This window comes from Marmota flaviventris, chromosome 8 (assembly GCF_047511675.1).
Source record: "Marmota flaviventris isolate mMarFla1 chromosome 8, mMarFla1.hap1, whole genome shotgun sequence".
Lineage (NCBI taxonomy): Eukaryota > Metazoa > Chordata > Mammalia > Rodentia > Sciuridae > Marmota > Marmota flaviventris.
Window position 1 is genome coordinate 114,155,248 of NC_092505.1, and position 72,089 is coordinate 114,227,336.

Genomic DNA, 72,089 nt, shown 5'->3' on the forward strand with positions numbered 1-72,089 from the left:
TTATAAAAACATGGAATATAATTTGCTCCAACTCAGTCCCTAGTACTTCCCCATCCCTCCCTTCCTCCCTCCCCCTGGTCCCTCCTCTCTTCTCTATTCATCTTTGTTTTGTTTGTTTGTCATCTCTATTTCAGTTTGTTTTGTTTTGTGTTAGTGTCTGGTAGATGTAGATGATGGTGAGATTCACTGTGGTGTGTTCACATATGTACATAGGAAAGTGAGGTCAGGTTCATTCTGCTGTCCTTCCCTTATCCTGACCCTCCTCCTTCCCCCACAGTTCCCTTCATCTAGGAATGAAACCACCATCATTCAGCTATCCTACTCCTCAGTATATACCCAAAGGTTCTAAAATCTGAATATTAAAGTGATGCAGCCACATCAATATTTATAGCAGCACAATTCACAATAGCCAAGCTATGAAGCCAACCTAGGTGCTCTTCAACAGATGAAAGGATAAACAGAATGTGGTATATATACACAGTGGAGTATTACTCAGAAATAAAAAAGAGTGACATTATGGCTTTATCTGGTAAATGGATAGAATTGGAGCTCATCATGCTAAGTGAAAGAAGGCAGACTCAGAAAGCCAAAAGTCAATTGTTTTCTTTGATTTGCAGGAGCTAGTCCAAAATAAGGGGAGGGGAGAGAGAAAGGGAAAAGGGAGGATTCCATCACCCTGTTTTCTTATAATAAACCCTCTCCTCTTGGTTTCTGCTCTAGTTTCTTAAAAGCTATCCCTTGTTGTACCTTACTCATGACCCCAGATAGTATTCTAGAACTTTCTTCTGGCTCCTAGATCCTGATGTAGTGTCTATAAATCATGTATGAACTGCTCTTGTGCAGCTTGCTCTCTGCTATGGTAGGTCAGACCTCTTAGCTCTGCAGCAGAAGCAGGTGGGTGTGGCCGGGCACGCAAACGGCTGCACTGAGATGAGACCACTGATCCCCCACTTCCTATGTCTTTGACTTTCTGAGTGAAAGGTCTCCTAAGTCCCGTAACTTTCTCTGCGCTCCTGGCTGCACCTGGTCCTCTGCTTCTCCTGGGGCAGGGCATCTCCAAGGGTGCGTCATTTTCCTATCCCCACAAGTGGTGAATCTACTTAGCTGCTTCCAGGAGGTAGAAAGGCTGCTGCCTACTCATGGGATTGGTGTAGACCACTCCTGTCGAAGCAGGAGGCCAGTGTGTCCGAGCCCAGCTCCCTCGAGAGTGGATAGGGTAGGAGCTCCCCATCCTGCAACAGCACTAAGTCTCTCCTTCCCACGAGGCTGAGGCCTGCTGACGTCCAGCACAGCTCTCTGGGCCTGAAGGCCAGGTGCGGCGGTGCGTTTCCATCTCTGATGTGCTTCCCATCTTCGTGACATTTTAACAGGAAAGTGACAGTGGCAGGAAGGGTGCTCCGTGAGAGCAAACTCTGAGAATGTTTTCAATCATCTCATCTTAATACAGCCAACTTCACATAAAGGAATCACTCCTTGGTGTGGCATTGATTTGGCCATTGCCGGGAGCAACAAGAGCACTGCTGACCTTGGTAGTGGATGTAAATTAGAGAAGGCAACAGAGATGAGGCCCCTGGCCATGTTCCGCTGGGTGCAGAGGGATCTCTAAACTACCACTACCCTGAGGCCTCCAGATGCAAGCCCCAGGGGGTAACAGAGAAAAGGACAGGGGAACCCTAGCATGTAGAAAGCCACTATCAGCCATTCAGAAATACACTTTCAGTGGTTTTGTGCTATATCCAAATGCCCTCAAGCTGTTATGTTTTATAAAGCTCCTTGAATAATCAAGAATTTTTAATTCAGTATAAATTATCGATTGGCAAGCCTCCCGGCTGCTCCAGGTGAAGGCCTTTCCCAGCGGGCTCTGCCTGCCTTCCTGTCTTGGCCTCAGGACCTTCCACACTCACTCCCCAACCTGCCGCAGCACCAAGTCCCCTGCCGCAGTCTGGCTGGGCACAATTCACAAGCCACTTGTCAAGCAGAAATGAACTTTATTTTTAGAACACACGCTGCACCACACAAGCTCTTCAGGAATTCCCTCAGAGCCCAATTGCCACCACGGTCTCTCAACCCCGACTCCTCCTGCTCTTGAGGCCTATTGGCTGGGTCGCGTGGGCGGAGCCAAAAGAGTCCCCCAATGAGCAGCTCCTTGGTCTGAAAGGGCGGGGAAACAGCCCAATGAGCATCACCACAGAGGAGCCAATCAGCTGGCAGCTGGAAGTTTGCTGGGGCTCCTTTGGCTGTAGCTCTCAACACTTTCCCAGGAGCACAGCGGCCCCCTCCTGTCACCATGCCTGTGCCCAGGCTGCCACTCTGCATGCCCAGGCCCTGGCCCTGTAGGGACCTCTCCTCCTGCAGGGCCCAGGGCCAGTGCTTTCTTCTCTGAGATCTCTTCTTGCTCCCAGTTAGCGGCAGCTCCCTTTCCTTAGCTTGTTTAACTCTGTACAAAACGTCAGACCGTCATGTCCTGCTGTCCCCTGTTGATGCTCAGCACACACTAGGTAAGTGGACAGAGGAGACACAGGAATGGGCTGAGGCCTGGTTGGGTTCCTCCAAGGGGCAAACCCAGTCTCTGCTGGAGCCTGTGTCTTCAGAGGGATGACTTGCCTGACCTTGGAAAAGCAACAGTGGATGAAGCAAACTAACCCTTGGGAGTCTCCACTATGCTGAAGGCCCTGCCCTGGAACGTGGTGAGGAGGGTCCAGTCTGGCCTCAAACAAGATTCCTCCTCCCAGAGCCCTGTTTCCTCACCTGCAGGATGAGGACAACAGTCTCTTGTGACAATTTGAAGGACCGTGTTCTGGAGCACTTAGAAGAGACCCTGCCCATAGTAAATGGGGGTACGAGGTAGTGTGACCTTAATCAGTTGGAGGAAACAGACCAATGGACACTCCAGGGCAGGTGCCCAGCTGGAGTCCTGAGGGGTGCTCAGCCCGACTCTGAGTTGGCAGAGGATCATAGCAGTGCCTTGGCAGGGAAGCGCCCCCCAGATGAGCAGCCCCCTCCTGCAGGCTACCTCCCCTCACCGGCCCTATGGGAGGACTGATCTGATGTAGGTCCCCACTCCCCAGGGACCCACTGCTCCAGCCCAGAACATCGCTGGGCAAAAGGAGGACTGTATAAGAGTCACCACAGCTGTGTGAGCCTGGGAAAGCAGCTGACCTCTCTGGGCCCCCAAGGCCTTGTCTGTGAGGCTTCTTCCAATAAGAGATAGCGGACCCATGAGAAGTCCCTCCACCCCAGACCTAGTGACCCAATGCAAAATGAAGGAGGAACCCCGACTCCTCCTCCACACCTTCAGGATGAGTTCTGCATAGAGGGAAGTGTCACTACCCTCACAATGGGGTGCAGGTGCTGCTTGCGGGTGGGTCTGGAGTCCTATGGACATCCCAAGGCCACCTGGGAGCTGCTGGCTCAGCACTGCTGCCGGGTCCCCTCCTGCCTGCCTCTGTGGCACCCCTTCTGCCACCCCACACCTCCCTCCAGAAAGCCCACTCTGCAGCCCCTTGGTGCTGCCCTCTGCTGACCCACTTTCCCTGGGGGAAGGAGCCACACATTTCCAGAGGCTGCTGCTGTGTCTGCACTCGGGTTCAACAGATTCACTGGCCTCCTGTGCTCACAGGGCTGGACACAGGGCAAGGTGGCAGGAAAGGAGCATGGCAGCCCAGCCAGGGAAGGCCTCTGTGGCCGGGAAGCTAACGGAGAAGAACATCACCAACTGGTGATTCATCTGTGGGCTTGCTAGGTGCTCCAGTGCTTTCCCTCTTGTTCTGTCAGAAGGTTAATTGCCTTCTGACACAGAGCAGCAAGGGACATGCTGGTCTGCTCAGATGAAGCAGGTTAATTGAAAGAGGTTGGCAAGGACAGCCCTGGGCTCAGCCACTCCAGGGAGCCCAGGACACTGAGGGGAGAAGCAAGGACAGCCCTGGCTCAGCCACTCCAGGGAGCCCAGGATGGGTGGCTCCCAGGTCATCTGAGGGCCAGCTGTGGCCACTCTGCATGCAGCAAGTGCATGGGCACAGCTGGGCCGGGAGGGCAGACCCTGTGCTGCTGACTCAGGTGACCGCATGTGCTCTGCTGGTCTAAGCAGGTCTCACACCTACTGAGTCCCACCAGCCAGCTGTCCCCAGAGTGGTGGTGCAGAGATCTGTGGCCATTGATTTGAGAGACTAGAGGTGTCTATGAACTGTCCAGGGTGCTCTCCGCCATTCTGGGAGATTTGTTCCTGCCGGGGTGACAGCGCCCACATGAGTGGCTGCAGAGCCTCACCTGAAGCTGCTCAGCTCCAGAGGAGCCATGACTCGCTCCAGTACCAGACAGGAAAGACCATCAGAGGCAGGGCTCTGAAGCCGAAGCTCAAAGCAGGAGGGCGAGGGAAGGCAAAGACATGATCTCGGACATGCGAGGCATTCCCAGCCGGTCAGTGCTGCCTCTTGCATGTACATCTCGGGCCTTGTGGCTACAGCTGCTCTTCCTGGTGGGGAACAGATGACAGACTTAAACTAGGACTGGGGCTGACTTTGGTAAAGAGCTTGCTACAGACATGTGGACTTGCTCCGGGAAGATCAAGAAGCTCAGTGTCCTGGGCCTGGCCAAAGTAGGGGCCCTCAGTCCTGGGCCTGCAGGGCAGGAGCTCAGGGTGGCCAGCAAAACCCAGGAGTTAAAGGTGTAGGTGGCACTGCCCTGATGGGACACAGCTGGTGTGGAGGTCTGCAGCCTGCCCAGGACCGTCTCAGAATGGAAAAATGCCCCCCTCTCTTCTCCCATCCTGTAGTCTTGCTGGTGCTCCCTGTTGGCTAAACCCAACCAAAATCCCACAGTCAAGGAAGATGGCCCCGCAATGGGGTGGTTACCCTCATTTCACAGAAGAAGAATCTGAGGTTCAGAGAGGACAAGGCTCAGGAGTCAGACTCACAGTTACAGGGCTCCCAAGTCCTCTCTACCCACTGGGCAATCTGAGCAAGTGCTAGGTGAGTTCATGACTGCATCAGTGCCCACTGAGGCTCCAGACACCTGAAGGCAGGTTGGAAGGCAGGGTAGTAGGTCCTGGGAGATGGCCAGAGGGAGGGTGGGAGTCACAGAGCAGGGAAGGACTGAAGGGAGGCAAAGGCACAGGCTGTAGAGAGGCCTGGCCTTGGAGAAGGCCCTCCCCTCAGGAGTCCTGCACCCCTGGGGCCCAAGGCAGGAGATGGTGGGCAGTTCCTCCATCTGAGCCCCCGTCGGCAGCACCTTGGAGATGGAGACATCAGCCTAGGATTCATCCCCAAAGTCACTTCCATTGGATGGAGAGTGGCAGAAGTTTGATGTAAAGATCAACATTGGTCCTGCCCTAAAGAAACATGAGCAGAAGTCTCTGCCCTGATGTCAGTACCGGAGAATCCCAGGCACATTCTTAGGAGGTGACTGTAATACCTTCTTCTGAAAAGGTGTCAGCTGGGGACCCAAGAAAATCCTTGCAATGATCTGGGCTCACACCGCCCCCTCCTGCTGCCCCTTTGTGCAGAGAACCTAGTTGCCGGTGGGTACAAGAGGGTGCCCCGTAGCAGTGAGGTTGCTGCTTTGCCCAGCAACGCCCAGCAGTGTCTTCGTGGCAGTCTATACACTAAGGCTGGGGACACCAGGCTAGGCAGAGGCAGAGGACCAGTCCTGCCCAGGCTCCGGCACAGAGAGGAGGCTATTCAGGTCATTTAGCAATCATGCTTCATTGTGATCTTTCCATGAAGGGTAAAAACAGGCAAATGAATCAGACTTACATTTGAAATCTTGTCAGCACCCAAGTACCACTTAAAGGTAAAGATCCTGGGATTTGTGGCACCTCTGTCTGCATGTTGGTGATGATCCAGGTGTCTTTCATCCTCAGAACATTTGGCATGACTGGATCCAGGTGCAGATAATGAGAGCTTTTCTCACTTGACCGTTTTCCAAGGGACTATTCAGACACGGTGTGGACCCAACCCAAAGAAAATAATTCCCCAGAGATGCTCAGCAAGGATCACAAACTGTTAAAACAATGAATTTTAAAACAAGAATGAGGCACTCCTTGAGCTAGGATATTTTCAATGACAGTGACAGAGCCTCTGATTTAATTTAAAAAGAAATTCCTGTCAGAAGAAAGTAGCCAAGGGACACAGGTTGCACAAAACCTGTACCTGACAGGGCAGCTCTAAAACTCTCCAACAGCAGGCCTTGGCAGCCATGCCTGTGATCCCAGCATTTGGGAGGCTGAGGCAGGAGGATCACAAGTTCAAAAGCAGCCTGGGCAGCTTAGTGAGACTCTGTCTCAAACAACAACAACAACAAATAAATTAATTAATTAAAATTAAAAATAAAAATAGCAATAATCAAAAAGAGGGCTGGGGTGTGGCTCAGTGGTAGAGCACCCATGGGTTCAATCCCCAGTAGAACCAGACCTTCTGAGATGGAGTTTAGATGAGGCTGAAGACTGTAGTCTCACAATCAGAGGCCAACCTAAGGGGTGCAGTTAGGAAGGTGGAACAACAGATGTGGGACTTCAGGACAGCAGCCTTTTGACAATGACCTCATCAGATTTGTCCCTGATGTGCCAAATTAAATTTCACAGTAACATCTAAGCAGGCATGAAAATGCTGGCAAGGATGAATTAAAATCTCAGGACTTAATTTGCAGGTTTGGAACTGGTTTTGAACGCCTGAATGAACTCAGAGCTAGGAAGATCAGAGGCCAGAAATGGAAGGAAAATGAGGGAGCTTTAGGACCAAATCCATCAACCTCCTAGAGGAGGGGACTACGTTTTGAGGAGTCAGGGACTGGTACAGGTCCCCAGATGGTGAGGAGCAGCAGCAGGCCCAGGTGACAGTCCACACTTGAGGAGGGGTGTAAAAGCTTGATGAGGCAGGGCACAGAGGGGCAGAGACCACTCACCTGCTCTTGTGGTCACGGGGGCAGAGAGATCAACAACTTCCGTCCCGAGGTCTCAGGAGGGCAGTTGGCTAGGCCGATGGACCCGTGAGGCTTAGCCTACAAAGTATTGAAGCCCTTGAGCTGAGAAATCCCCTGGTTCAACTCTGAACATGCCGAGGAGCTGCCTTTAGGGAGTGGGCTGTGACAGGATCCCACAGCCCAGGTGTGTGACATCTGGGGTGCAAGCCTTGCCCTCCAGGGCTCTTCTCTGGAAACCTCCAGATGCCAGTCTCAGCCTGGCAAGTGCAAGCACCCAACTCCCAGCTAAGGGCTGGTGTGCTAAGGACGCATCCAGGGACACCTAGGGTAGAGTCCCTGCATGGATCTCCCAGAATACTGCAGAATCGGCAGTCTCCACAAATGTCTTTCTGGGAGAACTGATTCACGAGCCCCACAGAGTCTGGCAATCCCCCAGCTTTTGGATTTTTCAGAATGGCCAACTTTAATTCGGGCACTCGCTGGTGACTTTCTACCTTGCCAAGTAAGGGCGATTTAAACACGTCCATATCATAAAAGAAGGCTCATTTAACCACTGACCCCATCCTAAAATCTCACTCAGTTCCAGTGGGGACTTTGTGGTGGGCATCCCCAAACAGCCCTCAGAGAGCATTTGGAAATCAAGCTCTTACCCCATCAGAAAAGACCTCTGCTGCCACAAATATCTGTTCAGAACTTCTATTCCCGCAGGAAACAGGTTCCAAATGAGAGACTTCAAGGAAGGGACAACTGGAGAGGTGTGGGCAGAGTTGAAGAGACAAAATAGAGGCAGCCCGAGCGCAGGCAGGAAGCTGGCGCCACCCGGCCTGAGGGCTAGTGGGGAAGGAACCCCACCCAAGCTCAGGAGAGCTGAGACCAGATGGCAGGGCCACCAGCAGGCCCCGGGCCAGTGAGGACCCAGACCCTTCCAGGAGGCGCCACTTAGAAAAGGGAAAAGCAGGGAGGATGTGGCCCTCCCATCCTCATGCACACTGCCCCCATGGCTGGACAGCTGGGAGGCTGGTGGAAGGAAGCCTGGAGAGATGATCCAGCCCGGAGCAGCCTCCTGGACCAAACAGAGCAGAGGAGAAGGTGGCAGGGGGAAGGGGTAGGGTGGGGAAGGTGGACACAGGCCAGTCCTTCCAAAATTATTATGGGGGTTGTTCTAGTTTTGAGCACCTTCAGTGGCTGGAAACTTAAAACCCTATGTATGAGCTAAACAGCAAAGGTCAACATGAGAATGTTCTGATAGGTTCTCCTCTTGTCTCGCTCTTTTCTCTATCATTTTCCTGCTAAAGTTTTCAATGCACAAATTAAATCCTTGCTACACGTCTGCTTGGTTCTCTAAGACTTTCTCATTGTGTATATATTTGGGATTTATAACCATTCATTTCCAGAGTGGTTTGCACATTTCATCTTCTTGGTTTTGTTATTAAATCATATAATCTGGGGAAGTTTTATTTTAAAACTGAACTTGATTTTAGGTACTTCTAAGGAAGAAAGAGGTAGGTCTCCTTATATTGGTCAGTCGAAAACTAAATTCCAAAACCATAACAAGGTTGGTAAGGGAGGAAGACAGGGGACCCTCAGCCGTCAGAGCCTTTATCCGCTGTTCTTGTGGATTAAAGGCAAAATCCCTTCCTCTTGACATAGGAGTGTGGCCCTTGGTACTGAAGCAGAGGCCCCAGGTCACAGAGAACGAGTATAAAATGACTCCAAGTAAGAACAGGAAGAAACGCAGGCAAGGTAAACAGTATCCACCTACAGGAGAAGAGGGCTCAGGCTGCGGGCGGCTTGTCCAGGCTCCCAGGACTGGTGGAGTCTGAGAGCTGGGAGAACGCCCTGATCTCCCGGTGAGGCCTTCCCTTTACAATGACCACATGAGAGCATGCAATGAAATGTGGCAGTGCCAAAAGCAAAGAGACAAAATCTTGTGTTTTCTGATAGTCTCTCCTTCTATAAATCTGTCCTCTTCAAATATCTCACATTGTTCTTTTTTTTTTTTTAAAAAAAAAAAAAAAAAAGCCATTTTCTAAAGAGGTAAAAGCAGGACACTCCATGGAGTCTGAAAGCACTTTTCAAATGAAAAGGAGGCCGTTCAGTGCCCTCAGAGCTGGTTCACAAGGAAGAAGCTCCACGGCGGGCGTGGGCTGCCTGGGATGAAGCTTAATCAGCAGAGGTGAAGTCGCAGGCAAGTCAGGGTTGTCAGGTTAGCTCAGAGGCAATCACTTGGTGAACTTCTGGAAGGCAAGGCAGCAGGCGTGCAGGCAGAGCCTTTGCCTGGCCTGTGTGAGGCTCCAGGACCATCCCCCAGCAAGAGAAAGTCCACCTCCTTGAGCACAAGGGGCCCTGGGAGCTATATTTGCAGTCATCCGTCTCAGGACATCCGTGATGACAGCTGAGAAGCTGCAGGACATCCATGCCCAGCTCTGACACAGCCAATCCTTGGATTTCCACTGCCTGGGCATCAGGTGCTCTGAAGGCCTGTGGGACCATGAGGGGACAGATGGAAATGGGACTAGTGTCTCGCCACAGGGGTATAGGTGAACCCCCACTCCAGGTTCCCATGTGTGAAGGTAAGAGCCCAGCGGCACCCTGAAGAGGCTGCCTATCCACACAGCAGAAGGGCCTCCGCTTCTGCCTCCACCCACCTCACTGTGGGCACCCTCCACTCCTGTCTACCTCCTCTCTGACCCCTGTGCCTTTCTGACTGCTCCTGCCTTGTCCCTTCTCCTCTCCTCCCGTCCTCTTCTTATCTTCGTCTTCTCTCCTCCCTCGTAAAATCCCTTACTATTTTCCTCATGGTTACCTAAGAAGTGAGCACAAATTACAAGCCCTGTATAAAGTTCCTCATGAGTACAGAGAACAGTAGGGGGCCTAAGGTATGATGGTATAGGAGTCCAGTGCTGTGTTCTGTCATGCGGAAAGAACAGGCCATGACATCCAAAGCATTCCAACAGGGGGTTTTGAGTGTTCTCACCATTTGATGATAAATCTTTCAGGACATAGGTACACGGAACCTGATTTGGCTGTTGCACAATATATACGTGATTCAAACACCACATGGTATCCTATAAGTAGGTACAGTTATCATGTGTCCATTTATTAAATATTTTTAAAATTCATTATGAATTATTCCTGTTAGAAATGATTAATACCACTTTTAGAACCAAAACTCTCCAAGCATGCAAATTATACCCACCAAAATCTATCAACTAAAAAATTAGAGAAAATACAAATTATTCTTGAGAAAATCTAGTTAGGAAAACACTAACCCCCCAAAAATCACCCTTGGTAGAAATAATGGCTGTAAGAAAAAACTTATGGCCAAAGCTATCATCTTGTTTTAAAAATGATTTATGAAGACAAAAATGAATGCTCACATAAAACTTAAGTGAAAAGAATGGATTCTGGTGAAAGTGATTTTAGTAAAATAAAAGTGAAAATGGAAAAATATCACAAACCATTAAGTGTGCTTTGTTGAGAGTTAATCCGGAGCTAAGCTGGTGCTGTGGCCAGCTCCAGGAGGACTTCCCTGAGTCAGGTTACTGCTGATGCAGTTCTGACTAAGTGCTTGTAGTAAGAGTGTCCTCAGAGTCCACAGACTGAGGTCAGCACAGTAGATGCTAACCTTCCTCCACATGGACCCAGATAGCCAAGCTCACATGCGGTTTTCTTAGCCAGGAAAAGCTTTTTTCTGGATTACAGAGTTTTCATCTATTTCAGACAAACATTGGAATAAATTTCTCATGTTGATCTTATTGTATGATTATCCAGGTAAGTACTCTTCCAAGGCAGTATGAATGGAAAGAGATCAAAATAAACTCAGGGAGAATCCCTTTTGGTCACACAATATGAAGACTGAGATAACTCATCATATAAATGACATAGTTAAAGCTGTGAAAACACTTTGTCACTTAGACAAAGAACAAAAAAAGATTTTCTTTATAAAGCAAGACAAAAAAAAATCTCCATTTTTCATTTCTGAGATTCTGCAAGATAGAATATGAGACCCTGTGGAATCTATCTAATGGTCAGGTTTAGGGTAAAATCCTCAAAATTTTATTATTCTATATTTTATACTGTTGGCCAGAGAGAATCTTTAAATTCTCTTAATTCACTTAATGTTGAACTACACACTTCATTCCCAGCAATCACAGATAATAAGGATCATGGATGTAACTCATGATTACTAAAGAGATGGTCAGCATAAAAGTGGGCTACTTAATCAATATGTGCATGAATTTACTTTGTGACGAGTCTGTTCTCTAATTTCAGCACATGTATCTGATCTCACAGCATTAAACACTGTAAGGATATTCCTGTTTGAAGTCATTCTCACTAGTTCCTGCTTCTAGTTTTGAGGTTGTTGCAAGCCACTTTCTGACCCTGGGTACATCTTGACAGCCCTCAGGGAGCACATAGGCTTGACCAAGTCACTGCCCTGCAATGGTCTGTCCAGGGCAGCCCACAGACCCACCATAGGAGTTTGGTCTTGGTTTAGACAACTAATGTCCATATTGAACAAATTTTAAATAACTCAAAAAGGAGAGTTGGTTTGCCCATTATACATCATATTCAAAATCATAACGTCACTTTGTAATTCACAAGTGTGCACAGTTTTATTGACTAACATATAATTTAGAAACAAAGGTTAACAAGCAAATGTGGCCATTTGGATCATTTTTGTGTAGATGGCATCATATAAAACAAAGCATTCAAACAAAAACTCAGATTCCTTGTAGAATTATGGCAAGAAGAAGATTCAGAGGCCACCAAGACTCTACTCCTCTGCGGGCTTGGCAGTGGTGGCCTTCACACGGTGACGGAGAGGACAGTGGCAGCTGAGGCAAAGCATTAGGCATATTGTACACACTGGCTCCCACTAGGCCCCGTGGGGTGGTCCCACCAGGTCCCCATGCACAGGTGAGGAGCCTGCCTGTCTCACAGGGCAGAGAGAAGCCTGTCCACTAGCTCAGACCAACCAGCCGTGCTCAGACCAGCTCAGCGTGCAGCCCCATCCCCGCAGCTCAGCTCCCAGAGTGCAGGGGTCTGGTGAAGGACGACATGCAGAAATTTAAGCTGCAGCAGAGACTCAGTTCTGTGAGGTAGAAGGCAACCCCCTCGAGGCTGCAGCTCTGAAGGCTGCACTTCTCTGACCAGGTGACAGTATGTCCTTTCCCAGGACGAACTTAATTTCTCATATGAGTTTCCCTTTCTATTTAAATGACCACTAAAGGCTGCTGGGGGCTCGTTGTCCCTTAAGGATTCCTGGTGAGTGTCCTTCTGGCGTTTTCCTCATCTCTTTAAACTTCACCTTGTGCTAGGTTTTCCCATGATCCTTCTGGGAGGATCTGGGAGAGCAGAGCCAGAGGATGCAGCAGACCAGGCTCTGCTGTCCTCACAGGCTCCTCCTGGTCCAACCCTTCGCAATTCTGATGTGTCCTTGAAGATCACCAGGTCCAGAAAGGCAATGTGCAGTTTAAACGAACAGGTGAGGAGAAAGCTTACAATTAAGACAAGTTTCTGTTCAATTTCTCCCCTTGCCTTCTACCTCACAGAACTGAGTCTCTGCTGCAGCTTAGATTTCTGCTTGTCGTGCTCCACCAAACCCCTGCTCTCCGGGAGCTGAGCTGCAGTGACTGGGGCTGCAGGCTGAAAGCTATGCATTTAACCCCTAAAAATAAAATGGAATGGCTCTTCTTATCTGTTCATTTCTTAGATGTTAAAGAAGAGCCAGGCATTGTAACAGGTGCAGGGGACACAGTGCAGCATGGCAGGCAGACCCTCCAGGGGTTCTCAGGACCTGGGAGACTCAGATAGGAAGGCAGAAGTGAGAATTAAGCTTGATCAGGAGCCATGGTGGTGTGTCAGAGAGGCTGAAAGAGGAAGCTCCAGCTCCCCTTTTCATGGTCAGGAAAAGCTTCATCAAGGCTGCAATGATTCATGGGAATCTCAAGTTTCCAGAGCAGCGCAAAAGGATGCAGGTGGCAAGTTCCAGGCAGGAAGTCCAGAGGCACCAAGACCCCAGGCTTAAAGCGTGGGGCCTATGCAGGGTTTCACAGGGTCCAGGTAGTGTTTGACACGGAGGGGAAGAGTGTGCAGGGAGGGGAGGGTCTGGGGGGCTCCGCCCCAGCACAGAGGCTGTGGGCCCCACTAGAGTTTGTGTTTCCTGGGGGCAGAGGAAAGCCAGTGGGATGACGAGCAGATTGTAGTTGTGCTGGCTGCAGCTTGGACAGAACAGGAGGAGTCAGAGAGCAGGGGCGGAGAGAAGCCCGTGCACTAGCTGAAAGACGTTGAGGGTAGACTGAGGCCAACGAGGACAGAGTTGGCCGACACCCTTGTGGAACACAGGAAAAGCCCCCAGGCTGTGAATCCCCCCTCTGTTGGATACAGGTGACCTCACCAGCCGAGCCTAGAGCCACCTGCAGTGCACTCGCAGCAGGCAGTGGCTTTGGGGGTGTTGTAGGGTGACGAGGAAGGGGGTAAGTGCCACAGACTCAGGGAACGACAGGCCTGGGATGACTCCCGACTCCTACAATGGTGATACGCCAGTGATGGTTCCACTCACCAAGAAAGAAGATGAAGTAATAAAAATAGCCCGAAGGAACAGAGAACCTGGTCAGAATGAATGCTTCCAATGGGCACCTAATAGCATGTCCAGAGGGGCCTCTTGATGGTCAGCAGTGCCCGGCTCTGCCAGGACGCACTTGCTCTGGGCCCTGATCCTCAACCCCATGGTGCCAGCATCTCCAAGGCCCGTGTCCCACTCCTGTCCCAACAAACATGGGCTGTGCCTCAGTTCTCAGTGGTGGGGATGTAGCTGCTGCGGGAGGACAAGCTCCTTGAAGAGCTGGCTCCTATGTCCCTTTTTCCTGAGAGGTGACCTGGAAAAAGACAAGCAGCATCTGGGGCTCCCAAGGCAGGGGTGAGGCAGCCGCACCAACCCTGTTCCTTGTGTCCAATGGGGACTGAGGCAGGCCCTACTTGTCCTGTGACAGAGCAACATAACCACATCAGGAGCTACCCAGGACACCAGCAGCCACGTGAGGACAGCAGCCAGGAGGCTTGCCCTCAGGAGCTCCAGGACCAGAGGCAGTGTCCTGTGCAGGGTCAGAGGCTCAGGAGCTCTTTGTCATCGGTCAACAGGACCAGCCTGTCCTCCAGTAGATGGTGCAGCAGCAGGACACACGCTCTGCCCACCCGGCAGCAGCAGCAGCAAGAGACCCAAACCCCAGGGGCCAAGGGGACATAGGAGCTTCTCACTCCTGCTGTAAGTCCCAGCAGGTTGGCTGGGACTCTGCACTGCCTGTCATTAGCCTCCTGAACTCAGGCTGATGAGAAGCCACCAGAGAGGACTGTGCCGTCCAATGGCATGGTCCCCAGCCACTTGCATTTTCATTAAAATTTGTTAAAATTCAACACAATTAGCAGTTAAAGTTCTCGGTTGTGCTAGACACATGGCAAGTTCTGGATGCTGCAAGTACCCAGTGGCTGCTCTGCCAACAGAGAAACACATCTCCATCCCAGGAAGTTCCCTGGACGTGCTGAGCCAGACTACTGGGCTTGGGCTACTTGTATGGACAATTAAACATCACAGGGGGTGGGCCTATAGTGCAATTCTTCTCTGTGCCAGAAAACAGAGACAGAAGACTTTGGTAAGCATCCACTTGTGACTCAAAGGAGCTCACTACTCCCCCTTTCCTTTATCATCACCCAGGAAGAGAAATCATGACTTAGATATGTAAAAGGGAATGGAAGGACTGGGGTTTTGGCTCAATGGTGAAGCATTTGCCTGGCACAAGTGAGGCACTGAGTTCAATCCTCAGCACCACATAAAAATAAATCAATACAATAAAAAGTTATTATGTCTATCTACAACTAAAATTACGTTTTATAAAAGGTGAATGAAAACAAGTAATGCAAATAATTTAGTGTTTTTTCTCTAGAATGTCACAAGTAAGCTGTGAGCTCAGAATTAAATTTTGAAAAAGGCAATTAACAGCTATTGAAGTGTTCCTGAGATCCTCTGCATTATGCACCTTATGTCATCTTCCAATGACGCTGTGTAGGTGTATCACAATCCTCACTTTAAATATGAGGAACCTGAGGCTCAGAATAGTTGAGTGATCTGCCTAGCAGATTCTACATGACCTCAAAGTGTATTCAGAGATGGAAAACACTACTTCCCAGGCCTCTCTATCTTTGCCTTTCATTTCCATAATATCACCCAAATTCTAGCTTCTGATCCTACGGTGTTGACTTAACTTGCTCCCTCTGAATCTTGTGAGGAAATTGAATCCCTAGTGTGCCATTGTTAAAGGAGGTGCAGGCGGGACCTTGGAGGAGACCAGGGTGCTAATGGTCCATGGTTTATTCCAGAGCCGGCCTGCTGTAGAAGCCAATCTGGCCAGACTCATGCTGCCTTGTGACTCTGCCAGCAGGAAGCCATCACCAGATGCGGCCTCATGACCTTGGACCAGGACCATGAGCCAAAATAAACCTCTTTCTTTATAACTTGGCCAGCCTGAGCTGTTGCATAACTAGCAATGAGAAATGGACCAAGACAGGTCTTAGAGATGCCGGGTAGGTTATCTGGGTTGCCATGAGCACACAGGTAGGAAATCTGAAAGCATATGTGTACACATGCGTGCTCTTGAAATCCACATGCACGTGGCTGAGCCCCTCGGAAGTCCTGGAAATCTCAGAATGTGAACTTGTACAGGGAGCTTGGCTGCAATGTGGAGATGCTTACCATGCTGACTGCTGTTCTACCTGTCTCTTAGTTGTCCCCGTGCCAGCTCTCCACCTCCTCAGATGCAGAGGTGGCAGTCCCTGATCCATGTGGATGTGGGGGCTATGGCCTCCCAACCATCCCAAGGCTGGTCAGGAGCCTGCTCCTGCACCCCTTGCTTCCTGGGTGCTACTTGGGTGAGGACTCTGACTTCTGGGACCTGTGGGTGGTGAAGCTACGTGGCAGGCAGCCTGGGCTCCGCTCTCCCCTCCTCACTTCTCAGTGGATAAACAGCACCATTTCAGCACTTTTAAAGGCGACTTTTGATAAAATATGCATGTAGATTTACTTCGGGGCTGGTAGGCTAGGCTGTAAATTCATAGCAGGTCAACCATGGAAAGCCCTTCAGTTAAAAAGGAAGAAACAAAATCCAGTAACTAGAGTTTCCATCAGCATTTATCTTTCAATAAAAAAAAAAGTGAATGTATATTTTTCTTTTTTTTTTTTTAATGAAGAGCAACTGGCTGGAGCATCTCAATAGCTTGGCTCACAGGTCTCTCCTGTGATACGTGGACAAGGGCATCCTCCGTGTCACCAGCCATTCCCCCAGGACCCCAGGCCTTGGCTGCAGATGGGAAGCATGGCCCCCTTCACCTCCTGGGCATTTGAGGGCCACCTGGGTCTCCTGCTGCTGGCGATGGCACAGCATGAGCAGAGCCCCAGATGGAAGAGCTAAGCCGGCCGTGGCCATGGGCCAGCAGAGTCCCGGAACCCCAGCTCCCTCTCTCCAGGTACTCACCCATTCCCGTAATGGGTACCCGCTGGCCTCAGCCAAACGGAGGCTGCAGATGGCTTTAGAGTTTTTATTTGCTAAGAATTTGCTGGAGCCCATAAAACAAATTTCTATGGCTGGGGACCCCGTACCCTTTTTGTTTGTTGTTATTGTTGCTTTTAATCCAGGCCACCTTCCAAAAGTTTGCAGCCTGCCTGAACTGTGTCACTCTGCTGTCTAGTTTTATCTGGCCTGGGAAGAGCAAACAAACAGCAGTGCTTTTGTAACAAGGTACAGTAGAGGTTGCTGGTGTCTAGTGTTGGCTTTATCACCTTCCAAGTGAAATCTTAAAGAAGGGGGAACTAAAACATGCGCGGTACATGTTGTTGAATAGGTTCTTGTCAGGTGGTAAGAGCACCGAAGAACTCAAACTTACCTTTCTCACCATGTGCATCTGGGTAAATGTAGGACAGTGCCATGAATTACTAATGGCTGTACTCATCAGGCCACTCACAGAGGGGTCACAGAATGCCAGACCCTCACCCTGGTGCTCACTCCCCACGGGTAGAGTATTAAAGATAATTCTGCAGGATAATACTTGACACAAAAGAGACTGTAAGGATGTATGGCAGAGTCTCGTGGATTTCATAGCTATTCAGATTTATCCCAGATGCCACTGAGTGTTCCATGTCTATCTTTTGTTTTAGTTCAAAATAGGAAACAGAAAACAGAGAAGGTAAGAGAAGCCGCACATGGACCTGCAAAGACAGGCACACTTTCTCCTGTGGCCTGACAGGTGCCTTTGAAGATTCAATTCTTCTGGAAACCATGACATGCAAACAGCCTAGGAACCAGCCTAGGTACTCATCTGTAAATGAATAGATAAAGAAAATGTGGCATGTTTACACAAAGGAGTTTTATTTGGCCGTCAGGAAAAAAGAGATTATGTCATTTACAGGAAAATGGATGGAATTAGCGGCTAATATGTTAAGAAAAATAAGGCAGACTCGGAAGTCAAGGGTCATGTGTTTTCTCTTATATGTGGAATCTAGAGAGGAAAATAGAAAAGAAAAGCAGGGGGTGGGGAGGCTCTTAAAAATCAAAGACAGAACAGTAGAAGAAAGGGACCCTAGGAGAGAGTGGGGAGGGAAAAGGGAAATTTTGAGAGTGACATTGGCTGGGTTACATTGTTACATTGTGTGCAAGCCCAAACATGTAACAACAAGTCCCACCATTCTGTAGGACTATAATGCACCAAATAAAAAATGTGAAGGACAAAAAGTAAAAGAAACAAAAAAATTATTCTTTTCCTAGCAGAACTTAAACCACCTAATCAAAGAATTGGCCTAGCGATCAGATTATACCTGGAGCTTGGATTTTCAGGTTCTGTGGCCCCAACTATGAACCAATTCACACAGAGGAAACTGTGTAGATATGTGCAGTATATGTGCACATGTGTGAGTTTGTATGTGCTCATGCGTGTGAACTCAACTGTGTTGTGCTGGTGCACTTGCGTGTGTGTTCAGCTGTGCTTGTGGTGGTGTGGCCTGCAAGGTTGCGCAGCCTGAAGCCTCTGCTAGGGAGGCACTGACTGAGTCACAGCAGACCCTCCACCCATACCCCTTGAAGAATCTCCAGGCATCAGGAATAACACACCTGAAGCTATGAAAACTTTTAAACACTCTTGATACTTTTAAAAGTAAAATTCGAAACTGGTTTCATACTGTGGGCGTAATTGTGAAAAAATAAATGTCTAGGGGAGACAGAGAGGATGTGTGAAGAGAGTGGGGGCCTCTCAGGGAGAGGAAGCCTGCACCTGGGTAGCTGGGGTCCATGTTTTTAAGGGTGCCATGTTTGAAGAACACAGAGGGAAAGGCAAAGCACACTCCTCCCTGCTGGCAGCCATTCCCACCTGTCTTCCAGGAAATGCAAGTGGCCAGGTGCCATCTGCAGGGTGCTTCATCAGTTCGAAAAGTTTGGGTTCAAAGTTTCCTGCAAAGGGGATACAGTGTACCCCAGGAAACCCCCAGCACACAGTCAGCTCTGCCTTGATTTTAAAAGAGTCCCTAAGCTGGCCTTACCCCCTTTCACAAGGGCAGGACAACTCTGGAGCGCTTGGTTAGGAGCAGGAGCCTTGTCCTGACTCGTCTGCCTTCCCAGCCCACATGCAGCCCTGGATGTATGTAGCAGGGCAGGCTGCTCTTATCTAATGCCTCCAGTGTAACGAGCCAATAGCAGTTCCTGCCGCCTCTGGCACCCCCACATAAGGGCATCAGGTTAGGCAGTGCGTGCAGCGCTCCCTCCTAAGAAGCAGTTACAGAAAGGGCTGCTGCTTACTGACAGCCTGGACTAAGCCTTGGACTCGCGTTATCACACTTGGCTTCAGAGGGACCCTGTAAAATGTGCTCCACTACCAAGCTCCTGCTCCGGTTGACAAAACAGGAGAGTCGAAGTAGCAGTCAGCTGGGAACTCAAAGTGCACCGCCTCTTACTCCAAAGCCATTCCCTAAGAGACTGATCTGCCTCTCCAGGACCAAGCCCTAAGGGATTCTGCCTGCCAGTCTAGAGCCAGGCCCTTGAGGGACCCTGGCCTGCCAGATACATTTAAGTTTTCAAAACACTGAAGCCCACCTAACTTTCCCTCGACCAGCAAATGGTTTCTTTTAACTCTCAGAAGTAAAACAAGAACCATGGGCTCAGGACACTGCAGACAGAGTTTACACCCTCCCCGTGCAAAGGAGGCTTCTATCCAAGACAGAAACCTGTGGACGTGCAAAGATGCAGGGCCCAAGCGGAGAACAAGAAGTGAGAGGAAGCGCAGCAATGTCTGGATAGAGAGGCCCGGGTCTCACGGACTCAAGGGAGGCCAGTCTACTGGTGGGGGAGGCAGGTCACGGCTCCATTTCAGCCAGTGGCAGGGAGCTTGCACCAGATTCAAAAAACCGTCATCTAGAGGAGCAGGGCCCAAACCAAGGGCTACAAGAGCCTTCAAAGAAAAAGGTATAGCCACTCATCTGAGGGGCTGGCTCAATCAGCATCTCCCTGAGTGGGCCAAGTTTAAACCACAGCTTCCCTTGTGCAAGGTTGACCCTCCAAGCCCTCGCCCTGGAGTGAAACTCATCAGTGCTCTTGAACCGATTCTTCCTGTTTGGCTTTGGAATGAAAGGAGGTACTGCAGGAGAGGAGGCGACAGACTGGGGAGGGCGAATGTGGGAAAGGTGTCCTCCAAGAGCAAGTGATGAGCAATGAGCTCTGACAACCCCTGAGGCTGGTCACAGTGCAAGCAGGGCTCCTCAGGACCATGTGATGAGAGCAGACTTGGAGCTGGAGAGACCAGATCTCCATCCTTCACCCCAGCTCCACAACCTCAGGTCCTAAACCTGCATTTCCTCGTCGGTAAAATGAGGCCTTTGTTCTGCCACCTGGGCTGTTGAGAGGCATGCCTGGCATCCAGTCTGTGCAGTTCCTGGGGCAGACGAAGCATTTGCCCAGCACAGGTCTCTCTCCTCTTCCCTTCTCAGAATCACCCTTCCCTACCAGGAAACCTGTTTGGACCAGCCAGACTATCAAACACCAAGTTCAAGAGCCCAACTTAACACCCAGAACAACACTAGAGGGTCGCATCCGAGAAGGAAGGCAACCAGAGGAAGCACTCAGAACATTTGCTGCTAGCCTCAAGTGACTGGATTGTGGAGACTCGCTCCTGCCTGCAGAGTGGAGGGCCTGGAAGAAGGAACAGCATCAGACCTTCCCGAGTACCGTGTATACAATGTCTAGCACCCAATTGAAAACTGCCACGCATGTCAGCAACTAGGAAGAGAGAACAGGCAGTGGAGCTGAAACCCAGGTGGGGCAGGCACCAGAATCTCCAGACACAGACTTTGAAATAGCAGGATGCGCAGGTTCGGAAAATGCATAAACAGAAGGTGGCAGGAGCAGCAGCTGGGGTGAGCGCCTCCCACGCTCCGCAGGCTCCCTATGGCTTCCTGGAAACATGACCATTTATCAGACTTGATCTCAGAGCCCTGTGAGGACTTTTTAACTGATGATGTCAAGTTCAGGCTACCCTCCCAACTAAGGGACATTCTGCAGAGAACAGTGCTGTCCTCCCCACTTGGTCCACATGCCTTCCCAGCACCCTCCACAAGTAGGAGTTTGGGTCCCCAACTAGATAGCTCTGGCAGCAGGAGCAGCAGCTTGGAAGACAACATTCCTGTCCTTCAGAATTTTACCCCAGCTCTGACACTCAAGAAAGGAGAACCAGATAGGTAGAGTTTCACTGAGGCCCAACCCCTGGGGGCGTTCAGGAATCTGAGCGACAGCATCTGGAATAGGTTGCTCATGCCCATTTTCAGCATGTCCATGAGACAGTTTCACCTTTTAGTGTTCACACTGCCAGGAAGACCGAGATCTGTCAATGCCAAGAAGGATCCAGCATTTGGAGGCAAAGGTGAAGCTCCATCCTCTGCAATCTCTGGATGGCCATGTGGAGATGATCAAAATGCTTCATTTTCAAAGCTTTCTAAAGAAGAGTTAACCCTAAGTTTGTATTGTATAGCTTGATAAATTGCAAAAGCACAAGAGCAGATCCTCAATAGAAAAAGAAACAACAGCTTGAAGAAGCAGCAGCTAACACTCCGGAGCCGCAGAAGCCTGGGCCCCCTCCTCCCGATGTACAGAAGCAATGCAGAACTGTCCAAAATATTTACGATGAGAATCAGAAAAGAGCAGAAGCAGCTCATAAAATTTTTGAAGGTCTTGGCCCAAAAGTTGAACTGCCACCCTATAACCAACATTAGATACAAAGAGGTGCCAAAAGAACATCAAGACAAACCAGGTGATGAGGGAAAACCCACTTTTTAAAAGAAGAAATCATCCAAGAAACAAAGGGAACAAAAAAAATCTGCCAGAATTATGATGAGCTCATGGAGGATGGGAGGAAAAAAAACGGACAGAAGAGAGAATCCTCAGAGGAAGACTAGAAAGCAAAACAAGGGAGTGTGGGGAAAACAGTTTGCATAAATGCTAAAACAAAGAGATCAGCAAGAAACCTTTCAGCCTATGCTGGGCATGGGGGTAAGGCCTTGTAGCCTCCATTGCTTAGGAGCAAGCAGGAGATTTTGAAATTATGGATGATCTTTCTGAGCAGAATAAGGAGAAACTAATGTGGTAGCTGTGAGATCCCATCTGAGATGTTTGATGGGTCGTGTTCATTAACACAATGGGCTTATGGAGGACCAGAAGAAAAACTGGAATAAAAGGAAAAGGATATAGCAGAAGGAAAAATAACAGAAAAAAATAAAGAAGAAAGATGAAGAAGAAAAAGATGAAAAAAGAGAACTCTTAAGCAAATACCAAGAAAAAGGATAAGAGGAACACTGTAAGAAAAAGGAGAGAGCGCAGGTCATGCCCCAGGGCCAAGGACTTCCCAGAGTTAAGGCCACCAGAAGGCAAGGGCTGAATCACCAAGCCCATGACAGATGAAGCTGCAGCTGCCATCAAGAGCCCCACCACCCCCACCAGACCCCAGGTCCACAGAGCCATGGAGACCTCTCGATGGACAGAAGAAGAAATGGAAGCTAACAAATTTGCATTTGGGTTAAGTCTTCTGGTTATCAACCACTAAGAGCCAGGCGCATGGTGCACACCTGTAATCCCAGCTACTCGGGAGGCTGAGGCAGGAGGATGGCAAGTTCAAATCTAGCCTTGGCAACTTAGGGAGACACTGACTCAAAATAAATAAAAATAAAACAGGGTAGGGGTGTAGCTCAGTGGTAGAACACCCCTGGATTCAATTCCCAGTACTTCAAAAATAAAATAAATAAATAAACCCCTAAAGAAATTGCACTGTGATTTGGAGGAGAGACCTGAACTTCATGGCCAGCAGATTACAGTCTGGAGTCCTGTCTGTGTTACTTTGGTAGCTGTGTTGTCTTTATCTTACTCTGGAACTTTGTGTGTTTTTCTGTCATTGCTTATTAATATGACATAATTTGAAATTGAACAAAATTTCTATTAGGGTAAATGTCAGTAGTTAATTTTAAGAAAGATTTATTCTTTTGCTGCTTAAATATTTACCTTCTAGTTCTAAAGAGAAATTGTTACATGCCCTTTGACCTTTCGATAACACATTTCAGATTTATTTACTATTTAGCAGATAATGAATGATATATCTTAGAATCATGGGTAAGTCAGCTTGACCAAAAAAAGAAAATAGTTTAAAGTAAAAAAACAAAAAGTTGCAGAATAAAATGTGGAATTTCATGAGAGAATGGGATTTATTAAAATATATATGAAAATTCTAGAAATGGAAAAATACAGGAACAGAAAGTAAAAGTCAAGGGAGTTGGCCGCGACACTCAACTGAATCAGTCAGGGTCACTCCAGGTGAATTGGGCTGGCTACTAAATAACCACACAGAAACAGAAAATACCATTTTGGGGGTTCAGTGATGGCTCCTCAACCTCAGCTTCCACAAAGGAGGTGAGAGAGGCAGGCAAGAGAGTGAGCATGCCCCGAACCCTAGTTTTTATTGGGGTGAGCTGTTGGATAGAACATTCCATCCAAATAGGGAGAAGGGTAGAGTTTCAGAGGGTGGAGTTTGCTTGGGGATTTCTTGTGGTCAGCAGTTTGACATCTTGGAAAGTCACACCCATCTCAGGTGCTATGTGGGATCACAGGCAGAGTGAGAGAAAAGGACACATAATATCACACACAGCCCGGTCAGAGCAGCAGTCAGTCCAGTTCCTCACGCACTCCAATGTGCATAGCTCACACACACAGCCCATGGCTGGCTCCCAACAGGAGTTCAAACGTGCAGCTACTCATTCAAACCCAGAATCCAGAGAAACCCACAACACTTGGGACACATAGTGACTAACAGATGTTTCCCTGTATAAAAGGAAGGCAGTAAAACAGTGTCAAGAATAACCAATCACAGGGCTGGGGCTGGGGCTCATGGTAGAGCGCTTGCCTGGCATGTGTGAGGCCCTGGGTTCCAACCTTAGCACCACATAAAAATAAAGTAAAGGTATTATGTCCATCTACAACTAAAGAAAAATTAAAAAAAAAAAATCAATCACCACATGGCCCTGCAGTACTCCCAGTAATTCTGAAACGCCAGACAGCAAAGCAGCGCTGGACAATCGTGTTTTGCAACCTGTTGTCTTTAGGAAGACATTGAATATCCCTTTTCCAGATGAACCTTCTCTGTTTGCTCATTTGGGATTTGCTTTTTTGGAAACTCGTTTGCTCCGCCCATTTGGCACACACCTCTAAGCTTTCTTGGAGCTTCAGATTTGGCACCTAGTTTCTACCGAGTCACTGGCTTGGGACCAGATGGTTGGCTTGCTATACGTGGGGACAGCTCTTGCTGCAGGACTCACCTGAAAGCTGGGGGCCTCAGCCAGTCACCAATCACCTCCTGGAGCCTTGCATCCCTACTGGGGCCAGTTGGCCTCCTCCACAAAGCCGTTGTAGAAATCAGCCAAACCTGAGCATGGAAAGACCCCATGGAGACCACAAAGCCCGTAAGGATGGTTATGGAGTTGTTGCTATTTTTGTCCCTATATGTAAGGGAAATGGACCTTATTTGTGTTTCCAGACAATCCCTGTACATTTAAAACACTTTTCCCCCATTTAATTCTTTCATTGAACACGTGTGTTAAGTTTCTGCTGTGCTCCTGTCAGGTGCCCGTAAGGCATGCGCTCTGCCCTCCAGCACCACACAGTCCAGGGGGAAGGCAGACACAGGGAAGCAGAGAACTACAGTGTGATAAGCAGAGGACTGGCCGAGCACTGCTGGATCTGCTTCAGAGCTCAGGGAAGAGAAGCAGGTATTGGGCACTGGGAGTGTGGGAGGCCAAAGGTCCAGAGGCACAAAGAAGCCAGCATTGTACCTGTGTGAAATTGCAAGGCCCCCCTCCCCTTTATTAAAACATGAGCTGTACATGGAGAGTGCTGAAGAAGGAGGCGCGCACTCTCACGTAATCACAGTCACCAGCCTTCTGGGGTTCAGTCTCTTGGAAGAGAAAAGCACGCATATAAGTCATGTCAAAGATTACGTGGGAAATTAAGAACCCAAATTACACCCTGTATGAGCTCATGCATGAAATTTCTAAAAAAATAACCAACTGTAAAAGTGACTGAAAACAAAAGAAAATCACCCAACTGAAAATGGCCAAAGGGCCTAAATTGATTTCTCCAAAGAAAAAACACAAATAGTCAATAAGCACGTGAAAACCTGCTAAACCTCACTTGTCATTAGGAAAGTCAGTAAAAACCACAAAGAAACATCTCTTCACTGGGACAGTTGTTACTTAGAAAAAAAAAGCAGGTGTTAGCTGGGATATGGGGAAATCGGAGCCCACAGGCCCTGCTGGTGAGAATACCAAACTGTGCAGCTGCTATAGGAAACAGTTTGGCAGTTTCTCAAAAAGTTAAATGTAGAAATACCTAAGTATGTACTCAAAAGAATTTAAGGCACTCAAACAGATACTTGGAGACCACTATTCACAGCAGGATGACAACCAATAGCTGAAAGCTGGAAAGAGCTCAAGTGTCCATCAGCAGATGAATAGATAAAAATGTGGAAAACGCACACAGTGGAATACTACACAACTGTAAAAATGAACTCAGTTCTGATACATGCTTCAATGTAGGCAAACTTTATATATATATTACAGTAAGTGAAAAAAGCCAGTTGCAAAGACACTAATATTGTCTGAGGCCTCTCAGTGACTTGCAAGTAATAGGCAAAGTCAAAGACATGGGAAGTAGTGGCTGACAGGGCTGGTGGGAGCAGGGCAGGGGATCATTGCCTAATGGTTGCAGAATTCCTATCTGAGGTAATGAAACTGAATTCTAGTGGTGATGGTGATACAACATTGTGAATGTATTCAATGCCACTGAATTGTATGCTTAAAATTGTTAAAATGGCAAATTTTATTTTTATGTATAAAATAAAAATTTTTAAAGACAAAAGTGAGTGGAACAATATTTCTAAATGTTAATGGTTTTCTCTGGGTGGTATCTCTACCACTCTCAGTGTATATTCTGTGTTTTCCTTAATGCATATGTATTTCACAATCTTTTTAAATTGTAAATGTTCTCTCTCACTGGAAAGAAAAGAATCCATGCTCTACCTGTGAGCAGATGCCCTGGAAACACCGGAATACCATCTGCATGCCACCAGTCTACCACCACCTCACGACTAGTTTGTTTGCAGGGTTCAAGAACATGGCCTAGGAGCTCTCTTTGGGAAGGGATACACCAATCCTGATGACTCTGATGCTTCTTTAAGCCCCAGGTCAATGCCAAAGCCCCACACAGGACAAAACAACTACAGTCCAACTTCAAAGTGACTCTCCCTTGGAACACAGCTGCCCAGTCCTAAGGGACTCCTCAGGGGTGGAAGAGCCAGATCAGACCCTTCCATCCAGGGGAGGAATGCACACATCTGCTAATTTTACTGGCAATTCCCTCTGCCTAACACACAGGTGTCTGCTGCAGAGTGCCACGGCTCCCTCTTCACCTTGGGGAAGGGAGAAGCTGATTGTGTCCTATACTGCTGCCCTTCCTTGTGTCAGAGAGAAAGTGTGGGCAGTGTTGTAGGCATGCCTCTCAACTTGGAGTAAGTGGTTTTGGAACCAGCCCTGCATGGAGAAGGGTCCTCTGGGACACTGCTAGTCTGCTCAGGGTCAGGCCCTGCCCTCTGACTGAGCGGCAACTGTACTGCTAGGGAGTGGGGAGCTGTCATGTGGGCCCATTAAGCCTGTCCCTTGTGCCATGATGCTCAGGATAACTCAAAGCCCACAAGTCAGGAGACGGGAACCTTCACTTGAAGGCCCTGGAGTGCTACGGGCAGTGGGGGAATACCACACACGGGTGCCGAGGGTGAAAGCTGCCTTTTCCTCTGGGATTGACTTTGGATTTAGTTCTATCATCCAGAATGGTCCAGAGAATAAGCACCAACAACAGGCACCTCTTATGTCCAAGGAAAGCTATACCTCATCCTGGGATCTCATTTTTGCTTCTGAACTCTGAGCACAAAAAAAGTCAAAACTGAACCGAGGGTTACTGCCCTTTCCATGGGTCACTCTGCATTAAGACACCCAGCTCTGTCGCAGCTGCCTACGATAAACACTGTGGTCAGGAGACTGCTCCCTAGGGACATGCTGAAGGAGACCTTCAGAGTTAGTGCCAGAGAGAGGCCAGAGACAGCTCAGAAGCGTTTGCAAGATCCAGCCATGTACCTCTGTGCCCAGTCCTGTTCACACATCCAGTTCACACTGGAATCAGCCCCAGAGAGCATCCACACCATGGAAATCAGCAAGCAGTAGAGGTCAGCCTTCTTGCTTGCTTGTGTGTTTCAGGGCTGGGGGAAATCTCAGAATTTAAAATCAGAGCCGACAGCAGGCCCTCAAGCCCACCTCTTCCCTCCCTGCTCCTAGGAGGCAGTAACCAGGTGTTCACCACCAGAGGGAGTGACCTGTCTGTCTCTGGAAAACCTGGTGGCCCCAGGGAAAAGCTAGTCCTATAGCATGGAGGCTCCTGAGAGCAGAAGCTAAGGTGTCTCTCATGATCAGTCAGCCCCAAGGCACTTTAAATAGGCTTTCTGTACCCTACTTTAGTTGCCAACTTTCATCCACATTCTGTTGATTAGAAGCTAGTGTACAAAGAGGGGACGGCACGAGAGCCACCTCCAGGTCCCCTGAGGTCTGTCTGCTGTACCTACTATGCCAAAGGGACAACTCAGAGAACCGTGATATCTACAGGAATGGAGCACAAGGTGTAGGAGACAGTTATTGTCTCCTGGGGATCTGTCACCTTACAGCACCTCTGAGCTCGTTAGTCACAAAATACAAAGACTGACTGTAGATTTGACCAAGGAACCTAAGAGGGAAGAGGCTAGGTTTGGGGAAGTTTGGGGATGGTGGATGAAGGGTTGTGTAGGCTGGAAGGCCTAACAGGAAGGAACGTATCAAGTGCTAAACAAGCAGTGAGACCACCACATGCTGGCTAGAGAGGTGGATGGTGTGCCTGTTCCCGCGGAGGGTCAGTGAGGAGCACTGGCCTGGGTTGTCCCAGGCGGTGCAAACGCTGGCTTTCTGTGATGCTTGGTAGAGTACAAACAGACACAAGACACATGAATGCATCGCTTTGCTTAAAAGACACCTATTTTTAAACCAGAATACCAGATTTCATCAAAATTCTGAAGAATCAGAGTTTTTCCAGCCAGAGAAAGCAAACAGGAAATAGTGAACAGCTAGAGACCCACCACCCCAAATTTAGTAGTTGGTTTAACAAAGACAAACAAACCAAATTTGTCTCCCCCACCACCCCCATGGTGACTTCCTGGCAGATTTTCACTGCTGATCTCCCTGGGTGGCTGTGCCTGGGCTGCTGGGGATCAGGTGGCCTCAGGCCTACTGGGGCAGCACTTCCCCCTACCCTAAGTGCCTTACTGTGAATGAGCTGTCACTGCTCTGCATAATTGCCACATTTGGACCCTTTCTTTTCAGAGGGCTTTTTCTTACCATTTCTTATATTATGCAGCAACTGTCATCATTATTTTGATGCTGTGGTTTGATAGCGCCTTCAAATGCAAATTTGACAACAAAGCTGGAAATTCAGTGTAGCAAACAAAGCAGCTGATGGGCACTCCTGTGTTTGGAGCCCCACCTGGTCTGTAAAGCACATGCATTGAGCGATAAGCCCTGCAGATAAACCCAGGCTTTCGCATTTTATAGCAAGAACCAGAAGTTTCTGAACATACTCTGCAAACCAGAGCTTCAAAACAGAGCCTCAATTATTTCCTCTTGCTCAGAGTTTCACATTCTAACTTCTTAAGCAGTCAAGATCCAGTCAGGGACCAAGTTCCCTAGGAATCTGTTCTCTTTGTGTAATTTGTCTGAAAGTGATAGGCCAAATACCTCCCAACTCTAACTGCCCTCAGCAACAGCCAAAGAGAAGGGCCAGTGAGTGTCCAGCAAGAGCTTGCCTGGCCCTAGTTGCAGGATGCAGGAGAGGTGGCAGGAAAGGGATTTCTGGCCACAGACTGGGGGCCAGCAGGATGTGTGGGAGGCCCGGCTACACCCAGCCACATTTAAGTACTTTCACATCTGAGCACTGAGCCCTCAGGACTGCTGTGCTGCCCACAGCATGGTTCCAAGTCCTCTTCCCTCCCGCCCCACACATTCCTTGAGGGGAGATTGGGACTCAGATTCTATGTGACAATGTGCATCCTTTGGATGGACATAAAAAGGAGCCTGTGAAAGACAAATTACTTCTGCTCCTTGACCTGACTTCTCACCTCACTTGAAAAGAACCCAATGGTTCAACTGACCCTCCTTTCAACATTCCAGCTGAGTCTCATTTGAAAGTTTAGAGAGGGAAGGAATTTTCATAATCACAAATAACTCCTTTCTGAGGACAAAGACTCAGAGATAAGCAGACCGCTATCCAACTGTCTCTTTTCCAGAGAGAAGTCCTTGGCAAAACAGGTATTCGAGGAAAGGACGAAGCATATTCTTTGTGGTTTGTGCGCTGTGCAGGTGGACGCCGAGAGCAGTGGAAGAGATCTCACGTAGAAGCTCCTTCTCTCCAAGAAAAATGAAGACTTGATCTTTGCTGTTTTAATTTTGCAATGTTTTAGGTTTAAATTAATACAAGAGAATCAAACCATAAGCACCACCACCCTGGCTGCTCTGCTCTCCCTGCTGATGTTAATTGAAGAACAGAAAGGAAGGGAAATCCATAAATAGCAAAGAGGAAATTAGATTGTTTCTTTTAAATCAATTCGCAGGACCTAAGAAGTTAGCAAGCTATAAGGATAACGGATTGTAAAGGAAGATGATTTTTATCTAGGCCATAAAATGTACAGCTGTTTTCCTTCCCTAATTTAAACAGAGAGGTGAGAGACATCTGTGAGGTGCCAATCCAGCAGGACCTGAAACATGGATCCGTGGGTTAGGACATTTATTTTTCATCCAGAGTGAATTGGCCTGAAATACATTTGTCAAGGGACTACACTTTTAAAGCATGCACCATGCAGCTGCCTAGGCAAAAGGAAAATTCCAGGATATTAAAGTAATGATTCCTTTTGAACTATGGCTATTAATATAAGATGATAGAAACAGACCAAAACAAACAATTTTCTAAGAAAAGACCAAGGCTAAACCATCATCTGGCCTTACCAATACTTTATTAGTTGCTGTGTTAGCTCTGCATGCTCTCAAAAAAATGATTACCTGGAATTCTCTCGGCTCCACCTAAAGCTCTGAGCAGAGTGGACTTATTGATACCATGCTATTGACAGGGATCAATGCAGAGTATTTGGCTCCAAGCAGCTGGTTTATTTGATGCAAGAGGCATTGGTCATTTGAAATAAACTATAAATGGCCATAATCAGTCTACATTAGACTTTGGGATTTTTTTAGTGGTTCTTTAATAAGATTTTGAAAATAATTTCTGGTTCTCTAATAACATGCTCAGGAGTTCCCTTGTGCTAGACTATTGCTAGATGCTGAAAATGTCAAGATAAAAAGACGTAATCTCTGTCATCCTGGAAATCAAAATCTGGTTTGGGCAACAGACAATTCCATAAATAATTTCAATAAGGCCTAAGAAATTCATAATAGAAGTGTTTTTTTTGTCCCTCCCAGACAGAAGAAAAACAAGAAACTCTGTCTGCTAGGAGCAGAAGTAGCCTTAGCTGGAAGCTCTCTTCTAAGCTACATGTAAGGAAACAGAACCCTCAGCCCAGGTGGGACAGACATCCTGATGGGAAGTGAGAGCTCAGGAAATGCGTGTGGGACTGCTGACGCCTAACATAGACCGGAAGTCCCTGGAGGAAACCCAGGGTTCAAATTACTGGGATACAAAGACAAAAAAAAAAAAAAGATCTTCTAGAAAAGAGTCATTGAGGATAAAAATAATTAACTTTTTCCTTTTGAGAGTTTCATTGCATTATATTCTCAGTTTCTTTCAATAAAAAAATAAATAAATAGGTGGAAAACTCTCCAAGGATTTAACTATAAAAATGCTTGAAAAGACTCTAGCATTGGTCATTCCTATTTCTATAAAATTATAAATTTCTGTCCCCAGAGGGTAAGTAAATTATTAAATGCTTATGCCTATAGAATTAAGAGCAAGAGTGATTGCTCAATATGGAGCTATGTTTAGGAGAGTTTAGGGCATCCCTGTACCTCAATGTCTCCCCACAGCCTAGTTCCCAGGCGATGGAGGAGAAGGGCTGTGGAATCTTTGTTACCCATGAAGCAGGATGTTCCATGCTCTCAATGACCAAGTCCTCCTTCCCAGTCCAGTTAAGATGTGGGCCCACCCAGAAGACCCTGGGCTGAGCTGGCCTCCTGCATTAGGGACCCTGCTCCTTCTAACTCCGTGGACCTCTGTTTTGCTTACTGCAGATGACAGGGAGGCCAGAAGTGTTCATTTCTTGCTTGGATTCTGATAACTTTCCCAGCCCCGTCAATGAGAGCACTTCCTTAGCAAGAGTCCCAGCTGTAGAGATCCGGTGGGTGGCTGGCTGAGCCGCTTGGATCACAGTCCTATTTCTCTGCCCGCAGTGGAGTGCACTGGACTAAGACCTGAGCTCTTCCTTTAGGCTTCCCCCAGCCATGCAGCTCACTAGGTCACATAGTCTAAGTCCAAGTCAGCACACAGAGAGCCTGAGGACGAACAACTGTCATGTGTCCCGGAATCACGGGTCTCTCTGGACCTTGTTCAGGCCTAGAGAGTCCTCAGATGGGAGATTAGGAAAGATCCAAGAGACTAACACACAGACCACAGGAAAGCCTTCTCCAATCTCCTGTGGCTCTACAATGTTATCACCTCATCTCTGCTCTTTGATAGCACTAAATTGTTCCTATTGAGCCAGTCCCTCTCAGCTTCTCCTGAATGGGTCTAGAGCAGGGGTCCCAGAGATTTCTGATCACACACCACTGCTTTGATTAACAATAGATATTTCTATGTACTTCTATTCTTACATTACTATGCCTCATGTGCCTGCTCATGAACAACATTCAATTAACAGGTCCTGTGGATTACAAAACATAAACACAGAACCTCTAAGAACATGAGATTAGACAAGAAAGAGAAATGGGATGTGATGTTTTCTCTGAACTCCAGGGACCCTCATGCATGCCTTTCTTGAAAATTAGTTTTCAAAGCTGACTTTTCTGAGTGACCTGGACATTTACATCATTGCCCTATCCTCTCTAACCTTTCGTAATTCTTCATTAGTACTTACTTACATTATTAAAATTTGGATTTTTAGGAAATGCCTGATTTTTTACGTTTTTGTGAGAGGAAGTCAAGTCTACCAGGCATGTTATCTTAGTTCAAATAATCACCAGGAAGACCTTCAAAACTCAGCCTCCAAATCTCAGCCCTCCAAACTCCATCCTTAAGTGCTCATTTTTCTCTCCCATTTGTTGGATATCAACTATGGTTTCCTTCTTACAGGAAAATCCTGTTTTTTACACGCAGATGAGGTGGCAAAAAGGTAGAAACTCTGGGTCAATAAGGAACACCCAGAAGGCACATTTTCTCATCCTGGTGATTCTGGGATCACACTTCTTTTTCTTTTCTTTCTTTTTTTTTTTTACCCAGCTTAATCACAATTCATTCACTGGATTAAGCCACTAATAATTTTTTATTGCTTCCAAAACACTTTTTTTCTATACAAAAAGTGCTTTATGTTTAAAGATAAACCAGCAAAGACTTGCCCTAAGATTATGAAAAACAACGTTTCCTGGCTGTCCCTGGTAATTCCAAAGAGAGTGACAGCATCCTAATAATCAGCAACAAACAATGTGCACACTAAAGAAATCATGAGAGGAATGGTGTTTGAAAGCCTGTGGCATCTCATTGTAGATCCCTGCCCCCAGAGTTGGGAGGCAGTGCAGTGTACTACCTTAAACCAGAGTCCCAGCTTTCACTCATTCCATCATTAACTGACTGTGTGACCTTGAACAACTGAATCATTAACCTCCAGGACTCAGCTTCTTATCTGCAAAATACGGCATCTCTGCCTATTAACCTTATGGGGAGATGAGTGTTCTCAGAGATGCTAGTACAGGGCCCAGAGCATAGCAGATCCACGCAGTGGCTACTACTCTCCTCTTCTTATAAACCCTTAAAGACTATGGTCTGTGTCCACCCCCATCCTCACATTTAGTGCCAAGCAAGAATCTTAGCTGGAGCTAATGTGAAACATTCTTCCATTGACCAACACAGGTAATCTCCTACCGTTTGATAATTTAACTCCATAGAAGTGAAGATGCTCCCACAGTTCTTACACTTTGGAGATTAAAGATCTCCAGCAACATAGCAACCACTAACGGTGTGCTGGGTAGAGCCACCTACCCCTGCAGCCAGGAGCACGGACCCCCGGGTGTGCATCTCTGAGCTCTGCAGTGCCTGAGCAATGAGCTGCACTATCTACATCCACCAGCAGCTGTGCCTCAGAGATCCACAAATCCCTTCTCAGGGTCAATTCCACAATGCAGGTCTCTGCTCTGGGGGGTCGAGTCTAATCCCCTCTATTTGGTGATTGGGTAATCCTCCAGCCTGCATCTCTGGGGATAAACCTTATCTTACTCCTGCGGGGGAAGCAGGGCCCTTGGCTTTTCTCTCCATATATGGCCAGATTAGTTTCTGTATAACAGTGTTATGTGTACACAAAAGAAAAGCAGAGCTAGTCAAATGAGTTCTAGAATTATTTGCCTTAATTTATAAGAAAACTGCGCCAGAATTTTAATCATTAGTCCCCAAACAAGAAAGCAGGTTATTAAAAAAATGTCAGCCCAAGAGAAGGTTCAGCCTCACTATGAGAACACAGAAAGGCAGCCCCACCCCTCTGGTTTCCCTACCTTAAAGGCCAGGAAAACCCCAGCCCCAAGCCTCTGTAGTGATGGACACATACCTGGATGGTACTCTTTCCCTCTGAGCAGAAATGCACATAAATTTGATCAGTTGGGAAGCAGTTTTTGCTACATTAGAAGACAATGGTTAAATTTCACAATCTGTTGGGAAGGTGGTGGACAGATATTTTTAACTTGGAATCAGATGACTTGGGTTAGAATCCTGGTTAGTTAGTTAGTTTGTTTGTTTGTTTTTATTTACTACTATCTGAGCCTGAAAAGTATTCCTAAATTATAAGCTCCAACTTTCTCCTATGTAAAGTGTGGGAAATAATACCAACATCATAGATTTACTGGGAAATTGACTGAAAGGATGTGAAAAAATGCCTACAAGGCACCAGGCCCTAAAATGACATGAGGCTTCTGATGTGGGTTTGCATTCCCAGATCTATCTCAGCTGCCTGACCTGGAAATGCAACCAAAATTCCAAGCTCTGCTTTTAGGAGCATTTATGATTGATCTGGACTTGTACTCTGTTGGTTAATTATCCAGCATTAGTGATTTTTACTGCATCTCAGATAGGTTTTGATGAGTTCGCTCTGCACAGATTTTAATCATGACGACCTTTGCCACACTCACATAGATCTGTGCTCTTCAAAAGGCTTTCCCCATCTATTTTCTCATTTGTTTGAGAGTCAGTGCAGTGATGCTCTTGAATTGTAGCATTGGTTTCATGGAGATGAGTTTAAATGGTTTTCAGCAGCTAGGTATGAATTGGGCTTTTTTTCTTCAAGCCTTCATTTGAAAACGGCAATCATATCTCATAACTTACCTGGAAACGACATCTCAACAGAGCAGCGTTTCCAGGAAAAGTGCAAACAGGGAGGACAGAGTGAGTGTGACTCACCCCAGCAGGCGGCCAGCCATAGGGGTCCCAATACCCTCCTCCAAAGCACACAGCCTGGAGCCTGGGAAACAGCCCTGGTGAAGAATTCTCCAAATGCTCTGGTGGAGCACAGAAGACATGCGTGGGGCAGCAAGGAGATGGTGCCAGGCCCTTCAAGCAACCAGGGCTACATCCGTGAGAGGCCAGCTGCAACACAGAGGGCAAGCACTGCAGCAGGGCTGGGAGATCTTGGCCAGAGGACCCCTCTGCATCCCACCTCTGCCGTTGATGGACTCCATGATCTGCCTGAAACTGGAGGTTCGGGTTCTGTCATTTCCAACCCAAGGTCATTTGACTCTGTTGTGTCACACCTGCAAATGTGTGCAGGTCAGGGACCCTGCGAGGACTCCTCAGTAGTCTCTCCAGGCATCTGTCTCACTCGGTCTCTTTCCTCCTTTGCTCTCCATGACAAAGTTGCTCACAATGTTATCATGGATTAGCTAGGCGATAAATGCAAGCCACCAATCTTTCACTAAAATGCATAATATACACTGAATTTTGATGGCTGAAGAAATCCATTCAAAACTGATAATGGCTAAAAATGTACACTGTGAAATTAATAAAAATGATGAAAGAAAGTTATCATTAAGAGAGTTAGACCTTCAAAGGTAGATTCAAAAAAGTGAGCTGAGAAACAATGAACCTCAAAAAAAAATGCCACAAGTTAGCATCAGCAGCATTTTATATAACTAGAAAATTAATTTGTTGTATCAAATTTGTAAGACTTAAATGGAAAAGAAGTGCACACAATGTAAATATCTCATGAAATCGTTCCATTAAGGGCAATAAGCCCAGCCCGGAGGTGCAGGCCACGGGTCCTCACTAAAGCTGGACGCTGCTGTAGTAGAGTAGAACTGTGGTCACTAGCTGGTGGGCAGGGTCTGGATGGCTGGACAACAAGAGCCAAAACACACAGTCCACAGGTAGAACACACTCTAGTGTGGCCCTAGCCCACAGCTGTTTATTGTGTATTTCATAAGAACTAGAAGACAGCACTTCACTGTTTCCCGACACAATGACACAGCAGATATTTGAGGAGATGGAAATGCTAACCGCTCCATGGGAACATTACACAATGTATACCTGTATCAAATGACCATATTGTACCCCATACATATGTGCAATTATTAGCTATTAATTCAAAGAGAAAAATTTAAAAACAAGCAAATAAGTTAAACTGGTCAAAATAGATGTGATGTAACTATCCCATGTGAAAAGCTGATCTAAAGATTCACACTAGCCTTGAGAAGTTCATCTGGGGAGCCGTTTCCCCCATGTGAATCCTTCAGTGTTGTTTGGGTTCTGATCACAGCATGTGTACTTAAGGCATCCTTGGGGTCCCAACAGGATGAGTGGGGAGGAAGAGTCCACACTGGTGCCCAGGTGCCCTGGTGATGCAGACCCCCTGGTCCTGATGGTGGCCGCTCTTGCTGGGTCTCCCTTTCACGGGTGTTGTACACACTACCTGCTTCAGGAGCACGGCTTGTGTTTTATAGATCTGTGCACACATCCTATAAGATCACCTGTGGGCATCCGGGAAATTGCAGCTTGCTGTTTCACTTTGAGATTCACATTCTCCTAGAACCACCAAGCTGGAAGAGACCCAGGGAGATGGTATGGTATGAACTTCCTAGGACAAATGGTGGTCTGCCCCTTCTTGGTCCTCCCCAGAGCATGAGAGAGGTGGGAGAAAATGAATAATAAATGAATGCTGTTGCCAGGGAAAATCTAAACTCTGTATTTGAAGTTGGGAAAGGAAGAAATTCCAAACTGTTATTTGCAATACCTCCATCTAATTATTTTACTTATATTTAACCACCTTATGACCAGCCCACACATGTTTTCTCAGGAATAGATTATAATACCAAAAACTATAATAACAGTTGCCGTGAAAGTTATGTATTTACAGAATTACTTTTATTCCAAATGTTAGGCAGCAAGGAAAGACCTGGCGTGGGTGGGGTGAATGAGTTACCTGATTCATCTTGATACTGCTACAGATTCCTGCAACATTTGGCAAAGAGGAGCTGGTATTATCTTCTAGGATTTCACATGTGCACATTCTTTGACCCCAAAAGCTCAATTCTGAGGAAAAACAATCGCGCCAGTACATAGAGATTTGTGTGAGAGGTGGTTTATCCCACCTTGTCTGACATAGCAGACACCTGAAGACAATCTCATGCTCATGGCAGACTAAGTATCTGGGATGTCTCCTCCTTTACTGAAAAGAGAGCAATGATGATCTGCTAGGTATGTGAGAAAGTTGTAGGCAGCATGGTACAATCCCCTTCAGGTGAACAAACCAGAAAGGCTGAGCAGGAGAGACAGTGCAGCTTAGATATTGGGATTTCCTGATTCTTGAATGGTATGTCTGCTTCCCACTAGCTGTATGGCTTTTGGCAAATTACTCACCTCCTCTGTGTCAAGCTTCCTAATCTATAAAATGAAATGAATACTTGCATGCATCTCACAGGGTTTTATGAATAGCATAATATATGTCTTTTTCTTTAAGAAAATACCTGGCATAGCTTAAGCACTACTGAAGGATTATTTGCTATTACTTTCATTATTATATTTCATACTCATGTTTACATAAGCAAAAGAGAAAACATGGAATTTATTGCCTAATGATTTAGCATCAATTATATGGAAAGAATAGAATTAGAAAAGGAAGCAAAGACTCAAATTTTGCATAGATACTTAATTTCAGTTTGAACTTTTGCAACAAACATGTGCTACCTTTGCAATTCAGATGGCTGAAATTTTAAAACGATAGGAAGAGGTTTTTAGTAAGGTGTGATAGATAACTCTGTCGGCATATGCTTGAACCCTACAGGTGAACAGTGCAGACAGGAACTTTTGGCGGGGCCTTTTCATGCAAAGATGGCCATGTTTCTCCTCCCCTGTGCAGGAGCAGCGCCTTGGATGTTCAGGGCCATTATCACCAACACAGTCGTTACGTTATTGCTTCAACTGCGTTAAAGTGCTTTTTTGTTTCTATAATGCACTGAGATTTGACAGTTTCCATTAGCACCTCTGTAGAGAGTAGTTGCAAAATAAAAGGAAAATTGTATAATTATAGAAGCATTAGACCAATTTTTTCTTATCATTTCTATTACTTTTAAGTCAGTAAACTTTTACTGAAATTCTAATGTAAAGCTGAAAGCCTAAAGCATTTTATTGCTAAACTATGCAAAATATTTCCATAAGTGTAGCAAAATTATACATATTGCCTTTAACTTGAAGAGGAGCAGCACTTTGCTACTTAGTTGTGCATCTGACAGTGCTCGCTGTCTAGAAGTGACTGGTTCCTTGCGCAGGCTACCATCTTCCTAGGAGTCTGATCTAACAACCTCAAGACACCTGTCAAGTACTATTGGGGACATTATTATTATTGCAAGGTAGTTTTTGCTACGTTTATTGCTTTTTGCTAATGCAGCTATTGTGAGTTTCAATGGGTTTAACATAAGAACTTGAACTCTACAAGGGAATAAAATCTATAATCTCTACTAGTTTTCAGATTCTGGAAGATAAGCTTTTCCCCAGCTAGTGGCAAGCTACACAGGCCCTTGGTCAGCCCAGGTGGACCTTGACCCATCCTTGTGGGGAGACACAAGGTCACAGATCCAGAGAGGGGAGAGGCCCATGATGAGTGCTGAGAAGGATGGGCTCAGGGTGACCCCCAGGGTGGGGAGGGGTGTGCCAGGCAGCAGCCAAGGAGGTCCTCAGAGGAAAGACCTGGAGTGAGATGGAAGAGCAGGAATGAGGGACTACAGGAGAGGAGAGGCTTTGGAGAAGTCATGAAGAAGCATCGATAAGTGACTTTGAAGTAGCTCTTTAGGGTTAGCCTCTAGTGAGGAGCGTCTCACATGTCAAGAGGTGATGGATTTAAGAATCTTCCCTCTGAATTTTCTAGAGAAGTCTGTAATGCACTCTCAGAAATCTGGGGGAAATTGATTTGAGTACTCAGCACAGACACTATTCCTTACTTTTTCTTTCTTACAGACACTTGCCTTTAACTACTAACTTACATGTAACTAGGAGGCCTCCTGGGTCTGAGCATCTTATGTTAGCCCTGCAGACTCCCGCAGCCTCTCTGTCCTGCCCACCTGGTCCTCCCTTCTCAGACCCGCACCCAGGCTGCCATCAACTCAGCAGATCCAGTTACCTTGCTGAGCCACTTTGGATCCGCTTCTTCTGTATCTAGGGTTACAAGTCCTGGATTATTGCTCAAAAGTCTCCGTCAGCTCTACCACACTGCCGTCTTCAGCTCCCTACCTGCAAACGCTGCTCACATGGCCATCTCTCGCTGCTGCCTGGCATCTGAGCCACAGGTGGATGAGAGCCAATGGCTGTGCTCTGAGGCCTGGGTCTGTGTAGGGGGGTAGTAGCATGTGGAGGAGGCAGGGGGTGGACAGGGGTGAGAATCCAGATGGGGTCAGTCTGAGCCTAGGCAGAACTGCAGGGAACATGTGTCCTTTACTATCCCCTGGAAAAATGCAGCTGCTTTACAACATGACCCTAAGTAGCAGAATTCCTCATAGAACTTGCAAAGGCAATCTGCACACATTCAAAGTGGCACATTGATTTGTCACCAACCAGGAGACAGTGAGCAGTGCTGGTCAGACTCAGTAGGACCCCACTCCATGCTGTTGCCCAGGACCACCTCCTGCTGTGGAAGAGGAAGGCTCACTGCAGCTCTGGTCCCTGTTCCGTGGAGTGCAGCAAAGGGGAAAAGAGAACACACACTGGGCTTGGACCCTGCCTAACAGTCATCTGCTGTGTGAGCTTGAGCAACTCACTTGAGCTCTCTGAGCCTGCTTCAAAGGTTTTATGGAAATGGCCTATGAAGCTTCTACCTATTTCCTGCTGCTAGCTGTTATTATGTGGGTGATTGGTCTTGGCTGTCAAGTAACTTTCAAATGGGTGGAAAGTCGATTTGGAATAGAAGGTCCTGAGGCTGGTGACGTGAGTGGTAGCAAGGACAACAGCCCCCTCTCATTCCGAGCCAGCGGGGCCAGGCACATTACATTCTCGCTGGTGCTCAGCTCCTTCAGAAAAGGCAACCTACTGGCTCCTGGCCCCTCTCAGGAAGTGTCTATGGACACAGGGGATGGGAGTGTCGCTAAGAACGAAGGACCTGGACTCTCCTGGGGAGAGGCTGCTGTGCAGACACTTGGTGGGCTGGGCCTCGAAGGATGAACAGGAGTCTTCCAGAAGGGAAGGGAGGGAGCCTCTCTAATGGAGCACAGTGGACCCAGAGAGGCTGCAGACATGTTGGCCATGTGGGGAAGCAGCGGCCCATGCTCTGTGCAGCACCAAGGAGACGCGGGACAGGCCAGGTGGGCTGTTCCTTGCTCAGCCAGGGGGAGGGGTGGGACTTGCATTCAAGGGCACCTGCTGTCTACTAGATGCTATGAGCATGGCAGATCTGCGGAACCTCAACAGCCCACACAGCAGGAGACATCATCTCTCCTCTACCGAGGGAAGACTGAGTTCCATAGGGTCCGTTTTCCCAGGTCCCTGCAGCATCTCAGCAGGTATAAAGTTGATGTTAGAGCCCTGGTGTCTTCACTCCTGAGCCCACGTTCTTCCTGCTGCCCCACTGCCATTCCTGAACCCTAAAGAAGTCCTCAGGAAGGCATCCCCAGTCTCCTGCCCTTTCAAGGTGACATTAGCCTTAAAGACACTGCACAGCAGTGCTGCACTGTGGACTACCACAAGCACTGTGGGACTCTGGGCTAGTTATTCAACCACTCTGTGCTCAGGCTCCTTGTCTGGATCACCTGGTATGCACCTTGTGGTTTCCGTGAGGGGAAATCAAGTTGTATGGGTCAGGGTCTGAGGAAGCACCTGCTGGGGATGTGCCATAAGTGGGTCTGTGGCTCAGTGACCATTGATTTCCTCCACTCAGTGAAGCTTTATGGATAAGTACTGTTGCCCTGCTGTAGATGAGTAAGCCAGGCTCGGGCAGAGTACAAATGCCCAGACGCAGCCTCAGATCAGCCACCTAGGCCTGGGGTCCTGGCTGCTACCTGAGGAGCTTCCTCCCTCTGCATTGTCCTATTGGGTGGTGATGTGTGCCTACATGTCCTCCCATTGCCTCCGAGTGACATCACATGTCCCCTAAGATGGAATCACCCAAGAGACACCAGGGATCATTTTCACATGATGACGGCATGGGAAACAGCCAGGTCTATCAGTGACCCCTCTGCTGCCCCAGCTGCCCTGAGCACTGGGGGGCTCCTGGCCACTCCCGCTCTTGGGCTCTCCCTGCAGCGGCTGCTGTGCTCAGTAGCTCCAGCCCGTATCAGCCAGCCCAGGGCATCCCGGATGGGGATGAATCACATGTGCATCACGCCTGCCAACGGCCTGTAGCTCAGTCCGTTAGTCATGCTCCGTATCGCCAGAACCAAACCTGCCACAGACTCTAAACTGACCAATAAATCCATGTCAAGTGCAGAGAATAATTTAGATAATAATAAAAGGCAACCGGTTTGGATTTTGATTTTATCAGCAGACATTTCCACTGCCTAAATGTCATTTAACTCTTCAAGACACAGTGACAAGGGCCGTGGACGTCAGGTGCAAAGCTGGAGTGGGGCACTGGCCTCCTGAGGCCAAGCTGATGTGGAATTAGCTAGGGCCGTCCACGGGCAGAGGCACTGAGAGGGTCTGGTTGCCCCACGGAGCACAGTATGGACACGGTTGCCATGGTGATGGGGACAGAGCTGGAACCAGGAAGTCATGGCCCGATGGCTTCCTCTTTCCCTACACCTCCACTCGGTGGCAAAGCTCCCAGGGTCCCACCAAGGGCCATTTGATTCTGCCCTGGAGCCACAGCCCCTGACCCATGCCCTGAGTTCTGGTGGAGTTTCCAGAAGCAGTGCCTGGCCCACTTCCTCCTGCCGTTGGTCCCTGAAAAGGGACCCAGTGGGCAGAGGCCAGCAGAGCCCGACCTCGCAAAGGCAGAGGTGCATTCCTTTCAGACTCCACAGTTCCCATCGACATTCTTCCTAATTCACAGAGTGTGAATGGCCCCCCTTCGTGGCTGTGAGGCTTAGATGACGGTGTCAGGGGCCATTTCCAAATCTGAGGCTGAGGAGCAGAGGTCAGATTCTCCAGCCCTTGAGAAAGGGGAAGGAGGGCAGATGCTTAACGTAATGGTTGCCTAAGGACAATTACAGATGGAATAGAGAGCACGGGTTCTGACACACTGCTCAGACATCCTGACACATTCACGTCTGGGGAATGTCAGGGAGGAATGAAAGTTGCTGGTACTCCCAGGGGGCTCAGCTCCTAGTGGCCCTGCAGGCTCCTTCCCTCTGTGGCCTTGTCCCCGGCTCAACCCTGGAGTCTCTATGCTCATCCACCTGGATGTCCACTAGTGTGTCAGGATTCCTGCCCTTCCTGCAGGCCTCTCGTCTCACCTTTCTGTTACATGAGCCAAAAGCCCTGGGACCACTCTGCACTTTCACACCCACATCTAACACAAGAAGCGCCCTGGGGTTTTTTGGTTTTGTTTTTGTTTTTCAAATTTACCAACATGAATTCCCCACACAGAACGAACTTCTGTGTCTTAATGGACACTGGTCAGTGTGCTTTAATTGTAATGACACAGTGTGAGACTGTGTTGGTGAAAGGGAGCATGTGCTCGATATTAATAGGAGCTGGATTTAAATCCACAGTTGCCTGATCAGACTCCTCTGTGATATTGCGAGAAGCCTCAGGGATCCATGTGCTGCTATCCTAAGTGGCACATCCTTGGCTTATTCTCAGGACCCCAATGCTGTGGCAATTATGGCAGCCCCGTGGGACCAAAGCTGGCCACATGGCCCTACTCTGTCCTGCTGCCTGGTGGTAGGGGGACATGTACAGAATCATCTACCTTCCCTAGAGTGCTGGTGAGAGCAAAAGGCCACTGGGCCGAGGCTGTGCCTGGGCTACCCAAGTGGTGCCTTTCCCATGAGTGGGAGGCCAATGTATGGGGGGTGTCTTTACTTGCACAGCTCAGCTCCATGAGGGCCAATCTGCACACTTTCATTCCAAGTGCCGCCTCGGCCCCTAAAGGTGTGCAATCCAAGTGCCCACCTCACGGAACATCCAGTACTTCCAAAATGAGCCTTGGGAGCTAAAAGCATACAGGTAGCATCCTTTGCTAATGAATTGTGATGCCTTTCTGTGGTGCTTCCCTTCTAAAAGTCTGAGAACACCAGATGAAGAAGTCATGATATATTAATGATCTCAAATGTGCGCTGGAATCGGCAGAACAGAAAGTGGCATGAATAATTCAAACAAGACAACTTTTTTTTTTCTTCTTGCAAAAGGTTGAAGCATGAATAGAGGTGGCGGGAGCTTCTGTGGAGATGGTTCCTGCATCCTACCATCCAGCCGTCTCCTGGCACTCGGAGGGCTCATCAGGTTCAAGCAACACAGAAGTCCATCTAGCCAGCCTGAGTGAGAGGTTATGTCAGAAACTTCTGGCACTATATTTGGTTCCTCTTGGCTCTGGTAACTGCTGGCAAGATGTTTGATGTCCAGTACTCCAAGGTCTATTTTGAGCTCAGATCTTTGAGTTCTGAAAGAGAGTCCCCACAAGGAAAAGATAGCAGGAAATAGCCCAGGGGGTGGCTCATGCACTCTAGGCTTGTTACTACCATGCAAGGGACATTGGGGACTGAAGACAGAATGTCCTGAGAGAGGCCCAGCCAGAGCAGCTAGGGCAGATGGCGGTGTGAGCTCCAGGGACCCCCACACAGCCACCTTTTAGGGTTAACACTCTTGCTGTCCGTCTTTTCCCTTGAGCTATTTTTGAGAACACAGATAATATGCACCAAAGAACAGCAGAGTGTCTTTCAGCTGAGCACAGCTTGGGATGGGCTGCGAGTGAGGCTGGGTCTCCACCAGATCTGCATGATGGATACTGCTGCACTATGTAGATCTAATATGTGTGTGACACTACCTGTGTAGGTTCATACTTACACACATACACATGTACAAATGACATTCTCCCAGTGAATGTGTTTAACAGCACAGGATGAAATCTTTTCAAAGAAAACCGCTGTGAATGTGCTCAATGCACAAATTAATGAAGAATCAGAATTTAAGTGTTTAGGTCAAGACTAACCTCAGGAAGATGTGAATTTAAGCTTCTCTTTCAGAGGTTCAGTAGAAAATGAATCAATAGGCACTCAGTCAATCCATAAATTAGCTGCTGCGGGCTGTTTTTTAAAAGTTGGCCCGAAGGGATTAGAAATCAGCTCACAGGATCAGGTAGCAGTTCAGAGCAGAGGAAAGAGCAATCCTCTTACTTATCCATCCACCAATCCTACCTCCCTGCCGCCTTCCCTCTATCCATCCATCCACCATCCACCCATCCACCCACCATCCACCCAACTGCCCATCCATCTCCCATCTATCCCTCCATTCAACCATTTATCCATTCAACCATCTGCCCATCTATCTATCCACCCATCATCTGCCCATTCATCCATTTGCCTATCTCTCCATCAAGTCATTTACCCATCTGCTCATCCTCCCTTCCATCCATCCATCTACTCATCTATCCAACTACCCATCTATTCATCCACCCATCCACCTGCACATCTATTTATATGCCAAGTATATATTGACGTCAGGCTCTGTGCAATGTGCTGTGGGTATGAAATAAAGGCAAGAACCCCTCAGTTTGCCAGCTCTAAGCCTGTGGGTGAGAGAAACAGGGACCCTGTAACTTGGCTACTGTGTGCTGAGCTATGAGAAGGAGGGTGGAGTAGGTGCTAACTGGTGGGTGCAGGGACAAGCAGCTCTTATTCATCAAGAACCAGCTGAGATTTGACTCCACAGAACTAGAATGCCACTCCTTTCTGACAGAATTAAAGTGCATCATCTCTTTATTTATACCCTGTAACTGACCTAAACAGTCTACACTTTATTTATTTGTTTGTTTATTTATTTATTTATTTATATATGACAGCAGAATGCATTACAATTCTTATTACACATATAGAGCACAATTTTTCATGTCTCTGGTTGTATACAAAGTATATTCACACCAATTCGTGTCTTTATACATGTACTTTGGATAATAATGATCATCACATTCTACCATCATTTCTAACCCCCTGCCCACTCCCTTCCCCTCCCACCCCTCTGTCCTATCTAGAGTTCGTCTATTCCTCCCATGCTCCCCCTCCCATCTACCTGTTTTATAGACACTTTCTATATTGCTCCATATACTAAGGAATGGTACAATGATTATTTTTCTATCTCAATCACAGCTCTGTATGCATCATAGGCATAGATTTTGTTAAACATTCTATACATTGTTTAAAAGTGAACTTTGCCTATAATCAAATGATGTTTGCTTATTTTTATTTGAGCACTTGCTATGACATTAATAACTTCTAAAGCCGGTAGCTAATTTCATTGTTTCGACAGATATTTGTCTTTCAAATATTCATTCTCCCCGTCAAACTGTTTTTTTAGATGGACAAATCTGAGAAAGGAAACTGAAGTTAAAAAAAATGTAACTAGATTTACTGTAATAAAAGGGATATATACCAAGTAGACAGACAGATAGATGGTAGATAGATAGACAGATGATAAATAGAAAGATGATAGGTAGATGATAGATTATAAATGGAAAGAAGATGGAAAGATGATTGATAGAGATAAAATGCTTTCACCACATTTTTCCAGCAGTTCCTCACTCACAAAAATCACATCAAAATTATTCATTTCAATGAAATATATAGTAAAATATGAGGTGCAAAAAATTATTGCTTTAGACCTTGATTTTGACAGACCTAATGTTTTTCTTACTTTTAAAATCATGAACTCAGGATGAAAAAAGTGAAGTTTCAGGTGCACAGTGGCTCAGACCCTGTACTTTGAGGGTTACTTACTTTTCCTGTCTCTGGTCTTGGAGGGGATTGAATGGAGTAGAGGAGCCAGAAAGGGAAGTTGGAATTGCAGGAGGAGATGGTGTCCCCGTCCCCTGCCCAACATCTAGTGGCAAAGTCACCAGGAGAGAGGTCTCTGGCTGCATGGGCCAAGGCGGGAGACCTGCGTCTACTTTATGTTTACTTATGCTGATTTAAATTCACTCAACATCACATTCCTGATCTGTTGTGTGTAATACAGAAATCCTACTCCCTCTTTTGTTCCTTATAAACTAGGGGCTTTTCAAAGGGTCATAATGATGTAAAGTCCATTAGAGCATCTCAAGTGCTCCTTTGAGAGGGCAGTTGTGGGCTGTTGGTTGGTTTGCTGTTTAGGTGGTGCCATGGATATACCCAGGGCCTTCCATGTGCTGGGCAGGTGCCCCACCACTGAAGGAGGGCCTCCAGGCCATGGTGAATGTGGTCACCTGAGGCTGATCAGTGTCAGGAACGGCTTCTGCACATGTGAGGCACACTTTCTCTCTGTTACGCAGCGTGATGTCCCTTAAGTCAGTATAGGTTGGGCATTCCACACAGGCAGGAAATGTGCTTGCTTTTGTATGGAAGTCAGAGGCTCATGGGCCAGGGGCTGCTATATTGATGGCCTCTGGGGATTAGAGCCCTGTGCATCCTCCCCAAACACTTCCATTCCAACGATTGCAGCACAGCCCTGAGTCACTGCCCAGCTTCCCATAGCCCGTCCACCCTGTCTCTGGAGCTGTAGACAGAACCACAGCAGCAGAGCATCAGGGCAGAGCCACTGACCAGGACCCACCAATCACTAGCAGAACCCAAGCCATAGTGAGCATACGAAGCCTTGCTCAAAAGCCCAGGAGGACGGGGCAGGCTGCGGGAGCCCTGCTGTGCCCAGGGACCCTGCACCGGTCCAGCTCACATGCTGTGCTTGCCTGCTGCTCCTGCGGTGCAAGTGGTAGTGCCTCAAACCCTGTACCAGCCTCCGTGTTCACCAAGCCCTTCCTCATTGACACTCCACACTCTGCACCTTCCCACCCCCAGCGAGGCCAGCCGGACTTTTAAAAATTTTTTATTAAAATTTTTTTTGTAGTGTTAGAGATTGAACCCAGAAGAGCTTGCCACTGAGCTGCCTCCCAGCCCTTTTTAGTTTTTATTTTGAGACACATCTCCCTAAATTACCGAAGCTGTCCTTGACCTGTGATCCTCCTTTCTCAGCCTCCCAAATTGCTGGGAAACTTGCACCATGGCATCCAGCTCCTCCATACATTCTTATGAAGTCTGTTAGTTCTACACGTGCTCTTAAGGCCCTTCTGTCTTAAGGAAGGGTAGGTGAGGGCCTTGCAGGGATAGAGAGGACTCGGGAAAGCACCCAGTGGGATTCCGGGGATCCAGCCCACCTCTGAACCCTGGCCAGTTTGGGCCTCTTTTCCTCATGGGTTCCTCTTTCTGGGCCTCTTCTTGTAGTCCAGGCCTCTGGCCTGAGGGAGACTTTAGGCTCTTCTTCCTCCCTAACTGTTGTTTAATTCATTGAATCCCACAAACCATCCAACAGCACAGTGCAGATTTTTGGTGTGGTTAATGTTCAATTTGGAATCTTCTCTCTGTGATTCACAACACAGCTTAGTTTGTTACGCAGACCCCAGACCACTTTCCATCTCCCTTTGCCAGCCTGGTGCCCATGGGCAGGGCCCTCCGCTGATGCTCGACTTTGCTTTTTCTTCCTGTGAGATGGTCACTGTTAAGTCACTGGCTTAACCAGTGTGTTCAGTCACATTTATTTTCTGGAACTCTGATTTTGATTTAGGAAATGTCAAAATCTATGGCTTCTTAGGAGATGGTATTAGGGAACCAAAGAAATAGAGCCCGCTTGCAAGGCTGTCGTGCACATTGGAAGTGAACATGATGAAAAGCATGTAGCAGTGGAAGGGAGACAGTTGCATCACCAGAAAATCTTTGGAGAATGTCCCAACAAAAGCCAGCAGCCCCCTATGCCTGTGCCCTTGTTCTGCACCCTGGGCTCAGACAAGACCATGCATTTGAGCAGCTCCTGTGAGGGCACTTGGGAACCCCAGTAGCCCAAAACACCTCCCTTGGGATTGGTGCCACTTGTGCTGGGACAGCGGTCCTCCCTGGCACACCAGAGAGAGAGAGGAAACTGAAGCCCAGCTGAGAAGCGTCACTCGCCCACTTCTGTCTGTGGCAGAGAGCGTGTCCTTAGGTCTGGGCCAATGGTGTGTTAATATTTGCTTGGATGTGGAGGGGGAGCAGGTCCCAGGAGGTCTCGCCCTTTACAGTGCTTCCTCTGGAAATTCTCTTCCCAAGAAACAGATGGCAGCACCCTGGGTCTGCATCAGTGGTAGAGAGAAGTCAATTACTCAGATTATGTGGCAAATAAACAGTGTTATTATGTTCCGTTCTTGAAATAATTTATTTAAATCATAGCTAATTGCTATTTAGCAAATTAAGCTCATTGAGTACTTCAGAAATGTCTATTTCACTGTCAGAATGAATGCTTTTAGCAAACCCCCATTGTGAGGAGCTTTCTTTTTTCATTACTAGAATACTGTCGAGTTGACCTGAATTAAGACAAAATGTTTTTTCTTCTAATCCCTTAAAACAACCAATACACAGCATTAGAAGTTACAACTTCAGGAACACACTGCACTTAGCACATGGACTTGAGATCTTCAGATGGACTGTCTTCCTTTACTTAACCTAAGGAGTCCAGGTCTTTGGATGGACTTCCCTTAGCACCTGGACTTGAGGTCTGAAGTGAACTCCCCTTGGCACATGAAGTCCAAATCTTTGGGTGGACTCCCCTTAGCACAAAGAGCTACCTTGACAACTGAAGGCCTTGCCTGTGTCCCTAGCTGTGAACTGACAACTTCCAAATACTTAGCCATGTGGTAAACAGCTTCTGTCTCCTAGCCCTGGTTCACCAGTGTTAGAGAAGTGGGGTGGCCCGGGAACCTATGCTGCTGGGACTCTCCTCCTATGGCGCCATCTGGGAACACCCAAGGGGCCAAGCTGCTTCCTGCATGCACCTCGAGCATCAGCCATTCTAAGCACAGAGCATCCTCAGGACACAGTGGAGGCTACTGCAAGTCTATCTCTGCAGGACCTTCTAGTTGGTCCTCAAGCCTGTGGATTCAGCCAGGAATATTCCTGGATGATCCCATCTGTGCCTCATAGGTCTCCTCTCCTCCTGTGACCCCAGCTCCCAAGCTCTTCTCTAGCTACCCAACACTTCTGCTGCACAGTGGCTTCTCTTGGAGCCTGGACCCCCATGAAGTGTCCTCAGCACTTACCACAACGGAGCACTGTAATGCTTCTATTTGCCCAGTTTGTTATAGGTCTCCCTGTTAGACTATGAACTCCACCCAGCACACAGCAGGCAGGCAATAAATGTTTTTAGCTTGATATATTAAACACTTAGCATGTGCTTTGCACCTATTGTTAAAGTTGTTTGCTGCAATGGTTAGTGTGTTTCAGGATTTTACACAAAAGAGCATGGGTAGGACAACTTCAAAGGGGGACTTTCCCATTCTCTCCTGAACTCTAAGCCAAAAATACACATTTTAAACTTTACTTTTATTATTATATCACTATGACTGCAAATTCTAAGTCCAGTGTACTGCAATGTATTTTAGATATAACTATTAGAATTTTGGACTTGTAATTCACTTATCTTAAATCTATCTTAAAAAAAAATAAAACAGCAAAGTACTGTGCACATCGGGACATGGCTGCTGCTGGGCTCGTGGGTGTGCCCTATTTGCAGGTGCCGGTCAAGTGCCGCATGTGGTTGGGCAGGTAGCACTGACCTCCCTTCTGTAGCATGTGAGGCACACACACTGCGTCCAGAACCTCCTTCTGGGGCTGGGAATTGTGCACAGAGACTCCTCACTATTCTGCAAGAGGATTGGGTTCCCAGAGGTGGAAGAAGAGAAAAATAAGTTGAATGAACAAGAGGGGGAATTGAACCATCAGGTGACATCTCTTTATTGTAAAACTAACGCCACCACAAGTAGCAGTACTTAGTACTTAGTCAGGGCTCTGGTGAGTCCACGACCCCAAGACAGACTCGTTTCCACCATTGCCATCTCCTTCCACTCCCTGCTCACACACTCTCCTAATTTTTCAAATAGTTGCCATCAGCATGGATGAAAACGTTGCATTTTCAGAGGCTTTTTCCTACTTAATGATTTGCTGGGAACACCACCCACTTGGTCTAGTGTTTTCAAAGTCATCCCACTTTGGTCCTGAATCATCTCTGAGTCACTGCGGTGCCACAGCTTGCTGTGTAGGAAGGTCTCCCTTCCTCCTGGCCACTTCTCTCAGCTCTGTTCTTCCCTAGCCTGTCACTAGCTGCCTTTAACAGGCTCTTCCAGTACTTACTGAGCTTGGCACAGCATGGTGTCCCCACCTGCATCTCACTGCCTTCCCCTTTCTGTGGTGTTGGAGGGCACCATGCTCAGGCCATCAGCAGGAAGCTGTCCTGGTGGAGCCCCGCGGGACACCATGGTGAGCATGCTCACCTGCTTTTTCTGCTCGAGGCTTGGTCTTCCCTCCAAACCAAGTGACCTGTTTAAAAGGTCTGCACACAGTGGCAACAGTTCATAGGTGTCTCCTCCCCTCCCCTCCCCTTCCTTTATGGTGTCCGGTGAACCCCAAGTGTCTAAGGAAGCCAGCCACGGCCAGAAAAGGCTGCCCAGCAGGAACTGGCTCTAGGCAGAGGACCCAGCTCAGCTAAGTGACATCTTCAAAGTCTGCTGCTCCTTCACCTGTGCCTGTTTACCTGTAGGTTACAATGACATCTTCCGTGAATCACGAATTTCAGGAAGAATTTAAATGCATAGATGATACATTCAAAGCTGAGAATGGGTACATGGTGAATCTTTAAAAAAATTAAATTAGAGAGAGAAATTGGGTTTGAGCCATAACCCTGAAAGACGCAATCTAGAACCTTATAATCCTGAATGTTGAAATCCCGAAAGATCAAATCCTAAAAATGCAATTATGGAAAAAATTAGTTTTCAAAAAATGTTTACTTTTAAAGGGAGATTTATTTGAAAATGCAAAAATGATAGAACACTTCATAGGCCACTTTCCACAATAAAATAGGCAATAACAGCACGTATATTTTTGCAAGCATAGACACAGGTACACTAAAGGCAGCCACACAGCTATAATGGCTCTGAGCAGAACAACCACATTAATAAAGAAATAGGTCAACTGCAAAATGTGTGAAGGCTTATCAGTCTGGTGAGTGATTGTGTACATCAGCTTTGCACCTGCAGTCACCTGAAATACTGTGACAGACTAAAACTAATCAGAAACTTCCACGAGCCACCTCTGTGTTTGCAGTTGCCAGTGAGCCAAGATCTTGAGAAACTTTATCTTTCACGAATGCAGTGGTACAACAAGGACATCTCTCCATTCAGTGAGGAAGTTTCACATTTGGCATTTGCACATCATGTCTGCACACAAAATCCACCTTGAGATAAATGACACACCTTCACAGAGTCAGATTAGCAAGGCGAGTAAGCAGATTAGAGCTCGCCTTACAAATGTGTCAAAGCTTACAGAGTAAGTCCTAGAGAGTAGGGACTTTGTCTCTAGTATCAGATATGATGTGAAGATGAAATCATAGATTATCTGATTATAAAACATAATGCTGACAATTTCATGTAGTGAGATTAAAAAATCTAAATAAAATTTCACATAAAAAAGTGTACTATGGCCTGGTGTGACGGTGTTACCTGTAAACCCAGCAAGTTGGGAGGCTGAGGCAGGAGGACTTGACCTGCAAGTTCCAGGTCAGCCTCAGTAACTTAGTGAGGCCCTGTCTTAAAATAAAAAGGTAAAAACAAGGCCAGGGAAGCAACTCAGTGGTAGAGCACTTTCCTAGTGTCCGTGGGGCCCTGGATTCCAATCCCAGGACCATAAAGGAACAATGGATTGCAGGGACAGCCCATGAGCTGGCCAGTCTTCACCATCGCAGCCATTTTGAAGTGTCGCATTTTGATGTGTAGTTCTTTCCCTCCTTTGAGGCATAAGCTCTCCTCGGAGAATAGGTCAGGTTCCTCTGGACATGGTGCCACCTCCTGTGAGCTCCTTCTGTGATGCGCTGCACCCACGTGAGCATTCCCTAGTGGGTTTCTCATGGTCTGATCCATGCTCCCACATCGTCTGGATACACAGGCATCTCTTCTGCACACAGACCACAGCTTGGTGGAGAGACGCTGGTGACTAAAGGCCACACTGCCACCTGAGAGTCTTCTAACCCATCTAGCATGTGATCATTTTGCTGGTGACTCCAGGCAAAGCAGCCTTGATTCATTGTGAGCCCTTAGAATTTGGTCAGCTGAACTGATTGCTAACGCAGACAAAAAAGCACACTTGATTTCATTTTTATTTTCATTATTTTTTTTATTGGTTGTACTTAGTTGTACATGACAGCAGAATGCATTTCAATTTATCATACATAAATGGAGCGCAACATTACAATTCTCTGGTTGTACACAGTGCAGAGACACACCATTTGTGCAATCCTACATCTACCTAGGGTAATGATGTCTACCTCATTCCACCATCTTTCCTACCCCCATAGCCCCTCCCCACCCTCCCCTTTGCCCTATCCAAAGTTTCTCCATTCTCCCCCGCCCCTATCATACAATAGCATCCACTAATCAGAGAAAACATTCAGCCTTTAGTTTGGGGGGATTGGCTTACTTTGCTTAGCATAATATTTTCCAACTCCATCCATTTACCTGCAAATGCCATGATTTTCTTCTCTTTTAACGCTGAGTAATATTCCAGCATTGGGCATCTAGGTTGGTTCCACAGTTTAGCTATTGTGAATTCAGCTACTATAAACATGGATGTGTCTATGTCTGCCTTACTTCTTCCTGCCTCCTGAAGACCCCAGCACCTTCCCGTGTCCAAGTGTGGCAGGACAGATTCCTCTCTCTGTGGGATTGGCCTGTTTATGTTGTACTCACATCACCTCCATAAATTAAATCTTGTGAACACTTAAAAATCTTCTTCCACTTTGCCTTCTTCCACTTTGAGGCTTCCTCTTCAATAACCCATGGCCGCCCATCAAATGCCAAAACCTCTCTCAGGATGCAGTGGGTCTTATCTAGCCTTGGTTCTCAGATGTCCTTAACACCCTGAGCCCAGGTGAGTGTTCTGCCACAGTGTCCACCTCATTCCCATTTTACTTATTCAATTCACATTCATGTTCTCACTACTTCGTATCAGGGCCCACCGTGGGCCCCATAGACAGACTGAACAAAGTACACCATATCCCTGCTCTCTGAGGAACTGCATTTTCCTAGCATAGCCTCTCCAAAGAGATGGTAAATTCCACAACAGGTAGCTGGGTTTCTTTTTGTTTTGAATCCTTCCACAGAACTTAGTAAAAATAATTTTATTAAATCCATTATAAAAAAAAAACAGAAAATTAATGACAAAGCTAAAACTGTATCCTACTCTCAAAACCCTAAATAAATTATTCTATTTTACTGGCTACTAAATAGTTTTTTACCCATTTCCTGTTCAGATTTCTTTAGAATCAAAGATCCAAAATTTTGGAGGGGAAAAAAAATAAGCAATGGGTTGCAACTCTAATTCTATAATTAACATAATATTATTAATGTGAATAAAATTTTATTCACACTTTCTTCTTAAATAGAAGAAATTCCACTGCCCCTATAAGAAGAGCTTGCCTGAATTCCTAAGGTAACACATGTGAGTGCCGCTCCTTTGGGTATTCCTCAGATATTCTTGCTTCAAGAGTTATGAGTAGCACAGAATCAAAGACAACCAAGCACACAAAGAAACAAGGCACCATAAGCAAGAATACAGACAGAAAAATTGGACACTCACAGGCTTGGATATGGTAATTACCATACAGATTTTTAAGGGAATGCATGTTATATTTAAAAAATTTTAACATTTGAAAAATAGCAAAAAGAAGCAAGAACTCATAAAAATGCCAAAAAATTTTAAGAGACAGTATCTCTAGAAATTAAAAATATAATTAACATTAAAATATAAATATCTTTATTTCCATAATTGAAGTCAACTCCTATTTCTGCTAATGGTCAAAATCTCAAATGTATTCATGATTAAAAATAACTTGCTTATCACCAGGTTAAACTCAGCTTGTTTGGAGGAAAGAATAACTCAGTACTCAGAAACTCAGAACTAATTGTCTAAGTTCTGGAGCCTGGCACATCCTCAGAGCAGGTGTGTGTGGCCCTCTGTCCTCTGTCCTAACCCTGCTGTTCTCAGTTCTTATGTATCTGTTGGCCTCTTTCTTCTCTGTCTCCACATGTAAGTGCCACACTTCTTTCTGTGGTCACTCATGCAACCCTGTTTGTCCTAGCTGTATGGAGTTTTTAGGTCCACTGATCTGCACCCAGTTCCAATCTACACTTTAGGAAACGTGGACCATCTCCACCTGCAGAATCATCCTCTAGGGCCTGTGCCTCCTGTGGGAATGCCTAAGGCTGTCTCTACCTGAAACCTCCTCCAGCCAGCTCTAGTTCCATGACAGGAAGTAGCACAGAATCCCCTCAGACCTAGAAACTCACCCATTGCCCTCCCACCCAGACTCAGCTAAAATGGGGGAGAGAGCTCTCTTTTTTACCTGCCCCTCTTTGTCAGGATCTCCACCCATCCAAGTAATGGTTCTGTTTCCTAGCTTCCTATTTTATGTTCATTGTAGAAACTCTATGTTCTCTAGGCTTTGTTTTGATAATCAAGCTTTGGGGATTATAAAGCAAACAGTGTATGGGGCTGGGGTTATGGCTCAGCAGTAGATCGCTCATCTAGCATGTGTGGGTCACTGGGTTCAATCCTTAGTACCACATAAAAAATAAAGGTATTATGTCCACCTACAATTTAAAAAAAAAACTTTTAAAAACCTCTCTTATCAAGAACCTTACTCTCAGGGTGGAAAATTCTGACTTTGAAGACCAGCTTTCGAAACTCAAAGCTGAGGGTAATGACTCTTCCCACCAGCTGCTTTGTGTTTTTTTCTTTCAAGCTGAGGGCAAAGGAAAATTACTAAGACAGAAAAAGACATTCAGTAATATTTCAAAATATTACTCTGCTGCAACAAAAACTTTTCTTATCCAGGCCCTACAAAAAGAAAACATGCTAACTGATTAACTCAGTACTTAAAAAACTATCCTGTGACTGGAAAAAATGTGGGACCATATGATTTTCTTATCTAATGATTTGATTAGTCCCTGGGTTTCAAGAGAAGACCAGGGAATCTTCTCATAATGTAGATCTAAATAGTGCTCTCAAGATCACTGAAATTGTGAGGCAAAGACTTACAGTAGCTTTGGCTGGTAACTAGGAAGACAGAATGAAACTTGTTAAATCTCAAAACTAAGAGTGCTATATTCATACGACAGGGGTGATTATGTCACCCTTGAATATCAACAGAGAGCTGTTGTCTTTGGTAAGAACTGATGTCATAAAGGGATTATTCAAAAGTGACTTTACTCATTACCTGAAAATATTACAATATCAGACATTTTTGAAAGTACTTTGAGTTTCTTTGAAGCAGAGACTATTTTCATACAGAAGAATACAAATCCTAAGGTCTCTTTCCTTCAAGAATAATATATATATATATATATATAAAGACAGGAGATGAAATCATCCAACTTTATATTTGGGAAGAAATTCAGAGATGATTTCCTGCCAGCAGTCTTGGATGTAGACCAAGCAGATAAAGTTATCAGAAAGGACTGCCTGGATCCCAACCCACCCGTAATTGAACTGCCACTTTTGGTATGCCAGCTGTTAATGCTTTAGATGAGGGAACAGTGTCCCTTTCAGCAGCAGGAATTGAAATGCCCACACACTGGAGAAAGCATTAGGAAAGTAGGGGGTCTCCATGGCTGTGTTTGCACGTTCCTGATGGTGACTGGAGAGAGCCGATATCAGTCCCACGGAACAGCATTATTCTATACACCTGCACTAAACCCAAGCAAGTCTGAAAATCCACCTACAGGGAGATTCAGGAGAGTAGAAGAAGGTACCCCTAGAGCTGGAACTTACCAGAACAAACCTACAGAGCCTTTCCATTTTTTAAGATTTTAGTTAAGAAGTTTCAGAGTGTTTCAAAAGTGATCAGTGGGCACTGTGGTGTGTTCTCTCTCTCTCTCTCTCTCTCTCTCTCGACAGTCCTCATTCTGTGCCTTTTTCATGCTGTGGTGGTAAATGCAGCCCAGGTGAGCACATGGGTGAATGTAGAGTTATGCACCTGTGTCACACACCTTTGTTGCACACCTGTGTCACACACCTGTGTGCATGGGGTACCTCCTCATTCAACCTGTGGTGATAAATGTAGCCCAAGTGAGCACACAGGTGAGTGTAGACTCCATGCACACAGGTGTGTGACTCAGGGTCACATACCTGGATCACACACCTGTGTGCATGGAAACCCCATAAGCACTGAGGTTTCCCTTTTGTCATGATCTACTCAACCTTCAAGTTGGAACCAACAGAGCCTGTCTTAGGGCTTTCCAATACCTTAAATATTTTGGTAATGAAAATTATGACCAAATACATATTTGAAAAAGTGAACGATCACCTATTGAAACAACCCGAACCCTTAAGTTTACAGCTGAGCAACAGCCATGTCACTGATTTAAGAGACAGAAGCCTTCTCTTGGGCTCGACGCTAATTTCAGAGCTTGAGTTAACAGAATGAGGGGATATTTCAGCTCAATTTGCCTGAAACCAGGTCTCTGAGGCTAACACAGCAGTGCTCAGTCTCTTCCAAATGAGCTTCTCAATTGCTTGTGATCCTTGATAAATCAGTTGACTGTTCTCAATGTGTCTGTCACACCAGGTCTCAGTGCCCAGCTGACTGCTGCGTAGTGCAATTAGCAAGCCTAGCTACCTGGAAGGCTTGTACGCACCATGAACCACAAGCACCATCCCCCCTCTCCAGGGTTTCTTGCTCCACTCTTCTCCAGGGAAAGATTTTCTCCTAAATGAACTCACTCTTGCATGTTGTTTATTCATTAGCACATCCCACAAATATGGATAGCATGCCTGCCGTTCTATGAATACCTCCCCTAGAGCATCTATCACAAATAGCATATTTACCTTGTGCCTCTTATTTATTTATTCAGAAAATACTTATTACTGCATGCTTCCAACAGTGAGCAACTTGGGGTGTCTCCTCTCCAGAGCTTGCATGCTAGCAAGGAAGGACAGCTGAGAAACCGCAGAACCATGAGCAGCTGCTACAGGAAGGAAAGTGGAGGATTCTATGGTGGCAGAGCTCTCAGTGCTGTCGGGAGGTCAGGAAAGGCTCTCAGTGCTGTCGGGAGGTCAGGAAAGGCTCCCAAGGAATTGTCCTTCCCCTTAACCTGAGGAGGTTCTGGGAAGAGGACAGCCCAGAAGGGCTCGAAACCAGAGCACAGGCTGGCACTCTCCGGTGGCTGGAAGTTCCTTTCAGGTAGTGCAGGTCACCAGAGGGACAGGACAAAGGGGCCCAGCCCAGGAGCCCCAGCCAAGGAGGAGATGTCTAGGCCCAAGACAGAGGGAGGCCCCTGATGGCTATGGAAGGGAGTGGCAAGCCCAGCTCCACCTCTGGCATGGCCACTGTGGCTGATCATGAATCACGGAAACCAAGTGCGACCCACTTACCAAGGGAGGAATAAGAGTGGGCTGAACCAGACAGCACCAGGAGGACCCAGGGAATGTTTCTGCATCCTGTGAGGCTGGGAGGAAAACTGCAGGATTCATGGACTTGTTAAAAGGAACACAAGAGAGAAGAAGGACTTGAGGATAATCCCAAGTCTCTGGGGTTGTGGGTGACATTATTGAAACTGGGAAGGTTTGGACGGAGAGGCACTTTTGAAACAAAGATGATAAGCTTGGTTTAGGACATGCTGATGCTGAAGAGCCTTTAAAACAAATAAGTGGAATCATCCAGTAGGTCTCTGAATATGCGTGGATCCAGAGTTCAAAGGAGAGGAGAGAAACAGTCCTGAGAGTCTGAAAGTCATTATCACTTAGAGGGTAATTAAGGCCACAGGGAAGGACATATCCCCCTGGACTGAAGTCTAATGAGGCAAGGGCCATGTATCAGTTATCTCTGTATATCCAGGGTGTGATACAGGCCTGCAGCAGAGTAGGGGCTCTGAATTAGGGAATGTGAAGTGCAACTACCTTTAATTCTTTAAGCTTTCTGCATATAAAATGTTGAAAGATAAAAATCAGTATGGTATTGATATGCATCAACTGTTTTTAGAGAAGCAGTACTAGGCGGAATAATCTAAACAAGAAAGAAGCAGCTGGACTAAATCATAACTACTTTGCAGACAAGTCAATGCATTTCACGCATACAACTTAGGGCACAATTGAGTCCACAAGCTAGCAAAGCCGATCACAAATGCCATTTTATTATCACGGCTTGTGTAGCGTCTGTGAGAGCACAATTAAAATTTGATAATCGTGTTTGTCTGTCATAATGATTAGCCAGAGACAAAAAGATTAAAAGGATAGTTTTAAGCTACACACAGCACACACCCCTGCACTCAGCTCACCCGGCATGGGGGCTGCCCTCCATTTCCATGCCCCCTGGCAGAGCTTAACCTTAACGGTGTATGTTAATATGGCAACTTGGTAATTATTTTCAAAGGGAGCTCTTTGTGTCTTTCTGTTCCTTTCCTGAAGGTGACATTGCAACATAGTGATACATTCTCTGGGACCAGGGTCTGCATTGAAAATCATGGCTCAATGCTCAAAGAAGGCTGTGTCCCCAGTACTTTTTAAGCAGTCTCTTGATTAAATTGTTCTTGATTCTTTCCATTCACTGGAATACCCACGAGGTACAGCTCAGAAGTATCCTCAGTTTACCTGTCATCTTGCCTGGCTCAACCATGCAACTCAAGGGAGCCTTTAGCACCAGTGGACCCTGGAGGCCATGCCAGCCAGAGCCAGACCTGGGAGCTGCAGGGAGACTTCTAGAGGAGATGCCCAACCTGTGGCATCAGTAAAGTAAGGGACTTGCAAACGCCTTCCAGCTCTATGATTTTATGAGTCTACCTTCAGGAACATGTGATTGCTTTTAACCATGTAGCTGCATTAAAGTTAACTATGCTTCATTGTTTCATTAAATATTAAATATTGATATATCACCTCTCCTGCCCTGTGGAAACTGAGGGGCCAGGGACGTAACCTTGAGACAGGCACATGATACTACCAGTGACACTCCACTTTGAGGCATTTCCCTGGTCCAAGCATTGGTGTAGACATTGGCTCCCTCATGTAATCTTCAGGAACCCCACATAGTAATATTAATATTCTCATTTTATAAAGATGAAACTGGGATGTGCATGAATGGGTGAACTGGCAGGTAGGAAATGCAATGATGGGATTTCTGCTTCAGGTCTGCTGCCTCCTGAGCCTGTGCTCCTGACCAAGAAGTTGTATCTGGACCTCTGGGTCCTGCTCTGGGGGCTGGAGTGAACCCAGTACAGACAGGTAGCACCCAGAGTCAAGTGTTGAATGGCTCCCTTGGGGATGTTTGTGCACCAAGCACACACTGGGGAGGAGAGCAAGGAACAGAGAAGCACCCCCTGTTGACCAGAGTCAGGCTGGGTGAAGCTTCATGTCACAGTGGGAAGGACTCATGGGAAGATGAGCAGGGACACTGGTAGCATGTAGACACCTTCTGGATTTCTCTCCAGGTCTTCCTCGCCAAGGCCAAACACAACAGGATCATATGGAACTTCTCTTTTAAACCGTGTCAAGTGGCAATATAAGGAGAAGAGGTAGCATCTCTCCAAGACAACGTTGCCATAGCCCCCGTGGGCAGTGTTTGTGCTGGACCATCTCCCAGTGGTTCTAGATTGGGCAGACAGGAAAGAAGAAATGGAGGAGGAACTAGAAAGGCAGCTCACAGGTCTATTCCAACCAGCAAGATGCCAGAGGGGTAAGGGTGCCATGATGTCAGCCCACCCAGTTTAACAAGGAGCAGACCTCCAAGAGAACCAGGCCCATGACTTAGGAAGCTTCTGGTGTTAATGAAGGGCATTGAAACACTGGAAGGGGACTGCTTTCATCCAACACAGTTAGCTTTTACCAAGTATTGCGTAAAATCAAATGGAGCCTCTGTGTTAACTACCAGTTCACAGTCTATCCAGGAGATGGAGGAACAAGTTAGATGATGCCAAGGGAAAGCAGTTGGCTGGACCAGCCCCTCCTCAGGACCAGGGAGGCAGCTCCTCCAACCAGAAATGGCCTCTGTTTCTCCAGCAAGCTAACATCATGAAATATAGGGAGGTGGATTCCAGGATTTATGGTACTTAACAGATATCTAATTTAAAAATAAGCCATTGGTGTAATTGGTGTAATAATGCAGATTCTAGTAACATCTCTAAACAGTTGGACAAAGAGTATGAGGGAGGTGGTCATTCGCTGCTCTGTTGTTTACAGTGGTGGAAACACTGAGCATCCATTGGAAAAGATGCAGTAGAAAGAAAAATAAATTCAAAGGGAAGCACTGGCTGCAGGCAGTAGAGCCATCACATAACCTGGATTCATTGTGGAGGCTCCTTTCCTAGGGGGTCTCATGCAGGTTAGACACTCTGAGATTCACTTTGCTCCTCTGTGCAAGAAGGTGGGGCTCTCAGACTGAACACAGCCATGGAAGCACAAGGCAGGCAGAGCAACCTGCAGAAGGTCCCCTATGTCATACACGGACTTTCTAGAATGGCACTGCTGTCCAGAGAGGAAGTTCTGCTTTAAAGAGACTCCATGTCATTCGACTCTAACATTTTTGTCATGTGCATTTTAAGAGTATGTGTGTATATAATTTTTAAGTTAATAAGTTTTTCTAGGGCAGTTTTCTGTTTATGCATAATTGAGCAGATAGTACAGAGTTCCCACAAAAACATCCACATACATGGAAAGCTACCATGAACATAGATTCTCTCAAAACTATAGCTGTGTAGGTGACTTTATCATTTTTTTCTTTTTGGTATGTATTTAAAAATCGAGTTAGAATTGTGGGTTTGTCTCTTCTTGTAATTTTTTTCTTATGATTTTCTTCTATTTTCAAGGTTATGTAGTGGCCCTCTCAGTCATTATGGGTTCTTTCCACCTTATATTCTATTTCCTTACATAAACTATTTACATAAGGTAGTAATTGACAAGACTGGAAGACTTTGAGGAGGTGCTTCAGGACTGGGCAGTGGTTACTAACATATGCTTTGACGACAGATCTAGATTAAAATTAAAGCTCTCAACTACTTATCTGCAAAACAAGGATGATGATATTAACAGCACAAACCCCAATCCAAACCCACCCTTTGAGGTGCTTTTGGGGTGAAATTGCAGAATCCTGAAGATTTTTAATTGGGAAAAATATCAATGTTGATTATCAAATAATTCATGGACTTGACATGTATTCGTGGGCTGGCTTACTTACTTGTGGGAAAGGAATGTAAAAACCATTTTCTCACTAATTTTTTGCAACCCCAGGAGGTGATGAAGTATGACAGTTCTTCCTGAGCCATGGCTCATGAGCCCTGTTTTCAGAAGCCCTAGGGGAACTGGGGACAGAGGAGAAACCCCCTTGTCACACAATCAGAACTAGAGGGAAATCTTTCCTCAGTTATCATTTGTGAGTCAAGTCTTACTAAACTGAGGTAAGCTGTTAATTAGAGCATTCCTGATGTCCCAAGAAACTAATAATGAGCAAAAGAGAATAGGCCTTCACTTAATGTCTGCTTCCTTATGTAAGAAAAGACCCTCTGTTCATCTCTTTTTCCATGCAAATTCATAATGTCAACCTCATCTTCTCCTGATCAAACACATCCGAAGATTCGAGCTTCATTCTGCAGTTGGGGCCCCCTGCCTGGAGGGGACACAGTGTGTAACAGTCCTGAACGTTGAATTCGCCAAGTGTCCACAAGATCCAACAGGATATTCTAGCTCAAACAACAACCTTCTCTGGCACATCCATGCAGATCAGCAGTTTGGTAGCAGTGATCTCTGCCTCTACTAAGGGCCAAGCACTGTTCTAGGAACTGAGAAAACCAAAACAGGCCAGATGTGGCCATGGTGGGGGAATCTTGGACTGTGATGACAAGCCAGGTGGTGAATTCACACAGGTTTACACCAGAGCCTGAAAACAGGCAGCCCACAGGCATTTGCCCATGGGTCATGCATATTTTTTAGCCAGAGAGTTCAAATAGGACTACGGGTCTGGGTTTTCCGGAAGAGTCAATAAGTGCAGGCAGTAGAACATTCTGGAGTCAGAGCCCTTCAGGGCCACCGTCGACAGAACTGGGAAGCCCCGCTCTCTGGGGGTAGCATGTGTCCTCAGCTCCCTGCAGTCTCCACTTAGCTACTTTACATGCTCGGGTGTCTGCCTGGTGGCTGTCAGCCTGGAGACCCAGGACCCCTGTCCTGGACCAGAAAGGTGGTTTTCTGTGTAGCCAGCGATCACCTTTGCCGTGCCCACAGGCTGTGCCTTGACCCTCCTTGTGTCGACAGAACTACAGACTCTACACAAAATTATTTTAATAAAATACAAAGTCTATGCTGCATGGGCTGCAGGAGTCTCTGGAGCAGCAAAGAATGGTCTTAAGGTTTCTTTAGTTTAAAAAAAAAAAACGGGCACTAAATATATAAAACGGTCTACAGCAAGTCGGACTAGATTTTTCTTTTAAAAGTAATTGCTGAATTGATGTTTATTATAGCAAACTTGTACATTTATGGTTTTGAGATATTTCAAAGAAAACAGCCTGTAAATGTTGTACATGGGAAGGAAAAAAAAATGTTTGCTGTTAACCAAAGAAGATGGGTGAAATAATTGCACCTGCAGTCACCCTAACTTCAAATGCTTGGTGCCGAGCTTCCTGTACCCACAAAAGTCAGATGCTAAAAGGATGATGCTGAACTGAGTGGCAAGGAAGTGTATGCCCTGAAAACCAATGGCCCCGCCACCCCTCGAAGGCAAATTGAAACCTGATGCTACCTCTGAGTAACGCTCTCAGAAAAGGAGGCGAGCTTTTGACACAGCGTGTAATTGCATCCAAGCCCTCGACCTCCTGGTTCAACTTTATCCTGCAGTTTGTACAGTTCACAACTTTAAACCTTTTTTTTTCCAGATCAGTGAGAGTTTCATTTTCCAAACCAGGACATAGCAAGAGTTTGGTTTTTTCTTTTCTTTTGTTTGTTTATTTATGTATTTATTTATTTTACAGTAGAATGCATTTTGACACATTGTACACAAGTGGAGCACAACTTCTCATTCCTCTGGCTATACGTGGAGCGGAGTCACTCCAGTAGTGTAATCATAATAGGGTAATAATATCTGTCTCATTCTACCTTAATTCCCATCTCCACAAACCTACCCCTCCCCTCACTCCCCTCTACACAAACCAAAGTTCCTTCATTCTTCCCTATCTTCCCCCACCCCGCCCCACTATGGATCAGCATCTACTTACCAGAGAAAACATTTAGCTTTTGGTTTTTTGGAATTGACTTATTTCACTTAGCCTGATATTTCATCCATTTACCTACAAATGCCATAATTTCATTCTTATTTAAGGCTGAGTAATATTCCATTGTGTATATGTACCACATTTTCTTTATCCATTCATCTGTTGAAGGGCATCTGGGTTGGTTCCACATTTTAGCTATTGTGAATTGAGCTACTATGAACATTGATGTGGCTGTGTCCCTGTAGTATGCTGATTTTAAGTCCTTTGGGTATAAACTGAGGAGTGGGATAGCTGGGTCAAATGGTGGTTCCATTCCCAGTTTTCTGAGGCATCTCCATACTGCTTTCCATAGTGCAATCCTACCAGCATTGTATAAGTGTACCTTTCCCCTACATTCTCATGGCAAGAGTGTGTGACAACCTCTTGGAACAGGTATGCTTATCAGTGGATAGGCAAAGTTTTCTTCCTATTGCATTTCCATTTATGGAGATGGGGGTACTTCTAGAGCAACTGCAGGATAACTGACCGAGGATGTGCACTTGTTCCCTGCTTTTCGTCCTTTGAGTGCCCTTCTCTACGCCTTCTTTAAAGGCATCATGATTATCTGCATGTCTGCCACTGAGCCATGAGTGCTTGCCCTGTATTTCCTCCACCAAGATCTAAAGGTGGAGCTGTGGTTCAGAAAATTTGGTGAGTGGATTAACAGACCTGTGCTAAAATTATGCCAGAAGTCAGTTCGTCAGAACAGAGATGACCTTGTTCATCACAGAGATTCCTGTGATTCGCAGGCACGTCCCCTTCAACAAGAGCAGTCTGAAGGCAGGCGTGCTGGCACCCAGGGTAGCTTAGTTAAATATCCCATGAATGGATGAGCTCCTTCATGAAAGCCTAGATTAAAATGAGAATGTCTTCAAAAGAAAATGATCTCTTTACTAAAACGGTCTCCTCTCCAAAATATTTGGATTCTTTTCTCAAGGCTGAAAGAATCGATGGCACCAGTACACACGGGGCTGGGTGGTGACCCAGTGCGCCAGGAGGATAACTTTCAAGGCTGAATTAATACTCGTCTTCCCCAGCTTTCCTTACGTGACTCACAGTGTCAAGGAAAATGGGATAGTTAGATTGAGAATGAGAAGTGGCACATCTTCCACTTTGTGAGTCGGGAGCAGGCTTTTGAGAATCAGAGAGCTATCCCAAGGAAGCCCTGAGATTATGATGTAGAAATCGAAACAGACTGAGTAAGAGCAAAGCCACCAGTCTCCCCTCCTCCCAAGGAGGACTGTAGACAGGCTACAGCCTGGGAGTCAGGTGGGGACCAGGAGTCAAGTGGGGATCAGTAGGTAGGGTTCAGAATCTGATCATATTGATTTGGCCATTTTGGATCTGTCCCTGAGCACTGAACTTGAGGAGTACTTATTCAGAATGTGCACAGGGGTCCTATGAGGGTGGTGCAGGGCACTGGCACAGCCTGAAGAGGAGACAGGTGGAGGAGAAGGGGGTGTGCTGAACTCTTCAGCATGCTTCCCTGCCAGTGGCCAACACCAGCATCTGTGTCCTGAGACAGTGTTCAAACTTCAGGGTCCACCAGTTGGTTATGATGGGGCCAAAGGACCCATGGTGGGTGAGTGAGGTCACAAGAAGCTGGGGCCACTCTGACTCTGAGTCTGTAGTTCTCGAAATAGAAGATTCATGCAACCAGTCCACAATTATGGAGCATTCCCATGCGTCAGGCACATGCATCAATGTTGGAGATGACAGGGAGCAAAGCAAGACCTAGACTCCTTGGACTTCAGGATCCTGATGAAAGAAGAGAGATTTTGATCAAATAACCATACTGCAGATACAAATATCAGTGATGCTGACCGCTACTAAGGAGAATGAATGGTCCCTCATGTGATGAGGACACCTGAGAAGGTCCACCTAGACAGGACGGAGAGGCATGTGTCTCCTGATCAAAGACCAAGGGTCTGTAGGAATACCTGGGAAAAAAGGGATGGGCAACCAGGGCCATTGGGAAGAGCCATCTTCTCCACCCATGTCCAGGTGAGAAGTAATCCACCAATGGAGGCCACAGGGCATAACCACTCAGAGGGAATTGAGTCCTGGCTCATTGAGTTCTGAATCTTCTGCTGAGGGTGTGTGTCCTTGGACAAATTATTTAAGTTCTTATCTGCAAAATTATGGAAATTTCACAGGGTTGTTGCTAAGATACATGAGGTAATGGATGTAAAATGATTAACCTCAGTCAAACATGTAGTGTTTGCTAAGCTTGGGCTTTGATCCATAACGGACACCACATGACAGTGACGAGGTATTTGCTGTCATTGAAGGAGAATGTGAGCCTTTTGAACTGAACACCAGGAATTTTTGAACTGAATTCCAGGATGCCGAGCATCTCGGCATTAAGGCTGCGGCACCAAACAATTAATGGGAGGGACTATGAACCGAGGTCCACAAACTCATTATGAAAGAAATCCCGTGACTCTTCATCTCTATTTGAATCCAACTAAAACTTACATAGCTTAAGAAATTTTTTTTTTCTAGATCAAAGACTTAATCTCTATGGAGGAACTCAATCTCCATCACTATCAGATTTCTTCCTCCTCTGTACTCCTCTATCTGTTAAGGTCATTACTGATAAATCCACAGTCCAAGACAAGTCTTCCCACTTGACAGCAGGCAACTCAGCTGCCAAGGTCTCCCAGGTCTCTGAGGTCTCATCCTTTTTTTCATCTGGGGCACTCTGTCTTCTCTAGTACTTCTTTGTTCCCTCTCCCATCGCCCCCCTTCTCCTCCTCCTCCTCCTCTTCCTCCTTTTCTTCTCCTTCTGCTCTTTTAACTCTCTTCTCCCTTCCCAAAGTGTGCCTGTCACCCCATCTTCCAGAACATGAAGCCAGCGTCCTTGATGGCCCCTGCCAGAACAGTGCCTTACACCAGTGGGTCTAGGCCAGAGGACACAGGGGCCTAGGTCCATTCTGGGGAAGGGAGAGGTGGCAAAGCAGAGGAGAGAGCAGGCGCCAGCAGTTCCACGACCTGCACACTCATTCCAAACGCAGGCCGCGGCAGAGAAGCGACAGGCCTTGATTCGGGATGTGTCTCCAGAAACAGCTTGCTGGGTCTTCCTTGGGGACCAAGGAAGGACGGTAACTAGAAAGGGGCTGAGCTGGAGACCCCAAGAGCAAACCTAAAAGCACCTCCTGCAGCACCACAGGAGCTAGGCTGGGGTCAAGAGGACGAGGAGATGAAGAGCACAGGCAGAAGGAAAGGGAATGGAGGGGTGGTTGGGTGGATGCAGACTCACAGGAATCAGAGTTCCTGGTGCTGAAAAGCTTTCTGGGAGTAGACAGACTATTTTAAAATCAGTCCTCAAAGTCACCCCATCAGTGAGCCATGGCAGAAGATGGCCTGTGCTCCAAGAGTTTGGCTGAGGGTTATGGAGCCCTCATCCATTCACAGAGCTGAGGACACTAACATGGATCGTGAGATACCTGTGAGCCAGCCAGAGACGCCATCGCCCCTAGGCCTGATTGGAACAAGCCACGAGTCTAGAGCCTAGAGAGCCCTGAGTCACAGAAGTGTGGCCACCTCACTGGAGCCGCAGCCCTAGCACAGCTAAGGGGCCAGTGCTGGAGCCGTGACAAGGAACAGGGAGCCAGCGCCAAGGACAAACCTCTCCCCTCCCCCCGCCAATGCCTCCCACCAATGCTTGAGGCCAACTGGAAGCTGGAAGACCAGACAGCCAGGTAGTGGGGTCCTCGAGGTCAGCCTTCTCAGGCACAGAGCAGGTGGGAGAAGAGCGCAGATGCCAGGGCACGGTCCTGCAGTGGGTCACTGAAGCGAACAGTCAGAGGAGATTAGCTCCTTCCTGAAATGGAAAGGGCCAATGTCACTTTTGTAAAGAAAAGAGTGGTTGCCTGGTTGCCAGGCCAAAGGGGGAGAGGTGAGCAGAGGCAGGAAGGCCGTAACAGGGCAGCAGGAGGGAGTCCTGTGGGGAAGGGAGGCCTCCATGCCTGTGGCCTGGCTGTGGTTACTGTGCTGCGGCTTCACAAGATACTGGCTTTGAGTAAAGGTGCACAAAATCTCACTGCCATTCTTAAAACAGCGCATAATCATCTCAAAAGAAAGTGTTTAATTGGGGGGAGGCAGTGTACTGGGGATTGAACACAGGGGCACTCGACCACGGAGCCACATTCACACCCCTATTTTGTATTTTATTTAGAGACAAGGTCTCACTGAGTTGCTTAGTGCCCCGCCATTGCTAAAGGTGGCTTTGAACGTGCAATCCTCCTGCCTCAGCCTCCAGAGCTGCTGGGATTATAGGCGCGCACCACAAAAGCATTTAATTTTAAAAAGGGAAAACAGGTTAGCTTAAACTCAGATGCTGGATATTTCCTGGTCTTGTTATATCATAAGATGTATAATTACTTCCTTCCCCAAAATACTGAGTCTTCCATTTGATTGACACAGAAATCTGTAGCTCCAGGAGTTTTACTTAGTAATAATCACTGAACAGATTCTGTTTTTGCTCAGTCTTCAACTTGACCACATCTGTAGAATGTTTGTTGGTTTGGAAATTCCCACACAGCCATGAATCACCTTGATCTGTTGAGACATTGGAGGAAATGGAGGCAGAGAAAGCCAAAAGCGAATGTCTGTCAGACACTATGCAGAGCAGGAGGAGCCAGGAGGTGATTTAAATATCTTCCCACTCTCTTGCATGCTGCAGGAAGACAGGGTGGGGATGACTAAGGGGTGAGGCAGATCAGTCACCTCACAACTGTTTGAATGGGTATTACCTCAGAAATGAAAGATAACAAATGAAGACAAAGGACCCTGTGCACTTCTGCTGGGAATACAAATCAGCATGGCCCCTTTGGAAAACAGTATGAAGTTTCCTGAAAACAGCTACCATGTGACCAGGCATCACCCTGCCACAATGCATCTCAGGTAAGGGGTCAGTGTGCTCAGGGTAGGTCTTCACTCCTGTGCTTGCTGCAGCGCCATTCACAACACCAAGCCATGGGAGTGACCCAAGTGACCCAAGTGCCCATCAAAGAAGTTTTCATACATGGTGTATGTGCATAGTGAAAGACCCTTCAGCCTTGAAAAAGAACCAACAGACATCTACGAGAATATGGTAAATCTAGAGGACATTGCACTTAGTGAAATAAGCAAGGCACAGAAGGACAAATGCTGCATGTTGTGTCACTCACATGTGAAATCTGAAATCTGGACCCAGAGAAGGCAAGCACAGTGGTGGGGAGCAGGAGCTGGGGCCATCAGCCAGGAGAGGAGAAATGCTGGCCAAAGATCAACAAGCTCTGAAGTCTCAGTAATAAGGAATGTTCTGGTGATCTGTGCACAGCATGGAGACTATGGTTAATAATGCACTGTCCATTTCAAAATCACAAAGAGTGGATTTTAAATGCTCTCACCACAAAAAAATGCTAAGTATGTGAGGTGATGGGCGTGTCAATTAGCTTGATTTCAGGCTTATTCTTTGTAAATACATGCATCAAAACCTCAGGATACCCCACAAATATATACAATTATTTAGCTAAGCAAAAATAAAGATTAAGAAAAAAAAGTCAAAGCAAAATAGCAAACAGAATTTTCTTAGAACATGAGAATAAATCTGAGTGAAGTGAAGACATGGGTAGTGAGGTGAGACCCAGCAGGAGCATGGACACTGGGCACAGGGAGAGGTCAAGCCCAGCCTGAGCAGTGCACCCCTCCTGCGCCATGGGCCCCACCTCTCCCAAGACCAGGGCACAGAGCAAAGCTGCTCTGTTCCTGACTCTAAGTGTTTGTGAGAGAAGCCACTGCCGTGACCTCATGGCAGGGATCACCGTTTACTTGACATCTTTCGTGTTAAAAAAAGCAGATTCATAATTTGGTAAAAATAGTTCTAACAGGGATCTTAATAGGGCCACTTGGGTGCACAGCTTTCTGGCTTTGAGGACATTCTTGAATATGTTCAAAATGGAAAAATTACATTTATTCTTAAAAATCAAAATTTCATTTTCAACAAACTCAAAGCCATATAGGGTCCAAGAAGGTACAACTAGATGTCTTTTAAAATCAATGCTACAAATACATCCCAAGCAATGGCACTGGACATGGCCCTGCTTGGGGAAGTGGGTGAGGGCTGGAAGGGACCGTGAACCAGAAGCTGCCTTTGCTACTTACATGCTTCCTGTCACCAAAACTGGAGCAGGCACCAGGTGCCACTGGGCCTCACGTTCTCCTGGGATGCCAGTCAGAGTTCTGGTGCAGGAGACAGACACCCTGTGTGGTAGGCATGCGGGGCAGAGGGCATCGAGGCTGGAACTGGAGCTCCCCGTGTGCCAGGCCTCCAGACTGGTTGCCAGCTGAGCCAGGAGGAGAGCCAGGGGGTCCCAACTTGGCCTGGGTTAGGAAGGCAGAAGCAGAATGCTCCTGGACTGTGGCACTGGGATCATCTTAGGCAACCAAACAACGATAGCTAAAAGATACCACTGTCCCCGTCCCCAAAGCCAGTGGTAGGAATGCTTCTCCAAAACCCAAGGGGCCCTCAAGCTGACCCTGCTGCCACCTGGAGCAGCCCGACCACCGCCTCTTACACCTCACCCACGTGCCCTGAGTTTGCAGAGCTGCAGCTCAGGCACAAATGCATGTTCACCCCACAGATGTTTCACTGCCCAGCATCTGGGGCTGGCAGGGAGGGCCACAGGTGGAATGCACACAGAATAGTAAGCCATGTTTTCCACTATGTTGCATTTTTATGTAAGAACCATCTGCTCTATTTAAGGCTGTCTTAGTGCACTTCCTGTTGCTGATAACACAATACCATAGACTGGCTAGGTTATGAAGAAAGGAGGTTTATTTTGGCTTCTGGTCCTGATCCAGGGTTGAGGAGCCACTTCTGGTGAGGGCTTCTTGCTGTCAGAGCTCCCAAGGCAGTGCAGAGGGAGCACATGGGACCTGGCCAGACTGGCTTTTAAAGCAGATCCCCCCCACTCCAGATAACCCATTAATCCCTTAATCACAGGGGTAGGTTAATCCATGCTCCAGAGTGCAGCCCTCATCACTTCCTGAGGTCCTACCTGCTTCCACCCCTCAACATCTCATAAAAGGGAATAAATTTTAACATAAGTTTTGTACTGGAAAAGCCATATTCAAATCATAGCACCGGGCATTTATTTATTTATTTAATAATGGGCAGGCCAGTAAGGTGGAACTTGAGAAAATACATCTGCAAGCAGATTCAGCTTCATAGCAAGTAACTATCAGGTTCTTGGTCCACTGTAGGGCCTGGAGGGAGAGATGAGGTCCTGCTCCCCACCCCTGTGCTCAAGGAACCTTCTTATACACCATACTATAATCAAAACACTTAAAATTATGTGTATTATTTCAAAGGAGGTGAGTGCTTGACAAAATAATACTCCAAGAACACACAGTTCATTCAATAAGATCAATTTATCATCTCTCACAGCCCTCTGACATTCCCCAAATGTCACCTTGAATGGCATTGTGAAATAAATTAATCACACTTCACTGTGTAAAATCGTGAATTTGCTAGAAGTGAAATCTACTAGAAACACACTTTGTTTCTGATGGTCTACCAAGAGAAACCTACAGCCAAAGCAGTGAACTAACAAGAACCCATCCTATATATACCCTGTCATCAGGGGGCCAAAGCAATGGAGTATTCCAAAATGTATGGTACACTCACTGGACTCATGAGAACCTACCCATACACATGGTGGGGCCAAAGCACTGGGTCAATGAGAACCCATATCCAGCATGGGGGCTTAAATTGGCTTGCGAGTAAAATGACCCTCCAATGAAGAGTGTGTATTCAGTCTTGGAATAAGCATAATTCCTTATATTTTGTAGCCAAGCAAATAAAATCTCCTGTATCAGATGTGTTTTACAAGCTCTGTGGTAATCTCAGACTGTAGTTAGCGGTCACATTTATTGTTAATATTCAAATATCTTAGAGAATGTCTCCTCAGTAAATATTTAAAAAGAGCAGCTATAATTTATTATATTCTAAAACACTGTAGGCAAACATTTAAATTTAAATAACATCATTGTTTCCATAGCTTGTTTCTCAACAATGTTCCTTATTTACTAGCTCCTGTTTTTTACGAGAAAGTAAATATTCTTTAACCTCTGTTTATGGAGAAAAGAAACAATCAGCACTTCTCAAAGTGCTGGGGTGGGCCAGGCATCTCCAGCTCTGGGCATCTCCATAGGTCCAGGGGCTCTACCTACACTGAGCCTAGGTTGTGTCAAGGTGAAGGCTTCCATCTTCAATTCTGCAGCTGTTCGTCGTACATTTGAAGACCATGCATACGTGTAGTCTATCTTGAGCCATGAATGTGTTGTGTGCTGCACTTTCTCATATTACATCATTCAGTCTTCATGACAACCACGTGAAGAAACATGTTACTGTCATCAGTTCCATTTTACTGTGTCTGGAAGAGGTTTAATGGCTTCGTTAGGATAACCCAACTAGTGACCTACCAGAATCAGAGTTGGATCCTCTACATCTGAATCCCGTTCTCACTCCCTGGATGACACATTGTTTTAGTCAGTTTTTTTTTTTTTTTTTTTTTTGCTGCTGTGATTAAAAGACCTGACAAGAACAATTGTAGAGGAGGAAAAGTTTATTTGGGGGCTCACAGTTTCACAGGTCTATAGACAGATGGCTCCATTCCTTAGAGTTGGAGGTGAGGCTGAACATCAGGGTGGAAGAGTGTGGTAGAGGGAAGCAGTTCACATAATAATCAGGAAGCAAAGACTCCACTGGCCAGACACAAAATATGTGCCCCCAAGCCATGCTCTCAACGCCCACCTCCTCCAGCCACACCCCACCGGCCTTCAGTCACCACTTGTTAATCCCATCAAGGGTTAAGGCTCTCATAACCCAATCACTTTTCCTTCAAACATTGCATTCTCTCACACGTGAGCTTTTGGGGGACACCTTTCATCCAAATCATAACACACGTCCTCGAATGGAAATCATACAGTATAGCTGAGGCTTGAGTTCCTGAGGAGGTGGGGAGCAGGAAAAACAGAGGAGGGCTCTTCCCCTCCCACAGCATCTGAGCTCTGCACTGAGGCCAGGCAGGCACCAGGCATGGGGGGGGGAGGTGGGGGCACTTTGCAGCCCCCTGTCTGAGTCTTTACCACAATCTTCACTCTTCCAGAATTTGGATTCTACTTTGTTTCTTTTCAGTTCTCTTAAAAATCAGGGGACTCTCTTGAATTCTGATGCTTAACGTACCAAATGCTTTTATATGTCAACTATAATTAATTTATGCAAAATGTTTTCATAAAGATAAGAAATTAACTATCATCCATCATCCCACCACCCAAGTGTATCTATTTTTATTGGTGTATCCTAATTATACATAAAAGTGGGCTTCATC

General features: G+C 46.7%; 1 pseudogene; it reads left to right on the forward strand.

Moving 5' to 3' along the window:
* Positions 1-20,329: 20,329 nt before the first annotated feature.
* On the forward strand, positions 20,330-40,628 carry LOC114091402 (nuclear receptor corepressor 1-like; annotated as a pseudogene).
* Positions 40,629-72,089: the final 31,461 nt, after the last annotated feature.